A 72,089-nucleotide genomic window follows, 5' to 3' on the forward strand; every position below is an offset into this window, starting at 1 on the left:
TGGTTGCGCCTTGTGAGGAGATGGTTGCGCCTTGTGAGGAGATGGTTGCGCTTTGTGAGAAGGTTGCACCTTGTGAGGAGAAGGTTGCGCCTTGTGAGGAGAAGGTTGCGCCTTGTGAGGAGAAGGTTGCGCATTGTGAGGAGAAGGTTGCTTCTTGTGAGGAGAAGGTTGCTCCTTGTGAGGTGGAGGTTGCGTTGAGTTTCACTTGCCTCTTTGTCCACCAAACCCTCACCCTGCAAGAGGATTGAACTGCCAACCAACTGAGTCACCCACACAGCCTCTCTGTCTCTGTCTCTCGCTCTCTCTCGCCTGGAACAACTGCTCAGCAAGGAAGTTGAACTGCCCGGACTCCTGCACATCTCTACCTCTGGTTCGACCAACCAAATCTCTTGATTGTCTCATTAAAACCCTATGTCTCTCTAGCCTGTTGAGTGATCTATTGGGCCCTAAAATTAGCATAATTAAGGAATCTACCAATAATATCCGCCCTTGAACAAACCAAGTTGAGTAGAGGGGAAGGGCTGTTTATTTATTACACACACATCTCTAACTGTTTTGCTTTTTGTGTATTCCTGTCCCTTTTGTTACACAAATACATTTTACAAACCTGACTTGGTCTCGGGGTGGATTCCACTTGTTCTTGCGCTGCTTGGTTTGGGTTTTAATCTAGTTGCAGTGTTGTTGGGGGAGCAGTTCAAAACGCTTTAAACCACACTCATGACCAACGGTTTCCTTGGCCGAATTAGATCAGGTTATGCGCATCTATCTGCACTTCACCTAACAATTTCCATGGTCCTGCGAGCATTGTAACATGGCAAGCAGGCCCTGGAAGCTACTCGGGAGAGTGGACTTGGTTGGCGGTTGCGGTCATTTTGACATGACCCGCAGGACGCAAACCAGCCAACCGGAACACTTACAGGTGTAAAAATACATAACAGGGATATGCCTCTGAACATTTAATTGGTTGTATTATCATTGTGAATCCGACGGTGGCGGCCATGATTGCTAACATAACGAAGCACCTATCTTAATAGCTTGCTGAGCGGCAAGACGAATAGCTTTATAAGCAACTATCTGCCATAACCTTTGGTGATATCATATTACTGGAGAGGCATCATCACTGTCTGCGTATTCTCCATATAGCTAAGTCATTCCCAAGCCATATTGAGCTGATTGCAAAGCACAAGATTTCCATATGGAGCTCCATGGAATATGGCTTCCCACTCTGGGCTGTTGCTCCTGCTTCCCACCTTGCTCCTCTTCAGGCGGGTGAAAACAAGGCCTTCTGCACCATTGGTTCAAGCACTGTCACCCTCCCAAAGGAAGAAAGTTGGTGGCCGCTCTATTTTATACACCCTTACATTTAGCTTCGCTCCTCTTGCCCTGTCCAAGCCACCCGAGGTCGCTCACATTACTCAAGAAACGCTCACCCTTCCAAAGTCCAGGCTCATTGCCCAACTGCATTCATTCGTCCTCTTATTTTCCCGATTGTGGCATTGTCTTCCCGTGCCCGTTGTCTTGTCCTCCTCATTTCAGTCTTTCAAATGTGCTGCCCATCACTACCTCATGCACATCCACGGTATCTTTTAAACACTGATTTGTTCCCATTCCGTTCCGCTCGTTGGCACACTGACAAAATTACAGCATCCCAATTTCAATTTTTGGCAACAAGTCTGCTACACTTACAGTATACCAAAATGTCATCCAAATACACCAAATAATATTGTTAATGTAGTCCCCTTAAAAGTATTGCACAAACAAATTGGTATCAACTTAAAATATCAGAATCCCTTGCCAACACAAAATGCAATCTTTGGATGACTGGCAGGATGCATATCAACCAGCCAATCACCACTTAGACTAGACGGATTCATGGGAAAAGGCAATGTATAAGCTTCTACGTGCATTTTTGGGTAAAAGTTGGGAACCTCACTTTTTAACATAATTAGGGTATGCTGAATTCGATTAACCCGGTTCCCAAGCCAAATTTTGAGTTTTTTTTTTTTGAGTTTTGAATAAACTGCTGAAGAACTTGGGCATTGGTGAATTCCCAGAGGAGACAATCAAATCTGCAGAAGCGTTCGTCTGCAGAATATATAATGTGCACAGAACAACCTCTGTTGATTCAGCACGACATATGTTGTTCTCCAAGACTGGTAAACCAGAAGCAATGTCACCGACAAGTGATGCTCTTCATTTCCATTTGATGCGAGTACACTATCAAGCAATGGTATGGAGAAATGCTCATTGTGCCATACCTGACCTTCCTGCACCTGTGTAAATGGGATGGAAACGTGGTGATTCAGGACTAGAGCCTATTCTGATGTCACTGAGTCCAATCCCAGAAAGTTGCCTCGAGATGATTTGTTGTGCATGCCAGAAGCAATGCAAGACTTGACGCTGCAAATGTCGCAATTCATAGTTGAGGTGCACATCAATGTGTGCCTGTCAGCAACAGTGATGATCAGACCCCTTGTATGAATTTGATGTAGTTTGGCAAAACAACATGTGTGACATTCCTGAATGTTTGTGTTTCATGGCCATGTATACTTAATTTTAGAATAAATGGTTGTATGAAACATTGTCTTTTTAAAACCATTTCCCATTTTATAGTGTTCAATTTCAATATCAGTTTGAATGTCTCTTTCAATATGTTGCCAACCATAATACAGTATAGACTAGACGGATTTATGGAAAAGGCAATGTATAAGCTTCTAGGTGCATTTTGGGGTAAAAGTTGTAAAGTTTTTTTTGTTTTTTTTTGGATACTGAATCGAGACTCGTGAAAGAGCTAACATTTATTTCACAAACAAATAAATCAACCAGACAAACAAAATATATAAAAAGAGGGAGCGGAAGACAAGATGGGGAGAGGAGGGGAAGCACACAAACATAACATTTGAGAGGAGGGAGATGTGTGGCAGGGAGAGGGCTTGGGGGGAGGAGGCGTGGGAAGGGGGGGGGGGGTGGGAGAAGTATAAAACACAAGGACACCAAGGACTTCCAGGACAGAAGTTGGTATTTCAAAAAAGTGGATTTGGGGTGAAATTAGCGGGGGTAGAAAAGATCAAGGTTTTGGATGGGGGAAGATGAGAGATGGTGGTGAACAGCTGTTTTAAAGACCTGGAGGGTGGAGTGGGATTGAAGAGAGTGAGGGAGTTTGTTCCAGAGGCGGGAGAAAAGAGGAATGAAGGAGTGAAGGTGAGCAGAGAGTCTTGATTTTGGCAGTTTAACCATAAAAGGGTTGCAGGCAGATCTTGTGCGACCTGTAGGAATATTTGGGGGACAGAGCCCAGAGAGAGCTGGGGGGGCAAGGCCAGAGAGGAGTCGGTAGAAGACGGAAAGACCACCAACCTGCCTGCGGTGAGTGAGTGAAAGGCCCTTGGAGTTAGCTTCATCGCGGGAGATTCCAATGATTCTGAACGCTTTGGTTTCAACAGCATGAAGACGAGCTAGGTGTGAGGCAGGAGCACCAGCCCCGAGGGGAGAGCAGTATTCCATTGAGCTGCGGATGAAAGCCTTGTATGTGGTGAGGAGCTCAGGTGTGCCAAGGAAGGACTTCGCACGACGGAGAATGCCCAGTCGGCGACTGGCTTTGGAGGCCAGATTTGAAATGTGGTTTTCCCAGGAAAGATCATGGCAGATAGTGAAACCCAAAAGCTTGAGTGACAGAACTTCTTGGAGAGGATTATTCAGAAAGTGGATGGGAGGGTTGTCCAGTCGGTCTTTTCGGAGAGACATCGTAAGAGTGTGAGATTTGTCAGGATTGAAAGACATGGTCCACTTGTTTACCCAGTCTGTGATTTTGTCCAGGTCTGCAGAGAGTGAGGAGGCTGCAGACTGCCGATCTGAGGGATGAGGAATGGAGCGACAGAGTAGAGTCATCAGCAAAGAGATAGAGAGGATTTTCAAGAGAGTCAGAGAGATCATTGATGAAGACCAGAAAAGCACAGGGCCCAGAACACTGCCTTGGGGAACTCCAGCCTGAACAGGAAGAAGAGATGAGAGAAACCCATTCAGGGCCACACGTTGACTATGCCTAGAGAGGAAGTCCGCCAGCAATGCGTGGAGATTACCATGGATACCAAAGGAGGAGAGTTTGGTGAGCAGAGCGGGGTGCCAGACCGTATCGAAGGCACGTGATATGTCAAGGGAGACAGCTCTAATTTCCTGTTTGGCATTGAGGACCTCCATCCATTGTTGAGAAAGCAGAAGCAACATGTCCAGAGTAGAGTGACCAGGTCTGAAACCAAATTGAGGATCAGAGATCAAGCCATTGGAGAAGAGGAAAGATTTTTCATACCTGAAGCAATGATGGATTCCATGACTTTGCTGATAATTGAGAGAAGGCTGATTGGTCTGTAGTTGCTAGGATCGGTTTTTGCACCTTTTTTGTGTAAAGCGGTGATGTTGGCTGATTTCTAAGCAGATGGCAGTTGACCTTGAGCAAAAGAGAGGGTGAAGAGAACAGAGAGAGGGAGTGAAAGAGCGGAAGAACAGGATTTTAGGACCCGTGGGCTGATGCCGTCAGGTCCAGTTGCAGAATCAGAGTCGAGGGTTGACAGAAACTTTTCCACCTTGTCAGGAGGAAAGGACAGAGTCCAGGAGCAGCTGGGTACGACTGGGTACGGTGGGTACAGAGAGGGATGGGTTTGGGACACAAGATTTAGAGGCAAACAAAGTTAAAGTAAAAGAGCTGCATGTATATACATGATATATAAATACTTGTTCAAAGAAATGGTCCAAAAATGGCAAATTGGTGGCCATTTTGTTTATGCTAATTAGAAGGTCAAAAACTCAAAATTCAGCTTGGGATCCAGATTAATCGAATTCAGCATACCCTAATTATGTTAAAAAGTGAGGTTCCCAACGTTTACCCAAAATGCACCTCGGATGGACATTAAACTGGGCGTCCTGTCTGCCGGCATGAGTTGGGAGACATCATTAAAGATCCAATGGTGTCCTTCGTGAAAAATAGGCGAGATATCGCCAACACCCTGAACAAATTACAAATTCCTGCCTTGACTTCTTGAGTCGGAATGGTTACCCGACCAAGACTGCAGACTCGTAACTGGGGCATGGGACATCATGATGTTGCCGATAGCAAAAGAAAAATTTAGCCTGCGATAACATGTAAAAAGAATCGTGTCATCCTTTTTCTGAAAAACCATTAGAGATGCCCAGGCCCACACTTCTCAATACCAGTTTTCTTTCCAACAGCAACGATATTGGTGGTTGCTCAATATGCCAGGTATTTCCTGTGTCAATTTTGTGCTTCACCAAATTGGTTCATCCATGCTCATCAAAAGATCTTGATGTTGCCAAAAATTTATATAATGAGACCATCTGTCAGCCCCTTGGAACTGTGCGACTTCAATTCCAGTATATGTTGAGGCCAAATTTTCAAGTTAAGTACTCAAATTCACATGGTCATACTTTCACCTCGGAAGTCCAAGGAGCTAAATGTAGGCCAGATTTTATAACTCCATTCAATATCCCCAATTTACTCTCCCATCACCACACATTCTATAGCTCTCTAAAAATGGCCTAAGCAAACAACTGTGGCCATTCAGGCACCATCACAGCACTGTGTGCCAAAAATACGATTTTGATGTTTTGGGGGAAGAGTAGCTAAGATGGATGCTTGTAGACCACTTTCTTCAAAGATAACCTCAACATATTCTCTTCCCTCTTCAGAGAAATCCTCAATGTATTCCTTCTCACTTTCAAGATAGGGGTCCTCAGCTCTACTCACCTGATGCACCACAGGCCTCAGCATCTGTACAGCTACTCTGAGTTTTAAGAGCTGCCATCTCATCTCCACTTCCACTTCAACTTCAACAGTCGCAGGAGAAAAATGATTCATTCGAACCGACAGGAGCACATCCAAAGCCCAACAATAATAACCTTTTTTCAAATTTTGAGAACTTATCGATCGTGTAAATGTGTGGAAACACAATTCGGGCGAGATGCTCAATGTTGGTGGAAAACATTGGAATGTTTCTGCAAGGGGTGCCCATTTCACCAAAGCTAATTCTACCCGATTTGCTCTGAGGGACCAACTATACACTAAAAATTTCCAAAGTGGCTTCTCGGAGAGGCCGCCAATCAGCAATCTATGCTGCACATTGAAATTGGGCCGTGTATGTTCTCCACCCTCTAACCCCCGTTATGTTTACACGTTACCACAAGCAGATGCAGACTTTCGTCCAAAGGATCATCACACATCATCTTTGGGCTTAGGAATACATCAATGGCAAAGTCCCTGAAAGCCGCTTGCTCTGGCTCAGGACTCGGACTCAGCTCTCCGATTTTGATTTTTGACTCCTTCCCCTCCAACACTTTACCCTTTTTCCTTCACCTTTTCAATTTCGCTTTTCCAACTCCCTTTTCTGCTTCGAAACCACCCACAATCCTCCCCCATCTTTTTACTCTCTCACAGAACCACACCAACTCCTCCACTCTCTTCCAATCTAATTTTTTTTTTTTAAACCTTTACAACTCCTCTTCAACATTCCATTTCCAAATATTTCACTTTTTTTTTTTTTCCATTTTACCAAACTGCTCAATTATTTCCCCCCTCAAGGCAATTGCAAAAAACAGCATTCACGCAAACGATCTATGATTTCATAACCTCCAGTCTCTGCTTTTATACCGACATGCATTTCCTGCATTTGAGTTTTCGCACTTGCATCGACGTGCGAAAGCTCAAACACCCCTCACAAGTGTAATCATATCATCCCATCAAAACTTGGACTCAGCAATTCCAACGGCTTCGTAGAATATCCACGCTGGTTCCATGCCCGCCGGTTGGCAGCGATCAATCGTCACCACAAAAAAAAAGTCAAATTTGTCAAAAAAAAAAGTCAAAAAATGCACATTTAGTCACCAATGTCAAATTTGTCAAAAAGAAAAGTCAAAAAATGCACATTTAGTCACCAATGTCAAATTTGTCAAAAAGAAAAGTCAAAAAATGCACATTTAGTCACCAATGTCAAATTTGTCAAAAAGAAAAGTCAAAAAATGTACATTTAGTCACCAATGTCAAATTTGTCAAAAAAAAAAATGTCAAGAAATGCACATTTAGTCACCAATGTCAAATTTGTCGAGCGGATTTTTTTAAATTCGACTCAAACCCGCACCACATTGTCACATGCATGTTATTAAGGATCAGGCTTGCTGCACAAAGAACCAAATGTGAATGGCAATTTACAATTAAGTGCATCGTCGCCAAATGACCAATCACATGGAGGTGACGGACACCAATTTGTGCAGGAATGAAACAGGCAAGGAACCACAAGAAGGGCTGTTCATACATATACAAACGATAAGGGTCTAACCGATTACACGCAAGTTAAATTAACTATGTAAGGGACAATCCGTGAAGGCAATGAGACTGGTAATATTATTCGATAATACAACTATAAATCCATGAAATGAAAGTCATCTTATGCAATTCGCAAGGCTAAAAACAAATAATATGTCCAAGGAGTTTCAAACAAAGCAATGAAGCTGAAATGGTGCACAGGCAACACATGCATACATGGATAAGGAGAAAAAGGGAGAGGAGAGCAATTTTAGGCCTCAATTTGTCCTCAATCAAATGTTTCCAAGTCTGTGTCGGGCATGAGGTTTCGAGGCAAAATGAAGGGAGCCGATGAGAGGGAGAATGTTAAAAAGTTTCAATCTCATAGTTCCTTCATGCTGAGATGAAATAATTTCCCCTCCAATCAAAATTGCTCAGAGTCGCAGGGCCATTCGCACAGGTTGAGCAAGAAAGACCCCACAAGTTCACGAGTCTAACCCTGGAGGCAGGAACACACATCGATCCTCAAAACTCGGTCACCTGGCTCATGGACAACGTCTCTGGGTTCCTTCACTATCTCCGACCACTTGGGCCGAACTTCAGCCACCCCCATCTCCTTTTTAATCACAAATTAGACCGGAACATTGGATGGGTAAGGATTTCTTGGCAACAGCAAATGGGAGAGCTCCGTTATCACAAAGCATGCTTATGCTTCACGTGTGGGCGGAATCGCCTTTGTGTCGAGTCGTTTGATTCCCGGTCAAATGGAATTCACACATCCTCCATCTACACAGTTCGGATTCATGACCCTTTGAGCTGATAATGTAATATACACTCGCAACACTATTCGGGTTGGTGGGGACTGGGAGATATACAAAAGACAAAAAGACAGGAACAATACTATAAAAATACATTTAGCCATTTAAAAAAAGAATTAACATTCTTATATTCTACACTTGTATACAATACAGTACATTCCTCAAGATGCTGCACCCCCTATCATAACAACAGGCATTATAAAAATGGCCCCCAAACTGAGTGTCCAGACGTAGCAATACACGTTAATGGAATATTCAACAGCATAAAAAATTTAACATATCGGCAAAGCACCAGAAATTAAACCATCTTATGCAGAACAATACACAACATTACAATCGTGGATTCATTCAGAATTTAGAGATCTATGGAGGGGACGGGGGAGGAACTTAATGTTTAAACGTTTCAACTTAATTTAATAAACTTGATGTTTGAACGTAACTTTCTGAATACAGATGTTTAAACCTCAAAGCGAACTTTTAACGACTGGTTCCTTCATCCTTTTCAGGATTTTGAATTAACCAACAGTATTCCTATCGTTAACGTTTTAATCACATGATATTCACTGGAGGCTCTAAAGCTAGTACAAAATATGGGACTTTTCAAATGACATAAGAATGCCAAACGAGGCCTTTTTGCGCATGTGCGTGTTTACACCGACTCGCTTCTGCTCGTTGAGCATTTTTAACCTGCCGTTACTAGCGCGGAACCTGTGATTCAAATGGTCTTTTAAATATAATTTTCATGATTTAGCCGAAAGAGTGGCAATTTCAAAATGGTTCATCATAATTGTTCTGTTCCTGAATGCAAATCAGACTCGCAGCAAGATAGGAATATGAGAAATATCTGTGGATGAGAGGACTTGGGTTCGTACCATTTCCTGTTAGTGCAAGTGGGCGGTGGCAGTGGTAAGATACACACACACCACACACACACACAACACACAACACACACAACGGCAGGTAGGGGAAGGCAGCATGATTTGCCAACTCCCTCTTACCTGGGACTTTGAGGACCGAGGGCTGCGTCACATACATCAGTTTTGAAGGTAATGAAGACTGACCCAAAAACGGCAGCTTTGATGAAACAAGCATGAGGTGCCCGGTATCACGCCGTTCGACATGCATTTGTGACACGGCCAAGCCCTGCAACTTGGTGGTACTTGTAGACTCCGTGCTGCCGGATGGGAAGGCCTGGGCTTTGGCGAATTCCCTCTTGCAAAGTTCCAACCATTGAGGATGAGAGAGACCGAGGTTTGTGGGATTGAGAACCGTGCCAAATACAACGGTTTCGATGGGAATGAAAACCAAGCCGTACATCGCAGCTTTGGTGAGGCAGATTGCTACTACGCAAGTGGTGCCAGGATCGGGATTCAGGCTTATAAGACAACAGCATCAATGGTAGAGGGAACCGAGCCGTGGACGGCAGCTTTGGTGGTGGAGGGAAGCACCCGCAGTTGTGCCGATCAACATGCGTTTGGGATGCTGCCTGGTGACTTGCTGGGTTTTGACGACTATCCCATCAGGTAGAGATGAGACAGAGAAAGGATGAAATCAAGAGAGGATAGATCGAGAGAGAAGAGACCATGACCGGGCGTACCCGGAGGCCACTTCAGCAATGGAGGGGAAAACAGAGCATGGCTAAAGAGACGGCTTGTTCCATGCATCGTGGTTCCTTTGTGGGGCGAAGATGGATGCTTCAGGGCCAGGGAAGGTTCCATTTTGTCTTATAGTCTCACGAGTGGAGATGATGATCAGTGGTGGTGGTGGTGTGTACACACATACATGAATCGCGATTTACACATACATACACGTGCACCATTGTGATTTATAAACATGTATAGTGACATATTACAGTACCTTCAGAAAGTATTCACACTAGGCATGGGCGATAATGGAAAAAGGTACATCACAATAATGGGCCTGATTACAATTGCATGGTATTCCTACTCCTTATTTCATAATTTTTTTAAAGTCAAACCTCATTTTGCCTGGACGAAATCACTTGATCTGGTTGCCAAGCAACTATATGAGCAGTTTGCAAACTGGTTGATAAGCTAGCGAACGTCTGGCTTAGCAAATGATACATACTGCTTAGTAACGGAACACATCAAGCAAGCTGCTTGCTTACGGAACACATCAAGCTGCTTACCATCAGAACACACCAAGCTGCTTGCCATCAGAACACACCAAGCAAGCTGCTTGCCATCAGAACACACCAAACAAGCTGCTTGCCATCAGAACACACCAAGCAAGCTGCTTGCCATCAGAACACACCAAGCAAGCTGCTTGCCATCAGAACACACCAAGCAAGCTGCTTGCCATCAGAACACACCAAGCAAGCTGCTTGCCATCGGTCAACTTGGTGCGAGCCAACTATTCTGTTTTTGAAAGGTTTTTTTTTTTTTCTTTGCTCCAATATGCCTGCCAGACCACGTGAGCGATTACATCATAAGTTTATATTCTCTAATATAATTGTAGCATAGATCACGCTCATGAAATTTCAAACTGATCAGATTAAGCGTTGTCCCTGTCAAATTATGACGTCATAACTAAGGCACCAATAACGTCATCGTTAACAACACCTATTCTCCATGTGGAGTTCTTTACAATAAGCCACATTTCAATTTTTCCATGGAGCGGTTTTGGAGATATAGAATGAATGATCGTTTTTTAAGGCCATTTTCCTGGCTAGAGCGGGGGTTAGCCTTGCAGGCCCCATGACAATCATGGTTCCCTGTTTGAGGCAATGTTTTTATGGCCGGATGCCCTTCCGGACACCAACCCTTGGTCGCCTCTTACGATGCGCAGGGATACGGTGTACCTATTCTAAATCGGGGTACACACCGTGATCATTCATCCCAGCAAGCTGGTACTCAATTTGCCGACCTAGGAAGGATGACAGGCTGAGTCAACCCCCCTGGCGTTAATTCAGCGATCGACCGGAATTCGAACCCAGGATCCTCGGATCCCAAGCCGGCACCCTAACCGCTAAGCCAACACCAGGTTAGAGGAGATATAGAGGTGCAACGTTTTTCTGTTTTTCCAAGATGGTGCCTGTACCACGTGATCTATGACATAATAATTATCATTAAAATATTCTACAGGAGGAGGCGCTCTCCTATGTTAAAATTTTGTGTCAATCAGACCAAGAATTGCAGAGAAAAAAAAATTCATACTGATCGAATCAAGCGTTGTACTTGTCGAATTATGATGTGATAATTAAGGTGGAGCCCTGGTGTTGGGCTCGCGGCTAGGGTGCCGGCTTAGGATCCTAGGATCCTGGGTTCGAATCTCGGTCGATCGCCGAATTAATGCCAGGGGGGTTGACTCAGCCTGTCATCCCTCCGAGGTCGGCTAATTGAGTACCAGTTCACTGGTAATTCCCTGTTTGTCGTTGAAGGCGGCAAAAAGGGTTGGCGTCAGGAAGGGCATCCGGCCGTAAAACATTGCTTCAAAAAGGGGACCAAAAAACAACAACTACCACGGTCCCCGAAAAGGCCAACCCCCGCTTTGCGGGGGAAAATGGCCTCTAAACGGTGGTTTTTGGTTTTTTTTAAAATTAAGGTGGCATAATTATGACATCATTAACATATCTTATTCCCCAAGGGGAGAATCTTTCCAAGATGGTGCCTGAACCATGTGGCACACACACACACACACACACACACACACACACACACACATATATATACATATATAGACAGGGTGGTCCAGAAACCCTGGGCACATTTTGAAAACGATACCTGCAACAAACAACTAAGTTTATTTTTGTTCTTTGGTGCAAAACAGAACATGATTACTCGTAAATGGATGTGACCACTTCAACACTCATCGGCATTATGTGATGCACAACAGGGTGAGGTGCATCACGTGATATGGATCAGGGTGACCTTCGCTCACTGTGCTGCACGCGTTTGTCTTTGCATTAGTTCAGTTCATTGTGAATTAGACGCCCTAATATGACGGAGGATATCGTGAGACATAAAATTCGTGCTGTACGCTTGTATTCTGTATCTGGAACTTCGGCTGAAGTTCACAGACAACTTGTCAAAGAATGTGGTGCCGAAGCAATTGATAGAAGAACCATCGGCAGAATAAATAAGCAGTTTGATGAAAGTGCCAGCATTCTTCCAAAACAGTCACCAGGTAGGCCTAGCACTGTTCGAACTGAGGAAAGCAGAGCGGTCATTCAACAACTCGACAGTAACACACCATTATCAACTCGTCGTTTATCAAACATCACCAACATAAGCCAATCATCGATTCAAATAATACTAAAAGACCTTAATGCGAAACCAAACATACCCAGATTAATTCACCAACGATCTGAGGATGATTTAGACAGGCGCGTTGAGGCATGTCAGACATTGCTTGGGTTAATGGATATGGACAATGATTTGCAGAACAGGATCTTGTGGTCAGATGAATCCAAGTTTATTTTATCTGGTTCTGTGAATCGTCATAACAGCGTGATATGGGCAGTAGACAACCCACGATTTACTGTTGAGCACAACGTCCAGTATCAAGCGAGTGTGTCCGTCTGTGCAGGCATTTCTTCAAGAGACATTGTTGGACCAATATTTTTCAAAGAAAATGTGAATGCTGCAAATTACCTTCTAATGTTGGAGCAGCTATTTCCACTCAAAGATGGCCAAATATGGTTCATGCATGATGGTGCTCCTGCTCATTATGCTGCCATTGTACGCTAGGCCCTTGATTTGAACTTTACAGACAAATTGATTGGTCGTCGTGGTCCAGTTGAATGGCCGCCGTGGTCTTGTGATTTAACAACACCCTGTGATTTCTACCTTTGGGGTTTCCTCAAACAAAAAGTGTGTGTGAGGAATCCTACGACCCTTAGAGACTTGATACAATTCATCCGTAATGGGACTGCTGCCTTAACGACTGAGACATGCAGAACTGTGTCAGTGTGCAGTTTGAACATTTGAACTGATCTGTTTCATGTATATTAGACTGATTAATCCGTTAAGCCAACACCAGGCTATACGTGACCTATGACGTCATAATTATCATTTAAAAAATTATACTGGAGGAGCCGCTCATGTTCTGAAAATTTTGTGTCCATCGGACTAACAGCAGGTCAAGCGTACTTGTCGAATTATGACGTCATTATGAAGGTACCGATGACATAATCATCAACATATCTTATTCCCCATGGGGAATGCTTGACAATGAGCCACGTTTCAATTTTTTCCATCATGAGCAGTTTGGGAGATATAGAGGTGTAACGTTTTTCCAAGATTGTGTCCATACCACGTGACCTATGATGTCATAATTATGAATATAAAAAAATTATACAAGCGGAGGCACTCCTATGGTAAAATTTCCTGTCAATCGGACCAACGGTTGCCGAGAAAATCAATTTTAAAAATGCAGACACGTACACGACACGTACGCACGTACTCAGGAGAATGCTTAACCTTGCTTTTCGCTGCGCGAACCCAGGGTAAAAATGAAATACAGAAATATCGAATCTACACAAGTATTCAACCCTCTGAGTCAATACTTTGTAGAAGGACCTTTGGCAGAGATTACAGCTTTGTGTCTTCTTGGGTACATCTGTATCAGCTTTGCACATCTAGATTTTGGGAGTTTGTGGAGCATCGGTGAACAGCAATCTTCAAGTCTTTCCACAGATTCTAAATGGGATTCAAATCTGGGCTTTGGCTGGGCCATTAAAGACTTTCACGTTCTTGTTCTGAAGCCATTCCAGTGTTGCTTTGGCTTTATGCTTGGGGTCATTGTCCTGTTGGAAAGTAAATCTTCGCCACCGTCTAAGGCCTTTTGCACTCTGAAGCAGTTTCTCCTCAAGGATTTCCCTGTATTTGGCTCCATTCATTATTCCCTATATCCTTACAAGTCTCACTGACACTGTAGAGCATCTCTATAACATGATGCTGCCAACCACCATGCTTCAAAATGTAAACAAAAATCAATTTTTGTCTCATCGGACCACAGAAATTTTGCCTCATGCTTTCAGAACCCTTCACACGCCTTTTTGCCAACTCCAGGCGTGTTGTCATGTGCATAACTTTTTCCCAGGAGTGGCTTCCGTCTGGCCGCTCTTTCATAAAGCCTGGATTTGTGAAGTGCTGCAGATACTGTTGTGCTTCCGGCAGATTCTCCCATCTCAGCCAAGGAACTCTGTAGTTCTGTCAAAGTGGTTATTGGGTTCTTGGTCACCTCCCAGACCAAGGTCCTTCTTGCCCGATTGCTCAGTTTGTTCGGATGGCCTGATCTAGGAAGAGTCTGGGTAGTTCCATATTCTTTCCATTTCCTAATGATGGAGCTCACTGTGCTCTTGGTAATTTTGAACACTCTAGAAATTGTTTTATACCCTTCCCCAGATCTATGACTTCACAATTATATCTCGGAGTTCTATATACAGTTCCTTGGACTTCATGGTAGAGTTTCTGCTCGGATATGCACTGTCACCAGTGGGACCTCATATAGAAAGGTGAGTTTCTTTCTAAATCATGTCCAAACAATTGAATTGGCCACAGGTGGACTCCAATCAGGTTGTAGAGACATCTCAAGGATGATCAAAGGAAATTTGATGCACCCGAGCTCAATTTGGAGTGTCATATCAAAGGGGTTGAATACTTATTGACGAAAGACATTTCAGCTTTTCATTTTTAATTAGTTTGTATAAATTTCTAAAAACAAAAAATCCACTTTAACATTACAGGGCATTATGTTTAGATCAGTGACAAACAATCTCAATTTAATCCATTTTAAATTCAGGCAGTAACAACAAAATATGAAAAAGTCAAAGGGTATGAATACTTTCTGAAGGCATTGTATTCTGCACCATATATTATACATACACACATCGTATACGTGACATACAGTGTGTTTCAAAAAGACTTGGGCAACCATGGTTGTTAATATAATTAATTAGAACCATGAAAGATACAGCGATACCCTTTGGTTTATATGATACAGAAACTCAGTTTTGTGCACACCATCAATACACTTCAATGTGAGCTCCGTATGTCGTGTACAGGACATCAAAGCGGTACACGAGTTCTTGCCATGTTCGGCTCAGCACGTTTGCGTCCACCATTGTGCATGCAGCTGTGATCTGAGAACGAAGATCTGCAGGTTTGCCACCTCAAATGCCACCTCAGGTTTTCACTCAGCACCACTCATAATGAGGTTGGAGTTTCACTGGACAATGATTTAGACTTTAGAGAATGGGTTGAAGTGGGGGCACGACTGGCTGGAAACCTTCAATGCAAAGAAAACTTAACTGTTGTCCATATCTCCCTCAAGAAACAGGTCTTTCCCTTCTGTGCACATGGGGTCTTCAACCTTAACAGAGTCATATGAGCTTCGGCTTCTTGATCTGGACATGTCTTCTAACCTCCATTGGGATAAGTACATTTCTGGTATTGCTCAGAGTGCTTCCAATCCAGAAGACACGACATTGACAACGTAGTATGGAATGTGTGTGTGTGGGCCCAGGAAAGGGCCTGAAATCACTCCTGGGGGGAGTCCTAATGGGGGCGACAGGCCCCGGGGGTGTCACAAAAGACACTCAACGCGTGCCCACGTGTGCCCGTGGGTGTGGAAAACCGGGTGGGTGCCCGCCGACGCGCGTGACAAAAAATCGAACATAGGGCTTGGTCCTTGTGAGGGACGCTAAAGACGATTGTGCTTGGCTTGTACTTGTGCTGTGTGTGTGCTGAAAATGGAAACGTTAAAAAAGTAGTTAGATTTAGTGAACCCGAAATGCTGTTTTGTTATTTAAAAAAAAAAAATTATCCACTCCACACGAAAGGCTAATGTGCTTTTTAAAAGACCTATGGTATATGGTGTGGTATCATGCGATAGACCGTGGATGGAACGTCGTTACGTGTGCGTGTACGTGTACGTGCTTCGATTCCACAAAACGAACTTGCGATGGGTACATATTTATGGATGCAGCGTATGATGCGATAAACAATAAAATGCCCCTGCCAGTGTTACGTGGTGTGGCATGGTGTGTGTTTGTCCCTTCCTCGTTATACGTTATTTGTGGCATGACGTATGTGCTGGTTTTTGTGCGGGATCACAAAAATCGATGTGCTTCCATCGCGTACGTATGGATGTGTCGCTGAAAAACATTTCTTTTTTTTAAACTTGGAATCTCAAAAACATTCATTTCGACCATCAATGATAGGTAGTCGTTTAAAAAGTAGTTATATTTAGTTACCCGAAATGCTGTTTTGTTCTTTAAAAAAAAAGTATCCCCACTGAACTAAAGGATAAAGAGGGGTGTATTCTGATAATGCCTAAGGTTTGTCTGGTGTAGTTGGCACACTAGGCAAAAATTGCAAATAACACGATGCATGGAGTGGGGTGGCATAGTTTTGTATGACATATGACGTATGACGTTGTTGTGTTTGACAAATCCTGGAATACAAAAACCATGAAATCCTGAAAACTAAACTGCACTTACTTGTAGTGACGATCGTGTAATTCAAGTTAAATGAACAAAAACAGAATTTACCAAGCTCCTCTTTCTTTCTTGAAAAAGGGGTTGTGTTGTGTTGTGTGCGACACGACACGTCAGGTCAAGTCACATTACATTGTGTGTTTATTCACATTCACAGCAAAAAATGGGTTGCTCTGTTGTCAGGCATGCATGGGTCATGGATGTGCACGTACCTCGTTGTCATGGTTGTCCTTGGGGGGGAATCAAGGTGATTGGGATGGCTCCAAAATGACGTTGTCAACTCGTCCAACAACAACAGGTGGCACAACATGCATCGCTAATTATTATGATTGTGCAAATTAATATTATTGTGGTGGCACAAAATAATATTATTGTGATTAAAGCAATGTTTAAAATATACATATCTATGTCAACGGCCATAGACAAGCAAACTCCAAATGGACCAAAACGTGTTTATTAAACAAAAAAAACAACAAACAAACATCATGTACGTATGCATGTATACAGGCAAAAAACAAACGAACACCATGTACGTATGCATGGAAAGGTATATGTAACAAAATGTGTATATTTATTAAGGAAAAACTTGCGAAATTGCAATAAAGGAAATGTCTTTCAATTGACATTCTTTTCAATGGGAAAGAAAAACCAGAAATGTCTTCAATGATCCACACGCTTGCTCCACTTGGACGGCAACCTCAACTTCACATGTTGCCCATGCATTTGCAAAGGCTGCAAAAAAAATGTTTGTAGTACCAGAAAATCAGTGAAGTATACAAAAGTTTTGTATGACATATGACGTATGACGTATGACATTGTTGTGTTTGACAAATCCTGGAGTACAAAAACCATGAAATCCTGAAAACTAAACTACACTTACTTGTAGTGACGATCGTGTAATTCAAGTTAAGTGAACAAAAACAAAATTTACCAAGCTGCTCTTTCTTTCTTGAAAAAGGGGTTGTGTTGTGTTGTGTGCGACACGACACGTCAGGTCAAGTCACATTACATTGTGTGTTTATTCACATTCACAGCAAAAAATGGGTTGCTCTGTTGTCAGGCATGCATGGGTCATGGATGTGCACGTACCTCGTTGTCGTGGTTGGCCTTGGGGGGGGGGGGGGGGGGGGGGGGGGGAAATCAAGGTGATTGGGATGGCTCCAAAATGACGTTGTCACCTCGTCCAACAAGAGCAGGTGGCACAACATGGATCAATTCCCCGATGTCTTCTTGACTTTGACAAGGGTCCTCTGTGTCATCGATTGCACCAACTGTAGGATTTGGCAAGGCCTTTTTTGGGGGAATCATTATCGGCGCGTCGGCCAATCGACGCTCCGGCTTGACCAGGGACAAGTGGAAAAGTCTGGAAACCGCAACCGTCTGTTCACTTTTTTGGGAAGGTTTGCTCCAGCCAGCAATAATCCATTTTATGCCAGCACTTGCATAATGATGCAGGACTAAACGCACGTGTTTGCGAATGTCGTCTTCGTCCCAGACTGACACATTTTCTCCACTCTGCAAAAGGAGAACACGATTTGTTTGACATGCGTGTTGCGTGTTGCAACGATCACTACTTTCATTGTCGTCTTTATCAATATCAAGGACCATATCACAGTAGTAGTGTAGTGTAGTGTTAAACTTTAGTGAGTTTACTTACACAACTATTACATTACATTGCATTACTTACTGCACATGTTGCTGGCCCCTCATTACAATCATAATTTCAATTACAATATTACACTGACATGAAAGAAAAAATAAATTCTAAAGGGCCAATGTTGTTGAACGTTGATGTAAACAAAGTCTTACCATGAGGTAAGCTGGGTGCAAAAAGTAAGTCCCCAGATCTCGCGATGAATACTTCACGGCGACTATGTTCATCTCCCGAGACGAGATCCTGCAACTAAAAACAGACATAGCAGTCGACATTCCTCCATCCAGCGAAAAGCAAGGTTTTGTGTTGGAATGGACACCATCACATGCTGCATTGCCACATCCGAACTCGATGCTTTCATGACCCAGCATCATGTCATCGACAACTGAGTACAGCGCACTCATTTTGCCATCCACGACACGAGCCGCAGAATGGGTAACAATTTCTATGCCTTGCCAATCGGGTGTGATGGGGAGAAATGGACAATCCGTTTCTACCAATGGAATGCCGAACAACTCCGTGTCAAAGTAAACAGGTTCATTCACCAGGACAAATGTCCCGATCCATCGTTGGTTTTGCTTCAGGAAAAGCTTATTGCTGTCCTTGGCCGTTTTACACTTTATGTAAAACAGAGTGCCGTCACGGATTTCTCTGCAACAACAATGAAAATGCGAATGTATAGTCGGCTTTACGACAGGCTGAGCTACAGAAAATTGCTACCAATGTGCACAGCACAGCACAGCACATACGTTTCACATGAAACGATGTCAAATCAATCAATCAATCAATGGAGGTTTTCATTTCCTAAAGATCACAGACATGACAAGGTGCAAGCAATACAATACAATAGGTTACAACACCATTTATGTAAACATTCTGTAAAATACACAACACACACTCTACATATTTGTTAAACACCATACATACACAAACAAATGATACACACCTGAGTAGTATCAGATGCATGAATAGCATCTCCACTTTTCTGATTTTGCCGACAGTAGATGTCGGCATTCTGGTTGGTGTGCCAACCTTGATGTGAAGAAGCTGCAAGTCATAAACATTGGATAAATATAATTAGTTAGTTCGTTAGTGAGTTGATCAACATTATATATTATATTATATTATTTGGATAGATAGATATAGAATCATACATGGGGTGTTAATTTGCTGTGAACATTAAAACTTCATTACTAATGAACGTAGCTTTCAAAAATGCATAATAATTAATGATTTCCTTGAAAGTTGGAAAAAAAACAGCAAAACCGTTTGCTTTGCAATTGCAATGACAAATGGCGTGACGACGACGTCAAATAATGCATTATTTATCACTTACTATATAATGTTGACATGCCAACTAATATGGCACTGTTAATTGTAATCCCGTTTGAAATAAAAAACGGAAAAGTAAGTGTATAATTATGTAGTGTAAATAGTACACTTCACTTCACCTCACTTCACTTCACCTACCTGGGCCATCATATATGTCAAATTTTGACACTTAACGTTCCGCAATCGGGTGAACGAAATCATGCTGGTGCCTGGACGCATGGCACGCTGCACAGCCATCTCCAAGTCGTTGTCTTTCAAGTATTTCATTAGGATGTGTGACATCTGTAAAACCATTCATTAATTATTAGGTCAATTTGCACAGTCATTACAAATGACATACGGAACAAAAGAACAAAGGACAGCGTACACATACACACAGTCAGAGTTACATGTTACATGTTACATATTACATATTACATATTACATGGAAGGGAAAATAATAAATAATAAAATAAATAATAATTTCGGTCCACTCTTCCCCCATCCACACCTTCGCACCATGCACACCACTCCTTACCACTTACTCCAACTCTCTCCTCACCACTCATTCTCTGCTCCATATATTCCACACACCTGTACTTGCACACCTGTGCTCTCACACCTGGTGCCACCTGCACCCTTCTCTCCCCAAGCGCATTCGCGCTGATCCACAACACTCACTACTCATACACTGCTCCACACACCTGTCCAGTTCTCACACAGCATCATCTCATCTAACTACTCCCCTCTGAAACTTGCGCTTCCCAGTTATGACGTTGAAAGGACACCATGTGTACATTTGTTTCTCGGGTGACACCGTCACAATTTCGGTCTTTGAGGCCGGCCGATAGGCACAGTGTGACCGGAAGGGACGAGGTTCTCCTGACCACGTGGCCCTTGACTTGGTTTGTCCGCACAATGTGGGCGCTTTCAGGATGAACTTTAGCCGGGGAGCGTTTGGGTGCGCGGCGCCTTTGGGCGCCCCGGTCTGATACTGCCGCCCACGCGCAGAACACCATGTGAGTGCACGTGGGTCCCGGCGGTCCCACTGGCCTAGCGCTACCATGTTTAGACAGCGAGATCCGTCCCCGGGCACCGGCAAGCCAGGCACGGTAGGACACCCGCGGAGCCCCGGCGGACCAGGGACGCGCGAGCCTACGCGTTAGCGGGCTACGGCGGATTCAATGGCTTCGGCCACGTCCGGGCCGATATTCGGCCCGGCCGCACCGGGAATGAACTGGTTCGACGCCCGCGCTAGAGAGGTCGCGGGCGACTGAGATGTGTTAACAAATTAATTAATTAATTTGAGATGTCCGATTCCTAGTGTTTGGAAATTTGGAAGAGCTTGACCTTAGCCTTTCCCTTGTGAGGGCAAGGAGGAACTTAACACTTGACACTTAAGCTTAGTTTGAAATACACCCTGCCAGCGCTCCCGGTGGGACGGCAGGGCAACCAGAAGGGACGAGGTTCTCCTGACCACGTGGCCCTCGATCTGGGAAGCGAGAGGCGTTCCATTAGTGGACGCGCCCCTCACGCCCGACTTTTGGGCGGCCCCGGCAGGCCGTTTGTTTTGACGTTCCGTGACAGGCCCCGCACCCCCACCTCAGGGCCGACCGGAATGAATCCCGGTGTCCCGATCCGAACCTTCAGAGCGGGCCGGCTGCACTTTCCGTCCCTGCGGTCCCAAATACCGGAACCACCCGCATACCACTTTATTCGACAAAATGAGGTGCGGCCTACAGCCTTAGAAAACCAACCCTATATAAGTCAATACCTCCAAAGATACAGGCGCGCATTCGTGCCGCGTGACGTGGTGACGTCATCGCGCTTTCCCTTAAAAGACTTATTTGATATAAGTTAATATCCTGATATAAGACTTAGAAAACCAGCCCTATAGAAGTCAAATGGTCCAATAAAGGGTGATGGGAGGGTGATGGGAGGGTGATGGCAGGGTGATGGGAGGGTGATGGCAGAGGGTGATGGGGGAGGGTGATGGCAGGGTGATGGGAGGGTGATGGCAGGGTGATGGGAGGGTGATGGCAGAGGGTGATGGGGGAGGGTGATGGCAGGGTGATGGGAGGGTGATGGCAGGGTGATGGGAGGGTGATGGGAGGGTGATGGGAGGGTGATGGGAGGGTGATGGGATGGGAGGGAGGAGTTTGTTTTGACGTTCCGTGACAGGCCCCGCACCCCCACCTCCGGGCCGACCGGGCGACCAGAATGAATCCCGGTGTCCCGATCCGAACCTTCAGAGCGGGCCGGCTGGGGAGTGCCAAGCACCCCGTACCTGCACTTTCCGTCCCTGCGGTCCCAAATACCGGAACCACCCGAATACCACTTTATTTGACAAAATGAGGTGCGGCATACAGCCTTAGAAAAACAACCCTAAATAAGTCAATACCTCCAATGACACAGGTGCGCATTCGTGCCGCGTGACGTGGTGACGTCATCGCGCTTTCACCTTAAAAGATTTATTTGATATTTTGATATAAACCTTAGAAAACCGACCCTACAGAAGTCAAATGGTCCAATAAAGGGTGATGGGAGGGTGATGGCAGGGTGATGGGAGGGTGGTGGGAGGGTGATGGCAGGGTGGTGGGAGGGTGATGGCAGGGTGGTGGGAGGGTGATGGCAGGGTGATGGGAGGGTGATGGCAGGGTGCAGCTTGATAAATGAAATGTTCATCCCTAAATATGTGCTAAATTCTGGAAGTCCAATAGATGTAGGTTAGATTGTGGGCAATGCCGGGTACCTTTGTGGAAGGGGGGAGGGGAAGGATGGAGGGGTGTGAAGGGAGGGAAAGGGGTGCGAGAAGGGACGCATAATAAAACCCATATTATCAAAATAAAGGTTTGTTGAAAATTTGATGACAAAAACTCAAATTTGATGAAATTTGATGACCAAAAAAAAAATCAAATTTGAAGATTTGATGAAAATTTGATGACCAAAAAAAAAAATCTAATTTGAAGATTTGATGAAAATTTGATGACAAAAACTCAAATTTGAAGATTTGATGAAAATGTGATGACAAAAACTCAAATTTGAAGATTTGATGAAAATTTGATGACCAAAAAAAAAATCTAATTTGAAGATTTGATGAAAATTTGATGACAAAAACTCAAATTTGAAGATTTGATGAAAATTTGATGACCAAAAAAAAAATCTAATTTGAAGATTTGATGAAAATTTGATGACAAAAACTCAAATTTGAAGATTTGATGAAAGTTTGATGACAAAAACTCAAATTTGAAGATTTGATGAAAATTTGATGACCAAAAAAAAAATCTAATTTGAAGATTTGATGAAAATATGATGACAAAAACTCAAATTTGAAGATTTGATGAAAATCTGATGACCAAAAAAAAAAATCTAATTTGAAGATTTGATGAAAATTTGATGACAAAAACTCAAATTTGAAGATTTGATGAAAATTTGATGACCAAAAAAAAAACTAATTTGAAGATTTGATGAAAATTTGATGACAAAAACTCAAATTTGAAGATTTAATGAAAATTTGATGACAAAAACTCAAATTTGAAGATTTGATGAAAATTTGATGACAAAAACTCAAATTTGAAGATTTGATGAAAATGTGATGACAAAAACTCAAATTTGAAGATTTGATGAAAATTTGATGACCAAAAAAAAAATCTAATTTGAAGATTTGATGAAAATTTGATGACAAAAACTCAAATTTGAAGATTTGATGAAAATTTGATGACCAAAAAAAAAATCTAATTTGAAGATTTGATGAAAATTTGATGACAAAAACTCAAATTTGAAGATTTCATGAAAATTTGATGACAAAAACTCAAATTTGAAGATTTGATGAAAATTTGATGACAAAAACTCAAATTTGAAGGTTTGATGAAATTTGATGATAAAAATGCTGATGATGATAAAAATGCAGGCTATAATGATGCAGGCTAACAATTGTGTGTGGAGGGTGGGAACACGATCGCAATGGGTGCAGTAAAGCGAGGCAGAAATGGGCAAGATCTTGAGGTTAAAAGTGAGCAGTACACTTTAAATCCTGGAAGGAAGGGCAGTATAAAACAGGCTCAGGAATAAAGTGACAAAATTCCTGCATTTCCACCACAACATCAGATACCCCCCTCGACGTCCCTCCATGCAACACTAACCAGCCCTCTGCACCTCAGCAAGATGTTTCTGCTGCTGTTGCTCGAGTTGCAGCTGCATCTGTAGACGGGAATTTTCTGCCAATTGCAACTTGCTCTCAAAATGAGACCTCTCCTGAAAATAGAAGAATAATGGTAGTGAGTACATAAGGTGCGAGTATTAGAGGTGCGAGCAAAAAAAAAAAGAAGTATTTTCAGAGAAATAAGGACATTTTGGGAGGAATTTATTATGGCATCTCACAATGAAGGCTCATCACATTTCTTACAAGAAAGAGCAATCAGAGATTGCAGACCCTCACCAGGATGTGTTTATGTGGTGTATTTTGTGTGGTGTTTATTTGCTGCTGTACTTGGCTGGTTTATTGACAACGTAGATTTATGTTCAATCCAATATGGCTGCCGAACCACGCGAATGATGACGTCAATTTATTTCTCCCATACAATGTTTGTGTAGATCAGGCTCAATAAATGTCAAACTGATCAGATCAAGCATTCTACTTGTCTAATTATGACGTCATAATGAAGGCACCGATGATATCATGAATGTTTTTTTCCCATGGGGAGTACTTGATAATGTGACATGTTTCAATTTTTTCCATGGAATGGTTTTGGAGATATGGAGGTGCAAAGTTTTTTGTTTTTTCCAAGATGGCGCCCATACCATGTGACCCATGACGTCATAATTATCATCAAAAGTTATACAGGGGGAGGTGCTCTTCTGGTGAAAATTTCGTGTCAATCACCAACGATTGCAGAGAAAAGCATACTCACGTTCTATGCGGACAACAACAACAACAAAAGGCATTTAAAGGCCATTTTCCCTGCAAGAGCGGGGGTTAGCCTTGCGGTCCCCATGACAATGTTCTCCATTTTGCCCTATTTTCTGCATCTCCCCTTGTTAACCCCCTTGCCCGCATTTCTTCTTCGACCATCTTTAGCCAAGTCTTTCTCGGTCTTCCCCGTCCTCTACTGCCTTCTACATTCATTTCCATCACTCTTTTCAACCAGTCACTTTCATCCTTCCTCAACACATGACCAAACCATCTCAACCTGTTTCTCTTCACAGCATCCATAACAGGCTCTATTCCCATCATCTTTCGCAATTCATCATTTGTCTTCCTCTCTCTCAATGATACTCCACACATCCACTGAACCATTCGCATTTCCACCCTTTCCAGCCTTCGTTGCTGCTCTACGTTCATGACCCATTTCTCGCTCCCATAAATGATAACACTTCTCACACATGCAGCATACACCTTTCCCTTCAGCTTCAATGACACTCCCCTCCTCGTCAGCACGCCACTCAGTTCCCAAAACTTCTTCCATGCACATCTCACTCTCGCAACCATTGCCGAGTCTGATCCACCTTCTCCATTCAGCATGTCTCCAAGGTAACAAAATGTTTTCACACCTTCCAGCTTCACGCCGTCTCCAAGATCCAACTCAACATTTCCTCCATCTGCAGCTCCCTCTGTGCACACCTTACACTTGAATGTAGCTGCCACACTGGTTAATGACCCTCTCAAACCACTACATTTTTGATGAACCCACTCAGCGCACATTGTACATTGAATGGAATTCACTCCGACACCCTTCCTGCACACAACACACGGCCACTTCCCAGTTCTTTCCACCTCAACACATGCTTTACCACTTGCCATCACCTTCGTTTTTCCGATATTCACCTTCAGACCTTTTGTCTCCATACATTCCTTCCACTTGTTCATCTTCTCCTTCAGTCCATCCATACTTTCTGCAATCAACACCAGATCATCTGCATACAACAACTCCCATGGTATGCGGACAAACAAACAATAAATATGTAGTGCATAGCATGATACTTACGAAATCCCTAAAATAAGTTGTTGGCCAATGATGACCTCAAAAATAATTGGTGTTTGAATTTAGTGACCAGATATGCAAATCCTCTTAAAATTTCAAATCCATCGGATGAAAATTGAGGATTTTAGAAATTTGGCCTATGTTGACCTAAAATATAATTGATGGTTGAAATCCGCGACCAGATATGCAAATCCTTCAAATTTCAAGTCATTCGGATGAAAATTGAAGATTTTTGAAATTTGACAAAGTTGGTGGCCTTTGGCTTATGTTGACCTATTGACCTTTTGACTCCAAAAACAATAGGCTCCTTGCTTATGACTAACTCTATCATTTGGTGAAGTTTCGGGAAGATCGGTTGAAAATTGGGACCTGTAGGTGACAGACAGAGACGGACGGACAGACAGACAGACGGACGGACAGAATAACGCACAAGACCAACCAATATACTTGAAAAGTCTTCGATTTTCGCAAGTAACAAACGGGCCCAAATGCAATACCCTCTACTCTGGCGAGGGTAATAATCTCATCGTAACAAATCATCCTTGGAGCTACTGATGTGGTTAGAGACCAGAGGGGCTTCCAATGAAATGGATACACCTATTGTCAACTCATCTCGGAATTTAAAAACCTGACAAGGTTGCAGACCCAAAGGCCTATTTGAACAAAAGATGAGGAGGAATTTTAAAGATGGAATCTTAAATGTGTCATTCACAATAAATTTGTACAAATGTTGTGGACTATAGGTTTAAGCCATTTCTGCTTCTTTCAAACCAAGCAAGCAATTTTGTTATTAAAGTTAATAAATTGGGAACAAGAAAACTCACCTTAAACAAAATCAAAATAGGAAATACTAAAAAAAAACAACAAAAAAAACATCCCATTCGCTGTAAAGAGAGCAATCCAATACCCCCATGGGAGCTCTGAGAAAATATTGTGGGAAGACAGAATAGCATCGAAGATGTATGTGACATAACAAAACACATTGATGATCAATGAAATCAGATATTCGGGAAAAATAATCAACCACTGCCACTGTCAAATCAACCGCTGCCAAAATGCCAAGTCACACCTGGATAAAGTGATGTGAAGGCCATTCCGAAGCAGCAGCAGCAGCAGATGATATATAATCCCCATAAACCACGATTAAAAGCTCATGTCACAAAAAGTAGTCACACACGTTTGAGTACCTTATGAATACCCCACCGACTTCTTTCTTGGAAGTCCTAGCAGTGTCCATGTGTTTTATACCTCTCCCACCCCCAACCCCCTTCCAACTTGCTGGGATGAATGATCCCGGTGTGTACCCCGGTTTAGAATAGGTACACCGTATCCCTGCGCATCGTAAGAGGCGCCGAAGGGTTGACGCCAGGAAGGGCATCCGGCCATAGAAACATTGCCTCAAACAGGGAACCATGATTGTCATGGGGCCCGCAAGGCCAACCCCCACTCTGGCGGGGAAAATGGCCTTAAAACGAACATTCATTCATTCATTTCATTCATTCCACCCCCACCCCCCTTCCCACGCCTCATCCCCCCCCCCCAAGCCCTCTCCCTCCCACAGATCTTCCGATGTCCCTGTTCTCTGCTGTTGTACTTGTGTGCTTCCCTCTCCCTCCCCATCTTGTCTCCCACTCCCTTTATTGTATTTTTTGTTTGTCTGATTGTTTGTTTGTTTTTTGTGATTGACGTTTGCTCTTCCACGAGCCTCGATGTTGTATACAAAAAAAAATACATTATAATAGGTCAAGGTGTGCATTAATGCGTCATCTGCCATTTAAACATCAAATAGCATACTTAGGCTCTGAAATTGGTTTTAGAATTCTAGAGATTGCAATAAATGAGCCGAAAGAAACGTAACCACTTTAGCACTCAAATGGACCAGTGATCTATAAATGAAAGAAAAATTAAGTTCTGCAAGAGCAAATTAAACTATACTAGATTTTACAGCTATGTTAGCATGCGAAAAACTAGACATAATTTGACGTCGCGACATCAAGCGACACGCTTCATGACCCATGACATGCATGACCCACGTCTAGTATTTGCCCTACTCTAACCTTTGACCTAAGACTTCAGACATTTTGACCCCAATATCTAATCAGCACATATAGGCATCATAGTACATGTTCAAATTTCATTTCCACTGAAATCACAGTAAGTTTCAAGGTGACCTCTGACCTTTGACCATTTACCCTCATATTCTATTTGGCTTGTCTTTGCATCATACTACATACTTGTGCCAGGTTAGGTTGAAATCCTGTTACCTGTCCAAAAGTTATCACAATAATTTTTTTATTACCCAACATCACCCCTGACCTTTGACCTCTTAACCACAAAATCAATTCAGTTCATTTTTGCATTATAATACAAAGTAGTACCAACTTTGGTCACAATCCCATTGCTGGTTCACAGGTTATCACGGTAACAGGATTTTTTCCTCACATGACATCTGACCTTTGACCACTTGACCCCAAAAATCTAATAAGTTTGTCTTTACATCATAGTACATACTTAATCCAAGTTTGATTTCAATCCCTTCAGCTATTCTCAAGTTATTGTGGGAACGAAAACCTATCACGGACACTCGGACAGGCGGACGGACGGACAGCCGGACAGACAACCAGAAAACACAATGCCTCCAGCGACTTCCTCAGTGGAGGCATAATAAAAGAAAATGGACATTTAAGAGAAAAAAAGGAATGATAGCAAAATGTCCGTAACCAATAAGAAAAGACAAAAATGGTCCGAAAAAAAAATCTTAATTCCATTGTACAAGATTTGATCTGGATTTCTATTTGCAGACACCCCAACAGAAGCAGAAATATTGGTGATAAAGGTATGACTCAGAACCCTGATCACACGTGACCAGAAGTGGCTAACTTCATTATCACTTTGTTGTCAAGACTTTTAGGTTTACTCACAAGACAGGTTGTCAAGACAGGTTTACACACAGTAAACAGTTAGTTGGCCACAGTTGTGTGTGTGTGTGTGTGTGTGTGTGTGTGTGTGTGTGTGTGTGTGTGCGTGTGTGTGTGTGTGTGTGCGTGCGCGCGCTCACGCACTATGGAGGGGGGTGAGGGAATCACCCTACGGGTAAATCTACTACTGACATTAACTTAGGAGCTAAAACGAAGACCAATTTTAACCTTTTGATGTTTGGCACGTTGATTCTCCAACTCGGTCTGCAACGGCACCAATTCACCTTCAGCTGCTTTCCACCGCTCCTCTGCCTCCATGCATCGTCTCTCGGCCTTCACACACAGCTCCTCGGCCTCCTCAACTTTTTTCTTAGCTTCTGCGAGCCTCTTTTCAACATCCATATTCCTCCATACAGCCTCCTCCTTTTTCTCCGAAATCTTGGTATGGCTTTCCTCAGTCTGAAGCGGCACAGGAAGAGAACGTCACAAATTCTACGCAAGGTCGTCATGCGATGAAACCGTTTGAATGCATTTTCCTATCCTTGCAGTGAAATTGCTACAAATTGATAGGAGGACATATCTTGGGCACAAAAAGTAGGCGAATTAATGGATAGGAAAAGAGGAGTGAGAAAGGAGGGAAGGAAACACTGCAACAAAAAAGATGTTGACAAGATTGATTTAAAAAAAAAAAATTCTTCCTCAATTAATAAGTTGAAAATTAAAAAGAACACACTTTTAGTTAAATATCGATCTTCTGTCAATTTTGTTTGCACACAATAGCGCAACGTCTCACCTTCTCTCGTGCCTTACGCTCTCTGTCGAGCCCTGAACCAAGAACACACCGTTTCTCCCCATCACTCCATCCACCCGTTTTCCAAGCAGGCTTCGCAACGATATTGGTGCCAATAAGAGCAAAACTTCCAGGAGCAGGGAAAGTACAACCCCTTCCAACTCCTGTTTTCCAAGGGGCAACCTCAGCATCTCGAACATTTACAGCACTGTTCAAATCCCACCACACATGTTGTTCGCTGGTTGCAGTTGGATCATTTATTAATCCCAGCTCTTCACAAAGACCTGGGGGAGAAGAAGGGCGAGACGGGCAATGTGGCATTGGGGTAGATTTTCACTTTTTACACCAACATCTACCTTTTCTCTTTTCATTTCATCACCAAATGGTGTTTCAGGCTCTCGATTCACAATTAATCAATTTCATTTTCAATGTCATTTTTTCAGCACACACTGTCAAAGTACTTCTCGTTGTACTTTGACAATGTACAAATTGTCAAATTTTTTTGACAATTTGTCAAAACAGTGTATTCAGTGTACGAGTACCATGTACCACTGAAAACAAATTCAGTGTACTAGTACCATGTATCGCATATATCTTACTATAATTCACCAAATGTCTGTCCGTCTGTTCCCAGGTACCACAAAAACGGCTGAACCGATCGCAACAAAATTTTGGGTGGGTAATCCTGGGACCCCCTGGAGTTAACTCCAGGGGGTCCCAGCACCTCCATATCTCCGAAATGGTTTTCCCAATTTTTCTAATTTTTCCAATTTTCCAGTTTTTCCAAACACGATGAAATAATATTTACCGATATGAACAGTGATGTGGTTTTTATTGAAATTCTACAAATACTGTTAAGATTTTGATGATTTGCATGTGATATAATTTAACGAATGTTTATATAAATCGTTTAAAATTTAAAAAGCCTTCAATTTCTGATATTTTGCCTTTTCATTTGGGCGTCCTAATTGAAGCCCCGCCCGTAGGGCTGGTACCGTTGCTAGTATGACAAATTCATTATTATTTTTGTTGTTATTACCCTCGCCAAAGGAGAGGGTATTGCATTTGAGTCCCTTTGTTACTTGCCGGAAAAGATTCCGGCAAGTAAGTTGATTGGTTGGTTTGTCTGTCTGTGTCTGTCTGTCTGTCTGTGTCTGTCTGTCTGTGTCTGTCTGTCTGTGTCTGTCTGTCTGTGTCTGTCTGTCTGTGTCTGTCTGTCTGTGTCTGTCTGTCTGTGTCTGTCTGTCTGTCTGTGTCTGTCTGTCTGTGTCTGTCTGTGTCTGTCTGTCTGTCTGTCTGCAGCACTACGTCTACATCGTTGCACATAGAATCGCCAAACTTTGCACACGTATTTGTCTTGCCCTGGAATAGACTGTGCCCAATTTATGACATCATCGGCGGTCACGTGGTTCGGCCGACATCTTGGAAAAACCGAAAAACTTTGCACCTCTATATCTCCGAAATTGCTGAACAGAAAAAATTGAGACATGGCTCATTGTAAAGAACTCTCCATGGGGAATAAAATATGTTAATGATGACGTCATCAGTCACGTGGTTCGGCCGCCATCTTGGAAAAACCGAAAAATTTAGCACCTCCATATCTCTAAAAGTGCTGAACAGAAAAAATTGAGACGTAGCTCATTGTAAAGAACTCTCCATGGGGAATAAAATATGTTAATGTGACATCATCGGTCACGTGGTTCGGCCGCCATCTTGTAAAACCGAAAAACTTTGCACCTCCATATCTCCGAAAGTGCTGAATAGAAAAAATTGAGACATGGCTCATTGTATAAGAACTCTCCATGGGGAATAAAATATGTTAATGATGACATCATCGGTCACGTGGTTTGGCCGCCATCTTGTAAAACCGAAAAACTTTGCACCTCCATATCTCCGAAAGTGCTGAATAGAAAAAATTGAGACATGGCTCATTGTATAAGAACTCTCCATGGGGAATAAAATATGTTAATGATGACGTCATAGGTCATGTGGTTCGGCCGCCATCTTGGAAAAACCGAAAAACTTAGCACCTCTATATCTCCAAAAGTGCTGAACAGAAAAAATTGAGACATGGCTCATTGTAAAGAACTCTCCATGGGGAATAAAATATGTTAATGATGACGTCATCAGTCACGTGGTTCGGCCGCCATATTTGTCCTAAATGGCCGACAAAAAAGTAAATTCCGGCAAGTCCTCGGTCTCTGACCGATTTTTCATCTGTCTGTTTGTCTGTTTGCAGCACTACGTCTACACCGTTGCACGTAGAATTGCTAAACTTTGCACACATATTTGTCTTGCCCTGGAATAGACTGTGCCCAATTGATGACGTCATCAGTCACGTGGTTCGGCCGCCATATTTGTCCTAAATGGCCGATAAAAAAGTAAATTCCGGCAAGTCCTCAGTCTCTGACCGATTTTTCATCTGTCTGTCTGTTTGTTCGCAGTACTACGTCTACACCGTTGCACGTAGAATTGACAAACTTTACAAACATAATTGTCTTGCCCTGGAATAGACTGTGCCCAATTGATGATGTCATCGGTCACGTGGTTCGGCCGCCATCTTGGAAAAAAACAAAAAACCTTGCACCTCTATATCTCCGAAAGTGCTGAATAGAAAAAATTGAGACATGGCTCATTGTAAAAAACTCTCCATGGGGAATAAAATATGTTAACAATTATGTCATAGGTGCCTCCATTATGACGTCATAATTCAACAAGTACAAAACTTCATCCGATCAAGATGAAATTTCATGAGCATAATCTCGGAATAAATTAGTTTAGAAAACAAATAATGACGTCATCGGTCGCATGGTTCGGCCGCCATATTTGTCCAAAATGGCCGATAAAAAGTACATTCCGGCAAGTCCTCGGTCTCTGACCGATTTTTCATTTGTCTGTCTGTCCACACAGAATAAATATGATTTTCTCTGCAACCATTGGTCCGATTCGCAGGACATTTTCACCATAGGTGCACCTCCTCCTGAATATTTTTTAATGATGATTATGACGTCATAGGTCACGTGGTACGGGCGCGATCTTGGAAAAAACTTTGCACCTCCATATCTCCGAAAGCGCTGCACAGAGAAAATTGTCTCATTGTAAATAACTCTTCATGCAGAATAACATATGCGAATGATGTCGTCATGGGTGGCTCCATTATGACGTCATAATTCGACAAGTACAAAACTTCATCCGATTAAGATGGAAATTTCTTGAGTGTCATCTAGGGATAAATTGGTGGATAGAAAAATAATGAGGACGTCATCGGTCACCTGGTTTGGCCGCCATATTTGTTTTAACACAAAAGCCTTAAAAACACATCCTGGCGAGGGTCTGCAATCTCTGATTTATCTTTCTTGTTATTATTATTAACCTACATGGGGCACTGCATCTGTAGCATTGCCATACTCCCAGCAATGATGTAAAGTATGGACCACATTCTGCACACAAAATGATGATGAGTAGATAGAGGTGTTAAATGCAAGTGATTAGGCTCGACTTGAATAGCCAGAATGCCTCCTTATACCACGTCCCATTAAGATAAGGATGGTGGCTCATTGAGTGTACACTTGGCCAAAGTATTTAGTACTCAAAATAAGGACTAACGGTCTAAACGTCAACCACACCTCATTTTCCACAGCAGTAAACGTAATCTTATCAACTTTTAGTTGATAGAATCCACTATTTATCTGGTCTGCCCGATGAAGACTATAACACTAGACGACACAGATGCCTGTATCCTGATATTTAATGTATTGGTAGTCCTGTAACTCAACAGCAATTAAAGTGCAAGTATGGTTTTTCCATTTATATATTCCAATAAATCCCAACTCAGAGAACAGAACGTTACAATAATTGGTGGGAGGGGTGACAAAGTTGCCATTAAGAGTCACCGCAATGTATGGAACTGTTGTCACAATTAGACCAGACCAAAGTCTTTCATTAACAGCTTGATTGAGTAGTACTGTTCTCCCCTCTGGGCTGGCTCCCCTGCCTCACATCTTGCTCAGCTTGATGCTGTGGAAACCAAGCCCTTTAAGATTTGGAATTCCCACAATGAAGCCGAGTCTATGGGGCTATCACTTCGCCATTGTTTGTCCGCCTCCCTCTGTGTTGGCCTTCGGTTCTGCTGTTGGTTTTCCCCTTCTCCCTCCTCCCCCTCTGCTGTTCCTTTTGTCCTGTTGCATTGTGGCCCATTCAGTGTACTCGTACCATCCCTTCCACGAGCCTCGACTATGCATACAAAAAAGAAGACTCAGTCAGTGAAAGAAAATTAAATAAACAAGCATTCTGAGTATTGTGCTGCAATACATGTCCCCTACAAAAGTTCAAAGTGCCATAACTTTGTCAAAAATGATCGAATATGCAAATTTATGCACGGTTGATGCTGGTTTTCAAACTTGATCTGAGGTATGCTGAGACACATGTGTGTCACGCCTCGCCTCGTTGATAAGCCCGCAAGGTCGTGGAGCGGCCTGCACGTATTGCACTGTGTGAATTATATAATTACCAACTCATGGTCTGAGGTACTAGCGATTCAAGAGATATCCATTTAAAAAAAAAAATTTTTCGTTTAATTAACGATATCTGCCAAACCACGTGCCGCATCGCAAATTCCAAAAGGACATTTTAGTAGACTGACATGCTGAACAGATTTGTGAAGTTTCCCCTCGATTGGATCAAAAATGAGGGAGGAGCTCGGTTTTAAAGGTTCATGCTCAAAAACGTCATAACTCTGAAACCATGTGAGGCATGACATCATGCTCAATGACTTTTTTGTTCATCATGGGTATGCGATTCTTCCTGCAAAGTTTGGCCTCGATCTGGTCAGCCGTTGCAGAGAAAAAGGGGTTTTCGTGTTTTCACAAAAAAACAATATGGCGGCCGAACCACGTGACCTGTGACGTCATAATTACCATTAAAATATTCTGCAGACCAAGTCCCCCCTATGGTGAAAATTTGATCTCAATCGGTCAGACTATTATTGCAGAGAAAATCTTTTTTAAAGTAAATTAAAACTTAAAATGGCACCGAGTTAAGGATCATCAGAATTCCCAAAGTTCAAAGTGCCATAACTTTGTCAAAAATGATCGAAACGTCGTGAAGTTCGAACTTAATCTGTAACCTAGCATGAGGAACCCATGTGCCAAGTTTGAAATCATTAGCATTAAGCGTTTAGAAAAAAAAGTCCAGAAAGCTGTTCTTTGCGTGACGGACTGACAGACTGACAGACAGACAGAGGGACGGAGTGCAAACCTATAGTCACCTCCGGTGTACACTGGTAGGGGACTAATAATGAATCGATTCATTAATAAAAAGTCGATTAATTTATGAAACAATAAATGAAAAATATCCTTTATAGCCAAATCACTTGGTCACTGCCATGTCCAAATAGCTTCCGAGCTCAAAAGGTGCCTGAGATATTGCCCAGAAGAGAAAGGAAATAAACAAGCATTCTGAGTATTGCGCTGCAATACATGTCCCCTACCAGCAGTCTGTCGTCCGGAAAACTGTTGGGGAAATTACCAAAGTTCAAAATGCCATAACTGTCAAAAATGATCGAAACGTCGTGAAGTTCGAACTTGATCTGTAACTTATCATGAGGAAACCATGTACCAAGTTTGAAATCATTAGCATTAAGAGTTTAGGGAAAAAGTCCGGAAAGCTGTGCTTTGCGTGACGGACTGACGGACCGACAGACTGACAGACGGAGGGATGGCGTGCAAACCTATAGTCCCCTACGGTGTACACCGGTAGGGGTCTAATAAATAAAGAGATGGCCCTTCCATATTTCAAACCAACAAATAAAATTAACAATAATCAAACATAAAAAAACAAGGGGCAGATGCAAATTCACCAGTGGTTGTGTTTTGTCCAGGAGCGCGGCAAGGTGGTTGGTTCAACAAGAGATTTTGGGGATGACGTGAAAGGTTTAAAGAAGTAGTGGAGGAGTCAGCATGGCCACGTTCAAAGGCAGATGGGGGTAGAAGAGGCTCCTGCATACCTGGTATACAATACGCACAGCAAGTTACTCTACGGAGCCAAATTACTGTTACCTCATTGACCTCCTTCAAAATACCAAAGATCAATCTTAAAATTAGTCTTAAAAGTCATTAGAACGCAGTGATAGGCAGAGAAATAATAAAACTGACCTAGTCCAACAGATGCCACCCATTGCATCACTCAAACCTGAAGTAATGTTATCATCAGCTGTTCCATTAGAAACTTCCAAATCAATGTGGAATATATGTGGCAGGACAGCTCAGTTGGTATTGTACTCACAAATGAACGGCCTAACCTGTATTCAATCCATGAGGGTTGAGATGCAGCACAAGCAAGAGGACATTGCATCTCAAAGTGAACTACCCTTTCAGAACGAGGACAAAGCTGGTTGAAACATCTACATTTATGTTGCGAAGGTTCCATAGAATCTTTTGAAAAGAGTAGGCCATTGCGTGTTCGTACCCGAGCTAATTTTCTTGGTTGGGGTAGCAATATAATTAACACTAGTTGCAGTAGGTGAGTAGTCTGAGATAACGGTGTGCCAAATTGCAAAGTGAGCACGTATCCAGGCATTTACTTGTATCATCATTGTTGTCATCTGGTGTTGGGCTAGCGGCTAGGGTGCCGGCTTAGGATCCTAGGATCCTGGGTTCGAATCTCGGTCGATCGCCGAATTAACGCCAGGGGGGTTGACTCAGCCTGTCATCCTTCCGAGGTCGGCTAATTGAGTACCAGTTCACTGGTAATTCCCTGTTTGTCGTTGAAGGCGGCAAAAAGGGTTGGCGTCAGGAAGGGCATCCGGCCGTAAAACATTGCTTCAAAAAGGGGACCAAAAAACAACAACTACCACGGTCCCCGAAAAGGCCAACCCCCGCTTTGCGGGGAAAAATGGCCTCTAAACGGTGGTATCATTGTTGTCATCATGTACCATGCCATATGCAGAACGTCGGTGCTCCCGAAGCAGTTACAGGCTACAATCCTGGTCGGGCCGCCACGCCGACTCAGGTAGTTGGTGCAGGATTTAGTCATTTGGCCATGGTGCCGGTGATAGCTCGCCTACTCTTCACGAAAGACACCATGGGATCTTTAACGTCCACCAACGGATGCCGGCAGATGGGCAGTGGACAGGATGTGCGTTTAACATGCATCCGACATCGATGAATCACCCTGTCTGTGAAGCACCAGAATGACAGTTTATGGCTGGTTCGGGATTCAAATCCAGGCTTGACAGCTTAGTCAAGTGTGTGTACCTCAAGGGTCATCCTGCAAGCCCCTTTGCTAGTATGCAATACCAAATATTATAATTTACAATCAGTGTACAAACACAACTGTGGAAAAAATAAATAATTAAGAATGTTTCTTAATGAAAAGAGAATTTATAACCATACAAGGCATTACAGAGGCCGATAAATCATGTGATTTGTAAAGCATCATGGGTAATGCTAGAGAGCACTGTTTAACTCGTTTGTATACATGTCGGGGATTTCATACATTTGGCTTTGTTACCAGGCAGCCCTTGAGCATTTTGGGAACTGAACAGAGCTCGGCAGCACAAACCCCTTGCCTGTAATAACATAGCCTGTTGTTGAAGTTATGCAAGGCTCCGACCTTGGGCAAAACTGCATGGACGAGAAGATAGCTTTTCCCTTACTAAACAGCCCCCAATTGTTATGCCTTTCCTCTTATCTTTAAAGTCTCCCTTCATTATTTTCTGCACAGTATATTGTTGTGGTTTTGCAATAAAGGACACCCCCTCCAGTTAATTACACGACAACATCCAGCCTGCAGTAGTCAGTTATTTCTTATTCAATGTAATGATTAGCTCCCTTCCCATTGTGTAGTAATTAAAGCAGATATGCGTTGAGTTTAGGCAGGATTTCGAACCTTTGTATAGTTGAAGGAAGACGCTGGTTCATGTGCAAGGAGGCGTGGCTACAAGCACAGTCCACGTGATCAACCCGACTGTGGTAGGCGCGGCTAAAAGAACCGCCCACGTCACCTGCAGGTAACCAATGAGAGGTCGTTGACATGTAAGCAACCAATCAGGTCTGGACACTTCACCAGCAAACGACCAATGAGAGATTGTGGACACGCAAACGACCAATGAGAGATCGTGGACACGCAAACAACCAATGAGAGGTCGTGGACACGTAAGCAACCAATCAGATCGTGGACACTTCACCAGCAAACAACCAAGGAGAGATCATGGACACGCAAACAACCAATGAAAGGTCGTGGACACGTAAGCAACCAATCAGGTCGTGGACACTTCCCCCAGCAAACTTCACCAGCAAACTACCAGTATTGCCTCGGCCAATGGGAGCCTGTGGAACATTCTAGGGAGCTTTTCCACCCGATATAAAACCCATGCCCATCGCACTTTTCTCTGCTCTCTCTGGCTGCCCTCTCTCGTCGTCATCCTTCAAGCTGGCTGTGCTGGTTCGTCCTTCCTGCGCTGAATCGTTCCCCGACCTGGATCGTCGTTCGTGCTGACTTTGACGTGGTGGCTCGTCCTGTGGACCTTTTGCAAGCTGCGTGTCCTGAACGGCCCGGGAGCTGCGCACGGAAGCTGGCGAACCAAAGTCTGCGGCTGCACGTTGCTCGGTACGAGTTAACCTGTGCGATTCATTCCCAGTGTGTGTGTGCAAAGACACCTGTCGGGATTTAGATAGGTAAGAATTGATAAGCCTGCCTCTCGTCCTTGTTCAACCAACTTTGTGACTGATTTAACTTGAGTGAGGTTCGAGTTTTTCCACCACACAACCAGCAAGATAACTACTGTACTGCATTATAAAACAAATAAAATACTATTGAGATTATACTGTAGTTTTAGACAAAAGTCAACTCACGTGTAAATGCTGGTTCATCCAAAACACTCAGTCTTCCATCAGTACAGGTCCTAAGTATAATCACAAATATATTTATTAGAAATTTCAAGGTTGCATAAAATCATCAATTTTTGTCGAATTGACCTGAAATTTAAATTTTTTGCATGTTGGATCACATAATTGTTTCACCAATCAAAAGCTAGAAGCTGATTATTTTTAGATCTACAGCTCAAAGGTCCAGGCTGCATAAAATCATCAATTTTCATTTTGTATATTTTTTAATCTGTTTTCGTTATTTTGAGAAACAAAAGAAGAAGAAGAAGAAGAAGCGGACTGATAACAAACGGACGTGGACAGGCTTCGCATTTTCACGTGCTTTCCAGTTACCCTCGCCAGAGGAGAGGGTATTGCATTTGTGTCCGTTTATTACTTGGCAAAAAAAATAAATTGTTTTTTGCAAGCATGTTGATCACTCCGGTTTGTGTGTGTGTTTGTTTGTGTGTGTGTGTGTGTGTGTGTGTGTGTGTGTGTGTGTGTGTGTGTGTGTGTGTGTGTGTGTGTGTGTGTGTGTGTGTGTGTGTGTCTGTCCGCTCACTTATACTTGCCTACAGGTCACAATTTTAAACCGAGCTTCACGAAACTTCACCAAATGGTAGAGTTTGTAGTCCGACAAAATCCTATATATTTTTGAGGTCAAAAGGTCAACATAGGCCAAAGCTCAACAACAATTTTGAATTTCTAAAATTCTCAATTTTCATCTGATTGACTTGAAAATTGAATGGGATTTTCATATCGGTGAACTGAATTCAGCCAAAAACTATTTTTGAAGTCAACGTAGGTCACAAGGTCAACATAGGCCAATGGCCCAACACTTTTTTTCAAATTCCTAAAATCCTCAATTTTCATCTGATTGACTTGAAATTTGAATAGGATTTTCATATCAGCAAACTGAATTCAACCACCAACTATTTTTTTGATAAACATAAGTCATAAGGTCAACATAGGCCAGAGTTCAACCAATTTTTTCAAATTTCTAAAATCCTCAATTTTAATCCGATTGACTTGAAATTTGGATAGGATTTACATATCGGCTAACTGAATTCAACCACTAACTATTTCTTAGATCAGCGTAGGCCAAAAGGTCAACACAGGCCAAAGGTCAATCATTTTTTTCGAATTTCTAAAATCCTCAATTTTCATCCGATTGACTTGAAATTTGAAGAGGATTTACACATCAGCTAATTGAATTCAACCACCAACTATTTTTGAGATCAGCATCGGCCAAAAGGTCAACAACAATTTCAAATTTCTAAAATCCTCAATTTGCATCCGATTGACTTGAAATTTGAATGGTATTTTCATATCAGAGAACCGAATTCAACCAACAACTATTTTTGAGATCAGCATATGCCAAAAGGTCAACATAGGCCAATGGTCAGACTTTTTTTAGAATTTCTAAAATCCTCAATTTTCATCCGATTGACTTGAAATTTGAAGAGGATTTACACATCAGCTAATTGAATTCAACCACCAACTATTTTTGAGAACAGCATCGGCCAAAAGGTCAACAACAATTTCAAATTTCTAAAATCCTCAATTTGCATCCGATTGACTTGAAATTTGAATGGTATTTTCATATCGGAGAACCGAATTCAACCAACAACTATTTTTGAGATCAGCATATGCCAAAAGATCAACATAGGCCAATGGTCAATGACTTTTTTAAGAATTTCTAAAATTCTCAATTTTCATCCCATTGACTTGAAATTTGAATAGGATTTTCATATCAGCTAACTGAATTCAAACACCATCTATTTTTGAGATCAGCATCGGCCAAAACGTCAACATAGGCCAAAGGTCAACTATTTCGAATTTCTAAAATCATCCATTTTCAACCGATTTACTTGAAATTTGAATGGGATTTTCATATCAGGTTAGTGAAACCAACCACCAAATATTTTTTTCGATCAACATGTTATAAGGAAGGTCAACATAGGCCGAAGGTCGACCAATTTTTTCGAATTTCTAAAATCCTCAATATTTATCCGATTTACTTGAAATTTGAATGGGATTTTCATATCAGGTTAGTGAAACCAACCACCAAATATTTTTTTCGATCAACATGTTATAAGGAAGGTCAACATAGGCCGAAGGTCGACCAATTTTTTCGAATTTCTAAAATCCTCAATATTTATCCGATTGACATGAAATTTGAAAAGGATTTTCATATCAGATTAGTGAAACCAACCACCAACTATTTTTGACGTCAACATGGGCCAAATTTCTAAAATTGTCAATTTTCATCTGATTAACTTAAACTTTGAAGACGATGTGTATATCAGGTCAATGAATTCAACTATTTATTTTTGAGGTCAAAAGGATGCTCTACTGAGAGCCATTCTACTTTGTTCTGTTTTGCCAAATGTCGCTCTATGAGTGATTTTTATGTTTGTTTGTCCACACAGAATAAATATGATTTTCTCTGCAACTGTTGGTCCGATTGACAGGAAATTTTCACCATAGGTGCAACTCATCCTGTAGAATTTCAAAATGACAATTATGATGCCATAGGTCACGTGGTACGGGCGCCATCTTGGTAAAACCAAAAAACTTTGTACCTCTATATCTCCAAAAGCGCTGCGTAGAAAAAAATTGAGACATGGCTCATTGTAAAGACAGACAGAGGTCCATCGGGAATAACATGTGCCAATGATTATTTCATAGGTGCCTCCATTATGACGTCATAATTTGACAAGTACAAAACTGCATCCGATCACGACGAAATTTATTGAGCATCTATGGATAGATTTGGTGGAGAAAAAAAAACATGATGACGTCATGGGTCACGTGGTTCGGCCGCCATATTTGTTTTAACACAATAGCCTTAAAACCATCAAACACATTTGTGATTATGCTCATGGTCGCTACGGAAATGACAAAAATTTACCTCGATAGTTTCCATGGCAATCAAGGTGGTCCAACATCATGAGAGCAAAACAAAATCACCTGCAATGGTTTCAGCTTTTGTATTTTCGAAGCAGTCACAAAAGGTCTCCCTAATATCACGGACGAAATAGGATTTGAAAAGGTCATTGCTTTAGTTATGGACGAAATTGTTTTAACCTAAAAACGCTTGCTTCAGAAATTTGATTCCAAGGAAAGTGAATACTGGAGCCAAGTGAACGTTGACATGTTCAAGTCATGGCAATTGAACACATCTCTGGTTAAATACCCTAGAAGACGAAGACGAAGAGAGCACGAACATTAAGAGGAAGAAGAAGACAAACGAAAGAAGAATAAAAGTCGAAGGAAAAAGAAGAAAACATCGAAGGATATAATTTTACAAAAGAACGAGTATAGAACAAGAAGGCAAACTCAGGCATATACTAACCTCTTATTCCAGTCACCACATTCAGCCATCATGAGGCGTAAACGTCAGTAAGATAAGAAATCCCTATGAACACCAATTTACAAACGGAGCGGAACTTCAAAAAGCGACGACCCACCGGCACCCGCGGACTCGCCGCGCATGCGCATTGGCGCCGTCAGGAAGTACAAGCGCTGGACCAATCACAGCTCTTCCCTTTAAAATTAGAAACATCACCATCGCTGGAATTAAAATATGAACGTTTGATGTAGGCTGCTTCGTTAAGCAACTAATTGTTAAAATATCTATATATATTATGAAGAGAAGACCAACCGACCTATGAAGTTATCGATATACATTCCCATATTACACTGCAAAACGGCAGTTATATTTAACCTCAAAAGTTCATATTTTACACCAAAATACTAAATAAGCGATAAACGGGGGCGGCTTGTGTACATGGGTGTATGTGTGCTTGTGAATATGGGTGTGTGCGTGTGCATATGGGTGTGTGCGTGTGCATATGGGTGTGTGCGTGTGCATATGGGTGTGTGCGTGCGTATATGTGTGTGTGTGCTTGTGCATATGGGTGTGCGTGCTTGTGTATATGGGTGTGCATGCTTGTGTATATGGGTGTACGTGCTTGTGTGTGGGTGTGCGTGCTTGTGTATATGGGTGTGCGTGCTTGTGTATATGGGTGTGCGTGCTTGTGCATATGGGTGTACGTGCTTGTGTATATGGGTGTGCATGCTTGTGTATATGGGTGTACGTGCTTGTGTGTGGGTGTGCGTGCTTACGTATGTGTGCGTATATGGGTGTGTATATGTGTGTGTGTATGGATGTGCGTGCTTGTGTACAGTCACGTGAAAAAGTAAGTACACCCCATGTAAAGTTTTCACTTTTTCAACATATTTTAACATACAGCTATTTGATCTTCATTTCAACAATATTGATAGATAAAGGTGATATAATATAACAAATATCATGAAACATTTACATTTTGTAGTCCATTGTATAATTTAAATAAACATAAATGCAAATTTTGCATGTGGAAAAAGTAGGTACACCCTTGGCTCTAATAGGTGGTATTGCCCCCTTTGGCAGAAACAACCTCAAGTAGGCGTTTCTTATAACTGTCTACCAGTCTCTGACATCGACTGGGAGAAATTTTTGCTCACTCCTCCATGCAGAATTCTTTCAGCTGTGTGATGTGTGAGGGGTTTCTTGCATGCACAGCTCGTTTCATATCCCCCCCACAACATCTATGTGGGATTTAGATCCAGGCTTTGACTTGACCATTCCAGAACCCTCCATTTCTTTCTTTTCAGCCATTCCTTGGTGGATTTACTGGTACTAGGGCGTGCCCGTACTATATATATATCTAAAATTATATCCCCCCCCCCCTCTATTTACATGAAATGGTTTGGTCCATTCGCAAAGCCAAAGCGAACGGCTTGCGAGTACGGTAGAACCCCCCCCCCCTCTATTTACATGAAATGGTTTGGTCCATTCGCAAAGCCAAAGCGAACGGCTTGCGAGTACGGTGACCATACCTTGGGAACCACTTGTCCGATTAATTTCAAACCTTGAAAAGGCACATCCTCGGGTCCCCAGCAATATACCTGGCAAGTTTCAAGTATATCGGACCCGTGGTTGTCGAGAAACAGCGGTCACAGACAAACACACAGACACACACACAGAGATTACTGGAATTATAGATAGATATTTAGGGTCATTGTCATGTTGCAAGGTCCACCTTCGGTTGAGCTTCAACTTTCCAACAGATGGCCTCAGATTATCCTCAAGCACCCTCTGGTACAATGAAGAATTCATAGTGGAGTCTATGATGGTGAGATGCCCAGGCCCTGATGCAGCAAAGCTGCCCCAAACCATAATATTTCCACCACCATGCTTTACAGTTGGTATCAGGTTCTTGTGGTCAAATGCTATCTTTGCTTTTCGCCAAACATGTCTTCTGGTACTGTGGCCAAATAGGTCTATCGTTGACTCATCTGTCCAGAGCACATTGTTCCAGAAGTGCTGGTCTTTGCCGAGGTGTTCATTGGCAAACTTTAGTCTTGCCCTGATGTTCTTTCTGGACAGCAAAGGTTTCCTCCTGGCACACCTCCCATGTAGATCAAATTTGTGCAGCCTCTTTCTAATGGTAGACTCGTGCATTTTGACATCAACAGTGGCAAGAGCTACCTGTAGGTCCCATGATGACATTCTGGGGTTCTTGGAGACTTCTTTCAGCATCTTGCGGTCTGCTCTCGGGCTGAACTTGCTGGGGCAGCCTGGCCTGAACAAGTTGGCAGTTGTTTGGAATCTTCTCCACTTGTAGATGATCTTCCGGACAGTCGAATGATTGATTTCAAATTGTTTGGAGATGTTTTTAAATCCCTTCCCAGACTCGTAGGCATCTATAACCTTCTTTCTGAAGGCCTGAGAGCTCTTTTGATCTAGGCATGGTGACGCCGCACACTTCAACAACAAAGAGCAAACCAAACTAAATGTCTGAGGTTTAAATGAGACAGGTTCCTCCAAGATCCTCTCTAAAGATGTTCTCATCATTTGCACCTGAGCTTGTGCATCTGATTCTAATTTTAGGTATTTGAAGTGGTGATAAATGTAGGGGTGTACTTACTTTTTCCACATGCAAAATTTGCATTTATGTTTATTTAAATTATACAATGGACTCCAAAATGTAAATGTTTCATGATATTTATTATATTATATCACCTTTATCTGTCAATATTGTTGAAATGAAGATCAAATAGCTGTATGTTGAAAAAGTCAAAACTTTACATGGGGTGTACTTACTTTTTCACGTGACTGTATATGGGTGTGGGTGCTTGTGTATATGTATGTGTGTGCATGTGTATATGTGTGCGTATATGGGTGAGCATGCTTGTGTATATGGGTGTGCTTGCTTGTGTATATGGGTGTGCTTGCATGTGTATATGGGTGTGCATATGTGTGCGTATATGTGTGTGTATATGTGTGTGTGCTTGTGTATATGTATGTGTGTGTGTGTGCTTGTGTTGTGCGTGCGTGTGTATATATGTGTGCGTATATGAGTGTGCGTGCTTGTGTATATGGGTGTGTGCTTGTGTATATGGGTGTGCGTGCTTGTGTATATGAGTGTGCGTGCTTGTGTATATGGGTGTGCATGCATGTGTACATGGGTGACGGGTGTGCATATCTGTGTGCGTGTATGTGTGTGCACATATGGGTGTGCGTGCATGTGTATATGTGTGTGCGTATATGGGTGTGCGTGCTTGTGTATATGGGTGTGCGTACTTGTGTATATGTGTGTGCGTGCTTGTGTATGTGTGTGCGTGCTTGTGTATATGTGTGTGTGTGCTTGTGAATATGTGTGTGCGTGCTTGTGAATATGTGTGTGCGTGCTTGTGTATATGTGTGTGCGTGCTTGTGTATATGCGTGTGCGTGCTTGTGTATATGGGTGTGCGTGCTTGTGTATATGGGTGTGCATGCATGTGTATATGGGTGTGCGTGCTTGTGTATATGGGTGTGCGTGCTTGTGTATATGGGTGTGCGTGCATGCTTGTGTAATTGTATATGGGTGTGCGTGCATGTGTATATGGGTGTGTATATGTGTGCATGTGCATATATGTGTGCGTATATGGGTGTGCGTGCATGTGTATATGTGTGTGCGTGTGTATATGTGTGTGCATGCATGTGTATATGGTTGTGAGTGGATGTGTATATGTGTATGCGTGTGTGTATGTGTGTGCATGCAAGTGTGTGTATATGGGTGTGCGTGTGTGTATATATGGGTGTGCGTGCATGTGTATATGGGTGTGTATGTGTGTGCATGTGTTTTTTTGTGTGCGTATATGGGTGTGCGTGCATGTGTATATGTGTGTGCATGTGTACGTGTGTGTGCATGCATGTGTATATGGTTGTGTGTGGATGTGTATATGTGTGTGCGTGTGTGTATATGTGTGTGCGTGTGTGTATATGTGTGCATGCATGTGTGTGTGTATATGGGTGTGCATGTATGTATATGTGTGCGTATATGGGTGTGCGTGCATGTGCATATGGGTGTGTATATGTGTGTGCATGCATGTGTATATGTGTGTGCATGCAGGTGTATATGTGTGTGCGTGTGTATATGGGTGTGCGTGTGTGTATGTGTGCATATAGGTGTTTGTGCGTGTGTATGTGTGTGCATGCATGTGTATATGTATGTGCGTGTGTATATGTATGTGTATATGGGTGTGTGTATATGGGTGTGCGTGTGTATATGGGTGTGTGTGTGTATATGGGTGTGTGTGCATGTATATGGGTGTGCGTGCATGTGTATATGGGTGTGCGTGCATGTGTATATGTGTGTGCTTATATGGGCGTGCATGCATGTGTATATGTGTGTGCGTGTGTGTATATGTGTGCGCGTGTATGTGTATATGTGTGTGCGTATATGGGTGTGCATGGGTGTGCGTGTGCGTATACGTTCGGCTAGGAGCAGGTAAACTTTACCGTGGCCCCAGTGGCTGGGGGTTGCCACGCAAGAGAGGAGGTAGAAACCTGTAAAGAGAGCCACAACATCCACCCCAACTATTATATAAAGGCACAAAATAAAAATTTGAGGGCTAGGCCCAAAACTTGGTGAAGCACCAACACTCAGAACGGTGGGTAAAACTGATAATACATGAGGATCGTACCACCTCACATCAGGAGGACTGATATTGTCAATAGAAACTGAATAAACCACATTACTTTTCTTCAAAATTCCCCAGCAATTCTTTGAGACTTCATCCAACGTGAGGTCCAGGGTTGTCATTTTGAAAGATGACAGCTTTTTCTTTGTTCTGTACGGTATGGTGTACTATACCAATATGCGTTGCCATCTCCCTAACCATCACCCTTCGGTCCCCTTGAAGGGCACATCAGCTTTCTGCTTGTTGTGTTCAGTGGTGGAACTTTTTGGCTTCTCCATTTCAGATCCATGGGATAATTGGCCCTGGGGAGAGATATTAGTTTGGTTGGATTTAGAGGGGCAGGAGCTAGGTATAGACTAAAACTGGAGGGTTAGTAGGACAGTCGGACAGTCCAGTAGGACAGGTATACATGACCAGTCAAAAGTTTTAGAACACCTCAGTTTTCCCAGTTTTTATTGAAATTTACCCAAATTAATGTCTCAATGTACTTTGAAGTTAAGCATAGGACAAATAAACAATTGGAGATAAAAAAATTAATAGAATCATTTTGTTTAACAAAATTTAATTTACATTTTTGACTCAGCAAAGTAGCCACCTTTTGCAGATATAACCACCGAACACACTCGCGGCATTCTTTCTAAAATGGAAATCAAATATTGTTCGGGAAGTTCTTCCCAACACTGTTGCAGAAGTTCCCACAAATGTGTTGCACTTGTAGGTTGCTTTGCTTTCACCCTTCTTTCCAGTTCATCCTAAACCAGCTCAATGGGGTTTAAGTCTGGAGACTGCTGTTCATTCCATGATTTGAAGCCTACCATCTTGTTCTTTTCCTCGAAGGTAATTTTGACATAGCCTGGAGGTGTGTTTAGGGTCATTATCTTGCTGCAGGATGAACCCCTGACCAACGAGGCATATACAAGAGGGTATTGCATGGCGCTGCAAAATGCTGTGGTAGCCCTTTTGGTTCAGGGTGCCAGTCACTCTGTGCAAGTCGCCGAGTCTGGATCCAGCAAAACAGCCCCAGACTATCACGCTTCTTCCTCCATGTTTGACAGTTGGTGTCACACACTGAGGAACCATCCTTTCGCCTACTCGACGGCGTACAAAAACCCTGCATGATGAACCAAAGATTTCAAATTGTGATTCATCGGTCCATAAGACCTTCTTCCAGTCTTCAGTAGTCCACTGACGGTGCTTCATGGCCCAGGGAAGCCTCTTTTTCTTATTTTGCCATCTTAGCAATGGCTTTATTACTGCCACTCGACCTGTCAAACCTGCAGCTCAAAGTCTTCTCTTCACAGTTGAAACTGAGACTTCCTTACTTCGACCAGTGTTAAGCTGTGCTTGCAGCTGTTGGCCTGTGAGCCGCCTATCACGCAAGCTGTTGACTCTCAGAAACTTGTCTTCTGATTCTGTTGTGGCTTTGGGTCTGCCAGACTTCTTCCTGTCAGAGTTTCCTCCAGTTTACAATATACTACTTCCTGCAGTGCAATATTGTCCAAATAATGCTTCAGAGGGTGTAATAACAGTCTGTTCCAATACTGCTTTTATACAGACAGGGGGTTTGTAATCAAGTAATCAGCAGAGGTTGGGACACCTGTAGGAATTGTTTACATCAACTTTCAAGGCTTAATTTACTTACATTGCTACAGAACAGCTGTAAGTTGTTAACCCATTACTTGTTCCCTGAAGAAGGCCTTTTTTTACAATATAACTGTGCAATTTACATTATTTCCCCGTTTTTGCTGACCTGAACATTTTTTTTTTTAATCTCGAGCAGTTTATTGCTTACCTTTGTACCATTTAAAGTTATGCACTGGACTTTAAACAGCGTAAATTTCAATAAAAACTGGAAAAATTGAGGTGTTCTAAAACTTTTGACTAGTCGTGTAGGTTAGGGTCGAATCCGGCTGGCACACCTGCTGCCACTGCATGCTCCTTCCACACCATCTGTGGCCACTTACCTGCCCATTTAATCAGCCTTACCACCTTGCCTGCCCGTCCTTTGCCAGCCAGCTCTGTCGTTTTGCCATACCTGCTCACCTGTTTTTGTTGTCGGCCATATAAAGGCTGTGAAGACAACGAGTATCCTTTTGTTTGTTGTTGCCAAAAGGGTCATGGCTTGATTGCTTCTAGCCCTAGACCTACCTACCTGGTTATGGGCATGGTGGGCCAAACTCACCTATGTGCAGTTGTTCTGGGCCCTCCAGGCCATTTCAAGCACTCCAGTTGTGGAGAGACCACAGGGCCATTGTGTAGTACCAGGTGCTGACAGGCCCTGTGATCACCGAAGACACTTGTGCCGGGACCTTGAGCCCAAATAGACAACATTGGGGAAGGGGTCTTCTACCAGGTATGAGGGGCCACATACGTCATCGACTCTTTACAGAAAGAAGAAGAGGCCCTCCTGGAGTACTGGCACATCCTCTCCTTCCCCACCATGTTTCAAAATTGCATCCGGATCTAGTAGTTTAAGTATGTGCATAGCTTGTGAATAAATAGCCTGAGTGGAGTGATGTATTTGCATAAGAATTGAACTTGAAAACCAAAAAAATTCCATGTGGGTTTGGGAGTCTCGCTGTGTTGGTATGTGGGGTCAGATCCCAATGCTGCTTCTATGCGCAGCCGCGGGAGAGGCAGAATGAGGTAGATGGGGGTAGTGTTGTGGAAATGGCCCGAGCAGGGTAAAGCAGTTTAGTAAAACAATAGTTATTTCTTAATATTAGTTAGAATAAGCATAACATAATTAATTGTGATGTTGGATATGCGTCGCCATAACGTGAAGATCGACGTTCATCTCTTTGCTATCCTTGTCGTTTCTGCCCCCCACCAAACCTTTGGCTATGTTTTATGTTCTTCCTCTGTTATCTGTCCTTTGTGTATTTTAAAGTGCACACCAAGTGTGAAAGTAAACAGCTGCTGTTTTTAAACAATATTTAAATCACCACAGGGGGCACATGGAAAACGTCTTACACACATGGCTTTTGGGCGGTTAATGTGTTGGAGCCCGAATGAGCTTCACACTAGCCAGAGGGAGGACGAACGCAACGTGCTGAGAGTAGAAGGTTGCGCCTTGTGAGGAGATGGTTGCGCCTTGTGGGGAGATGGTTGCGCCTTGTGGGGAGATGGTTGCGCCTTGTGGGGAGATGGTTGCGCCTTGTGGGGAGATGGTTGCGCCTTGTGGGGAGATGGTTGCGCCTTGTGGGGAGATGGTTGCGCCTTGTGGGGAGATGGTTGCGCCTTGTGGGGAGATGGTTGCGCCTTGTGGGGAGATGGTTGCGCCTTGTGGGGAGATGGTTGCGCCTTGTGGGGAGATGGTTGCGCCTTGTGGGGAGATGGTTGCGCCTTGTGGGGAGATGGTTGCGCCTTGTGGGGAGATGGTTGCGCCTTGTGGGGAGATGGTTGCGCCTTGTGGGGAGATGGTTGCGCCTTGTGGGGAGATGGTTGCGCCTTGTGGGGAGATGGTTGCGCCTTGTGGGGAGATGGTTGCGCCTTGTGGGGAGATGGTTGCGCCTTTTGGGGAGATGGTTGCGCCTTTTGGGGAGATGGTTGCGCCTTTTGGGGAGATGGTTGCGCCTTGTGGGGAGATGGTTGCGCCTTGTGGGGAGATGGTTGCGCCTTGTGGGGAGATGGTTGCGCCTTGTGGGGAGATGGTTGCGCCTTGTGGGGAGATGGTTGCGCCTTGTGGGGAGATGGTTGCGCCTTGTGGGGAGATGGTTGCGCCTTGTGGGGAGATGGTTGCGCCTTGTGGGGAGATGGTTGCGCCTTGTGGGGAGATGGTTGCGCCTTGTGGGGAGATGGTTGCGCCTTGTGGGGAGATGGTTGCGCCTTGTGGGGAGATGGTTGCGCCTTGTGGGGAGATGGTTGCGCCTTGTGGGGAGATGGTTGCGCCTTGTGAGGAGATGGTTGCGCCTTGTGAGGAGATGGTTGCGCCTTGTGAGGAGATGGTTGCGCCTTGTGAGGAGATGGTTGCGCCTTGTGAGGAGATGGTTGCGCCTTGTGAGGAGATGGTTGCGCCTTGTGAGGAGATGGTTGCGCCTTGTGAGGAGATGGTTGCGCCTTGTGAGGAGATGGTTGCGCCTTGTGAGGAGATGGTTGCGCCTTGTGAGGAGATGGTTGCGCCTTGTGAGAAGGTTGCACCTTGTGAGGAGAAGGTTGCACCTTGTGAGGAGAAGGTTGCGCCTTGTGAGGAGAAGGTTGCGCATTGTGAGGAGAATGTTGCTTCTTGTGAGGAGAAGGTTGCTCCTTGTGAGGTGGAGGTTACGCCTTGTGAGGTGGAGGTTGCGTTGAGTTTCACTTGCCTCTTTGTCCACCAAACCCTCACCCTGCAAGAGGATTGAACTGCCAACCGAGTCACCCACACAGCCTCTCTGTCTCTGTCTCTCGCTCTCTCTCGCCTGGAACAACTGCTCAGCAAGGAAGTTGAACTGCCCGGACTCCTGCACATCTCTACCTCTGGTTCGACCAACCAAATCTCTTGATTGTCTCATTAAAACCCTATGTCTCTCTAGCCTGTTGAGTGATCTATTGGGCCCTAAAATTAGCATAATTAAGGAATCTACCAATAATATCCGCCCTTGAACAAACCAAGTTGAGTAGAGGGGAAGGGCTGTTTATTTATTACACACACATTTCTAACTGTTTTGCTTTTTGTGTATTCCTGTCCCTTTTGTTACACAAATACATTTTACAAACCTGACTTGGTCTCGGGGTGGATTCCACTTGTTCTTGCGCTGCTTGGTTTGGGTTTTAATCTAGTTGCAGTGTTGTTGGGGAGCAGTTCAAAACGCTTTAAACCACACTCATGACCAACGGTTTCCTTGGCCGAATTAGATCAGGTTATGCGCATCTATCTGCACTTCACCTAACAATTTCCATGGTCCTGCGAGCATTGTAACATGGCAAGCAGGCCCTGGAAGCTACTCGGGAGAGTGGACTTGGTTGGCGGTTGCGGTCATTTTGACATGACCCGCAGGACGCAAACCAGCCAACCGGAACACTTACAGGTGTAAAAATACATAACAGGGATATGCCTCTGAACATTTAATTGGTTGTATTATCATTGTGAATCCGACGGTGGCGGCCATGATTGCTAACATAACGAAGCACCTATCTTAATAGCTTGCTGAGCGGCAAGACGAATAGCTTTATAAGCAACTATCTGCCATAACCTTTGGTGATATCATATTACTGGAGAGGCATCATCACTGTCTGCGTATTCACCATATAGCTAAGTCATTCCCAAGCCATATTGAGCTGATTGCAAAGCACAAGATTTCCATATGGAGCTCCATGGAATATGGCTTCCCACTCTGGGCTGTTGCTCCTGCTTCCCACCTTGCTCCTCTTCAGGCGGGTGAAAACAAGGCCTTCTGCACCATTGGTTCAAGCACTGTCACCCTCCCAAAGGAAGAAAGTTGGTGGCCGCTCTATTTTATACACCCTTACATTTAGCTTCGCTCCTCTTGCCCTGTCCAAGCCACCCGAGGTCGCTCACATTACTCAAGAAACGCTCACCCTTCCAAAGTCCAGGCTCATTGCCCAACTGCATTCATTCGTCCTCTTATTTTCCCGATTGTGGCATTGTCTTCCCGTGCCCGTTGTCTTGTCCTCCTCATTTCAGTCTTTCAAATGTGCTGCCCATCACTACCTCATGCACATCCACGGTATCTTTTAAACACTGATTTGTTCCCATTCCGTTCCGCTCGTTGGCACACTGACAAAATTACAGCATCCCAATTTCAATTTTTGGCAACAAGTCTGCTACACTTACAGTATACCAAAATGTCATCCAAATACACCAAATAATATTGTTAATGTAGTCCCCTTAAAAGTATTGCACAAACAAATTGGTATCAACTTAAAATATCAGAATCCCTTGCCAACACAAAATGCAATCTTTGGATGACTGGCAGGATGCATATCAACCAGCCAATCACCACTTAGACTAGACGGATTCATGGGAAAAGGCAATGTATAAGCTTCTACGTGCATTTTTGGGTAAAAGTTGGGAACCTCACTTTTTAACATAATTAGGGTATTCTGAATTCGATTAACCCGGTTCCCAAGCCAAATTTTGAGTTTTTTTTTTTTGAGTTTTGAATAAACTGCTGAAGAACTTGGGCATTGGTGAATTCCCAGAGGAGACAATCAAATCTGCAGAAGCGTTCGTCTGCAGAATATATAATGTGCACAGAACAACCTCTGTTGATTCAGCACGACATATGTTGTTCTCCAAGACTGGTAAACCAGAAGCAATGTCACCGACAAGTGATGCTCTTCATTTCCATTTGATGCGAGTACACTATCAAGCAATGGTATGGAGAAATGCTCATTGTGCCATACCTGACCTTCCTGCACCTGTGTAAATGGGATGGAAACGTGGTGATTCAGGACTAGAGCCTATTCTGATGTCACTGAGTCCAATCCCAGAAAGTTGCCTCGAGATGATTTGTTGTGCATGCCAGAAGCAATGCAAGACTTGACGCTGCAAATGTCGCTATTCATAGTTGAGGTGCACATCAATGTGTGCCTGTCAGCAACAGTGATGATCAGACCCCTTGTATGAATTTGATGTAGTTTGGCAAAACAACATGTGTGACATTCCTGAATGTTTGTGTTTCATGGCCATGTATACTTAATTTTAGAATAAATGGTTGTATGAAACATTGTCTTTTTAAAACCATTTCCCATTTTATAGTGTTCAATTTCAATATCAGTTTGAATGTCTCTTTCAATATGTTGCCAACCATAATACAGTATAGACTAGACGGATTTATGGAAAAGGCAATGTATAAGCTTCTAGGTGCATTTTGGGGTAAAAGTTGTAAAGTTTTTTTTGTTTTTTTTTGGATACTGAATCGAGACTCGTGAAAGAGCTAACATTTATTTCACAAACAAATAAATCAACCAGACAAACAAAATATATAAAAAGAGGGAGCGGAAGACAAGATGGGGAGAGGAGGGGAAGCACACAAACATAACATTTGAGAGGAGGGAGATGTGTGGCAGGGAGAGGGCTTGGGGGGAGGAGGCGTGGGAAGGGGGGGGGGGGGGTGGGAGAAGTATAAAACACAAGGACACCAAGGACTTCCAGGACAGAAGTTGGTATTTCAAAAAAGTGGATTTGGGGTGAAATTAGCGGGGGTAGAAAAGATCAAGGTTTTGGATGGGGGAAGATGAGAGATGGTGGTGAACAGCTGTTTTAAAGACCTGGAGGGTGGAGTGGGATTGAAGAGAGTGAGGGAGTTTGTTCCAGAGGCGGGAGAAAAGAGGAATGAAGGAGTGAAGGTGAGCAGAGAGTCTTGATTTTGGCAGTTTAACCATAAAAGGGTTGCAGGCAGATCTTGTGCGACCTGTAGGAATATTTGGGGGACAGAGCCCAGAGAGAGCTGGGGGGGCAAGGCCAGAGAGGAGTCGGTAGAAGACGGAAAGACCACCAACCTGCCTGCGGTGAGTGAGTGAAAGGCCCTTGGAGTTAGCTTCATCGCGGGAGATTCCAATGATTCTGAACGCTTTGGTTTCAACAGCATGAAGACGAGCTAGGTGTGAGGCAGGAGCACCAGCCCCGAGGGGAGAGCAGTATTCCATTGAGCTGCGGATGAAAGCCTTGTATGTGGTGAGGAGCTCAGGTGTGCCAAGGAAGGACTTCGCACGACGGAGAATGCCCAGTCGGCGACTGGCTTTGGAGGCCAGATTTGAAATGTGGTTTTCCCAGGAAAGATCATGGCAGATAGTGAAACCCAAAAGCTTGAGTGACAGACCTTCTTGGAGAGGATTATTCAGAAAGTGGATGGGAGGGTTGTCCAGTCGGTCTTTTCGGAGAGACATCGTAAGAGTGTGAGATTTGTCAGGATTGAAAGACATGGTCCACTTGTTTACCCAGTCTGTGATTTTGTCCAGGTCTGCAGAGAGTGAGGAGGCTGCAGACTGCCGATCTGAGGGATGAGGAATGGAGCGACAGAGTAGAGTCATCAGCAAAGAGATAGAGAGGATTTTCAAGAGAGTCAGAGAGATCATTGATGAAGACCAGAAAAGCACAGGGCCCAGAACACTGCCTTGGGGAACTCCAGCCTGAACAGGAAGAAGAGATGAGAGAAACCCATTCAGGGCCACACGTTGACTATGCCTAGAGAGGAAGTCCGCCAGCAATGCGTGGAGATTACCATGGATACCAAAGGAGGAGAGTTTGGTGAGCAGAGCGGGGTGCCAGACCGTATCGAAGGCACGTGATATGTCAAGGGAGACAGCTCTAATTTCCTGTTTGGCATTGAGGACCTCCATCCATTGTTGAGAAAGCAGAAGCAACATGTCCAGAGTAGAGTGACCAGGTCTGAAACCAAATTGAGGATCAGAGATCAAGCCATTGGAGAAGAGGAAAGATTTTTCATACCTGAAGCAATGATGGATTCCATGACTTTGCTGATAATTGAGAGAAGGCTGATTGGTCTGTAGTTGCTAGGATCTGTTTTTGCACCTTTTTTGTGTGAAGCGGTGATGTTGGCTGATTTCTAAGCAGATGGCAGTTGACCTTGAGCAAAAGAGAGGGTGAAGAGAACAGAGAGAGGGAGTGAAAGAGCGGAAGAACAGGATTTTAGGACCCGTGGGCTGATGCCGTCAGGTCCAGTTGCAGAATCAGAGTCGAGGGTTGACAGAAACTTTTCCACCTTGTCAGGAGGAAAGGACAGAGTCCAGGAGCAGCTGGGTACGACTGGGTACGGTGGGTACAGAGAGGGATGGGTTTGGGACACAAGATTTAGAGGCAAACAAAGTTAAAGTAAAAGAGCTGCATGTATATACATGATATATAAATACTTGTTCAAAGAAATGGTCCAAAAATGGCAAATTGGTGGCCATTTTGTTTATGCTAATTAGAAGGTCAAAAACTCAAAATTCAGCTTGGGATCCAGATTAATCGAATTCAGCATACCCTAATTATGTTAAAAAGTGAGGTTCCCAACGTTTACCCAAAATGCACCTCGGATGGACATTAAACTGGGCGTCCTGTCTGCCGGCATGAGTTGGGAGACATCATTAAAGATCCAATGGTGTCCTTCGTGAAAAATAGGCGAGATATCGCCAACACCCTGAACAAATTACAAATTCCTGCCTTGACTTCTTGAGTCGGAATGGTTACCCGACCAAGACTGCAGACTCGTAACTGGGGCATGGGACATCATGATGTTGACGATAGCAAAAGAAAAATTTAGCCTGCGATAACATGTAAAAAGAATCGTGTCATCCTTTTTCTGAAAAACCATTAGAGATGCCCAGGCCCACACTTCTCAATACCAGTTTTCTTTCCAACAGCAACGATATTGGTGGTTGCTCAATATGCCAGGTATTTCCTGTGTCAATTTTGTGCTTCACCAAATTGGTTCATCCATGCTCATCAAAAGATCTTGATGTTGCCAAAAATTTATATAATGAGACCATCTGTCAGCCCCTTGGAACTGTGCGACTTCAATTCCAGTATATGTTGAGGCCAAATTTTCAAGTTAAGTACTCAAATTCACATGGTCATACTTTCACCTCGGAAGTCCAAGGAGCTAAATGTAGGCCAGATTTTATAACTCCATTCAATATCCCCAATTTACTCTCCCATCACCACACATTCTATAGCTCTCTAAAAATGGCCTAAGCAAACAACTGTGGCCATTCAGGCACCATCACAGCACTGTGTGCCAAAAATACGATTTTGATGTTTTGGGGGAAGAGTAGCTAAGATGGATGCTTGTAGACCACTTTCTTCAAAGATAACCTCAACATATTCTCTTCCCTCTTCAGAGAAATCCTCAATGTATTCCTTCTCACTTTCAAGATAGGGGTCCTCAGCTCTACTCACCTGATGCACCACAGGCCTCAGCATCTGTACAGCTACTCTGAGTTTTAAGAGCTGCCATCTCATCTCCACTTCCACTTCAACTTCAACAGTCGCAGGAGAAAAATGATTCATTCGAACCGACAGGAGCACATCCAAAGCCCAACAATAATAACCTTTTTTCAAATTTTGAGAACTCATCGTGTAAATGTGTGGAAACACAATTCGGGCGAGATGCTCAATGTTGGTGGAAAACATTGGAATGTTTCTGCAAGGGGTGCCCATTTCACCAAAGCTAATTTTACCCGATTTGCTCTGAGGGACCAACTATACACTAAAAATTTCCAAAGTGGCTTCTCGGAGAGGCCGCCAATCAGCAATCTATGCTGCACATTGAAATTGGGCCGTGTATGTTCTCCACCCTCTAACCCCCGTTATGTTTACACGTTACCACAAGCAGATGCAGACTTTCGTCCAAAGGATAATCACACATCATCTTTGGGCTTAGGAATACATCAATGGCAAAGTCCCTGAAAGCCCCTTGCTCTGGCTCAGGACTCGGACTCAGCTCTCCGATTTTGATTTTTGACTCCTTCCCCTCCAACACTTTACCCTTTTTCCTTCACCTTTTCAATTTCGCTTTTCCAACTCCCTTTTCTGCTTCGAAACCACCCACAATCCTCCCCCATCTTTTTACTCTCTCACAGAACCACACCAACTCCTCCACTCTCTTCCAATCTAATTTATTTTTTTTAAACCTTTCCAACTCCTCTTCAACATTCCATTTCCAAATATTTCACTTTTTTTTTTTTTCCATTTTACCAAACTGCTCAATTATTTCCCCCCTCAAGGCAATTGCAAAAAACAGCATTCACGCAAACGATCTATGATTTCATAACCTCCAGTCTCTGCTTTTATACCGACATGCATTTCCTGCATTTGAGTTTTCGCACTTGCATCGACGTGCGAAAGCTCAAACACCCCTCACAAGTGTAATCATATCATCCCATCAAAACTTGGACTCAGCAATTCCAACGGCTTCGTCCAATATTCACGCTGGTTCCATGCCCGCCGGTTGGCAGCGATCAATCGTCACCACAAAAAAAAAGCCAAATTTGTCAAAAAAAAAAGTCAAAAAATGCACATTTAGTCACCAATGTCAAATCTGTCAAAAAGAAAAGTCAAAAAATGCACATTTAGTCACCAATGTCAAATTTGTCAAAAAGAAAAGTCAAAAAATGTACATTTAGTCACCAATGTCAAATTTGTCAAAAAAAAAATGTCAAGAAATGCACATTTAGTCACCAATGTCAAATTTGTCGAGCGGATTTTTTTTAATTCGACTCAAACCCGCACCACATTGTCACATGCATGTTATTAAGGATCAGGCTTGCTGCACAAAGAACCAAATGTGAATGGCAATTTACAATTAAGTGCATCGTCGCCAAATGACCAATCACATGGAGGTGACGGACACCAATTTGTGCAGGAATGAAACAGGCAAGGAACCACAAGAAGGGCTGTTCATACATATACAAACGATAAGGGTCTAACCGATTACACGCAAGTTAAATTAACTATGTAAGGGACAATCCGTGAAGGCAATGAGACTGGTAATATTATTCGATAATACAACTATAAATCCATGAAATGAAAGTCATCTTATGCAATTCGCAAGGCTAAAAACAAATAATATGTCCAAGGAGTTTCAAACAAAGCAATGAAGCTGAAATGGTGCACAGGCAACACATGCATACATGGATAAGGAGAAAAAGGGAGAGGAGAGCAATTTTAGGCCTCAATTTCTCCTCAATCAAATGTTTCCAAGTCTGTGTCGGGCATGAGGTTTCGAGGCAAAATGAAGGGAGCCGATGAGAGGGAGAATGTTAAAAAGTTTCAATCTCATAGTTCCTTCATGCTGAGATGAAATAATTTCCCCTCCAATCAAAATTGCTCAGAGTCGCAGGGCCATTCGCACAGGTTGAGCAAGAAAGACCCCACAAGTTCACGAGTCTAACCCTGGAGGCAGGAACACACATCGATCCTCAAAACTCGGTCACCTGGCTCATGGACAACGTCTCTGGGTTCCTTCACTATCTCCGACCACTTGGGCCGAACTTCAGCCACCCCCATCTCCTTTTTAATCACAAATTAGACCGGAACATTGGATGGGTAAGGATTTCTTGGCAACAGCAAATGGGAGAGCTCCGTTATCACAAAGCATGCTTATGCTTCACGTGTGGGCGGACTCGCCTTTGTGTCGAGTCGTTTGATTCCCGGTCAAATGGAATTCACACATCCTCCATCTACACAGTTCTGATTCATGACCCTTTGAGCTGATAATGTAATATACACTCGCAACACTATTCGGGTTGGTGGGGACTGGGAGATATACAAAAGACAAAAAGACAGGAACAATACTATAAAAATACATTTAGCCATTTAAAAAAAGAATTAACATTCTTATATTCTACACTTGTATACAATACAGTACATTCCTCAAGATGCTGCACCCCCTATCATAACAACAGGCATTATAAAAATGGCCCCCAAACTGAGTGTCCAGACGTAGCAATACACGTTAATGGAATATTCAACAGCATAAAAAATTTAACATATCGGCAAAGCACCAGAAATTAAACCATCTTATGCAAAACAATACACAACATTACAATCGTGGATTCATTCAGAATTTAGAGATCTATGGAGGGGACGGGGGAGGAACTTAATGTTTAAACGTTTCAACTTAATTTAATAAACTTGATGTTTGAACGTAACTTTCTGAATACAGATGTTTAAACCTCAAAGCGAACTTTTAACGACTGGTTCCTTCATCCTTTTCAGGATTTTGAATTAACCAACAGTATTCCTATCGTTAACGTTTTAATCACATGATATTCACTGGAGGCTCTAAAGCTAGTACAAAATATGGGACTTTTCAAATGACATAAGAATGCCAAACGAGGCCTTTTTGCGCATGTGCGTGTTTACACCGACTCGCTTCTGCTCGTTGAGCATTTTTAACCTGCCGTTACTAGCGCGGAACCTGTGATTCAAATGGTCTTTTAAATATAATTTTCATGATTTAGCCGAAAGAGTGGCAATTTCAAAATGGTTCATCATAATTGTTCTGTTCCTGAATGCAAATCAGACTCGCAGCAAGATAGGAATATGAGAAATATCTGTGGATGAGAGGACTTGGGTTCGTACCATTTCCTGTTAGTGCAAGTGGGCGGTGGCAGTGGTAAGATACACACACACACAACACACAACACACACAACGGCAGGTAGGGGAAGGCAGCATGATTTGCCAACTCCCTCTTACCTGGGACTTTGAGGACCGAGGGCTGCGTCACATACATCAGTTTTGAAGGTAATGAAGACTGACCCAAAAACGGCAGCTTTGATGAAACAAGCACGAGGTGCCCGGTATCACGCCGTTCGACATGCATTTGTGACACGGCCAAGCCCTGCAACTTGGTGGTACTTGTAGACTCCGTGCTGCCGGATGGGAAGGCCTGGGCTTTGGCGAATTCCCTCTTGCAAAGTTCCAACCATTGAGGATGAGAGAGACCGAGGTTTGTGGGATTGAGAACCGTGCCAAATACAACGGTTTCGATGGGAATGAAAACCAAGCCGTACATCGCAGCTTTGGTGAGGCAGATTGCTACTACGCAAGTGGTGCCAGGATCGGGATTCAGGCTTATAATACAACAGCATCAATGGTAGAGGGAACCGAGCCGTGGACGGCAGCTTTGGTGGTGGAGGGAAGCACCCGCAGTTGTGCCGATCAACATGCGTTTGGGATGCTGCCTGGTGACTTGCTGGGTTTTGACGACTATCCCATCAGGTAGAGATGAGACAGAGAAAGGATGAAATCAAGAGAGGATAGATCGAGAGAGAAGAGACCATGACCGGGCGTACCCGGAGGCCACTTCAGCAATGGAGGGGAAAACAGAGCATGGCTAAAGAGACGGCTTGTTCCATGCATCGTGGTTCCTTTGTGGGGCGAAGATGGATGCTTCAGGGCCAGGGAAGGTTCCATTTTGTCTTATAGTCTCACGAGTGGAGATGATGATCAGTGGTGGTGGTGGTGTGTACACACATACATGAATCGCGATTTACACATACATACACGTGCACCATTGTGATTTATAAACATGTATAGTGACATATTACAGTACCTTCAGAAAGTATTCACACTAGGCATGGGCGATAATGGAAAAAGGTACATCACAATAATGGGCCTGATTACAATTGCATGGTATTCCTACTCCTTATTTCATAATTTTTTTAAAGTCAAACCTCATTTTGCCTGGACGAAATCACTTGATCTGGTTGCCAAGCAACTATATGAGCAGTTTGCAAACTGGTTGATAAGCTAGCGAACGTCTGGCTTAGCAAATGATACATACTGCTTAGTAACGGAACACATCAAGCAAGCTGCTTGCTTACGGAACACATCAAGCTGCTTACCATCAGAACACACCAAGCTGCTTGCCATCAGAACACACCAAGCAAGCTGCTTGCCATCAGAACACACCAAACAAGCTGCTTGCCATCAGAACACACCAAGCAAGCTGCTTGCCATCAGAACACACCAAGCAAGCTGCTTGCCATCAGAACACACCAAGCAAGCTGCTTGCCATCAGAACACACCAAGCAAGCTGCTTGCCATCGGTCAACTTGGTGCGAGCCAACTATTCTGTTTTTGAAAGGTTTTTTTTTTTTTCTTTGCTCCAATATGCCTGCCAGACCACGTGAGCGATTACATCATAAGTTTATATTCTCTAATATAATTGTAGCATAGATCACGCTCATGAAATTTCAAACTGATCAGATTAAGCGTTGTCCCTGTCAAATTATGACGTCATAACTAAGGCACCAATAACGTCATCGTTAACAACACCTATTCTCCATGTGGAGTTCTTTACAATAAGCCACATTTCAATTTTTCCATGGAGCGGTTTTGGAGATATAGAATGAATGATCGTTTTTTAAGGCCATTTTCCTGGCTAGAGCGGGGGTTAGCCTTGCAGGCCCCATGACAATCATGGTTCCCTGTTTGAGGCAATGTTTTTATGGCCGGATGCCCTTCCGGACACCAACCCTTGGTCGCCTCTTACGATGCGCAGGGATACGGTGTACCTATTCTAAATCGGGGTACACACCGTGATCATTCATCCCAGCAAGCTGGTACTCAATTTGCCGACCTAGGAAGGATGACAGGCTGAGTCAACCCCCCTGGCGTTAATTCAGCGATCGACCGGAATTCGAACCCAGGATCCTCGGATCCCAAGCCGGCACCCTAACCGCTAAGCCAACACCAGGTTAGAGGAGATATAGAGGTGCAACGTTTTTCTGTTTTTCCAAGATGGTGCCTGTACCACGTGATCTATGACATAATAATTATCATTAAAATATTCTACAGGAGGAGGCGCTCTCCTATGTTAAAATTTTGTGTCAATCAGACCAAGAATTGCAGAGAAAAAAAAATTCATACTGATCGAATCAAGCGTTGTACTTGTCGAATTATGATGTGATAATTAAGGTGGCATAATTATGACATCATTAACATATCTTATTCCCCAAGGGGAGAATCTTTCCAAGATGGTGCCTGAACCATGTGGCACACACACACACACACACACACACACACACACACACACACACACACACACACACACACACACACACACACACACACACACACATAGACAGGGTGGTCCAGAAACCCTGGGCACATTTTGAAAACGATACCTGCAACAAACACCTAAATTTATTTTTGTTCTTTGGTGCAAAACAGAACATGATTACTCGTAAATGGGTGTGACCACTTCAACACTCATCGGCATTATGTGATGCACAACAGGGTGAGGTGCATCACGTGATATGGATCAGGGTGACCTTCGCTCACTGTGCTGCACGCGTTTGTCTTTGCATTAGTTCAGTTCATTGTGAATTAGACGCCCTAATATGACGGAGGATATCGTGAGACATAAAATTCGTGCTGTACGCTTGTATTCTGTATCTGGAACTTCGGCTGAAGTTCACAGACAACTTGTCAAAGAATGTGGTGCCGAAGCAATTGATAGAAGAACCATCGGCAGAATAAATAAGCAGTTTGATGAAAGTGCCAGCATTCTTCCAAAACAGTCACCAGGTAGGCCTAGCACTGTTCGAACTGAGGAAAGCAGAGCGGTCATTCAACAACTCGACAGTAACACACCATTATCAACTCGTCGTTTATCAAACATCACCAACATAAGCCAATCATCGATTCAAATAATACTAAAAGACCTTAATGCGAAACCAAACATACCCAGATTAATTCACCAACGATCTGAGGATGATTTAGACAGGCGCGTTGAGGCATGTCAGACATTGCTTGGGTTAATGGATATGGACAATGATTTGCAGAACAGGATCTTGTGGTCAGATGAATCCAAGTTTATTTTATCTGGTTCTGTGAATCGTCATAACAGCGTGATATGGGCAGTAGACAACCCACGATTTACTGTTGAGCACAACGTCCAGTATCAAGCGAGTGTGTCCGTCTGTGCAGGCATTTCTTCTGGAGACATTGTTGGACCAATATTTTTCAAAGAAAATGTGAATGCTGCAAATTACCTTCTAATGTTGGAGCAGCTATTTCCACTCAAAGATGGCCAAATATGGTTCATGCATGATGGTGCGCCTGCTCATTATGCTGCCATTGTACGCTAGGCCCTTGATTTGAACTTTACAGACAAATTGATTGGTCGTCGTGGTCCAGTTGAATGGCCGCCGTGGTCTTGTGATTTAACAACACCCTGTGATTTCTACCTTTGGGGTTTCCTCAAACAAAAAGTGTGTGTGAGGAATCCTACGACCCTTAGAGACTTGATACAATTCATCCGTAATGGGACTGCTGCCTTAACGACTGAGACATGCAGAACTGTGTCAGTGTGCAGTTTGAACATTTGAACTGATCTGTTTCATGTATATTAGACTGATTAATCCGTTAAGCCAACACCAGGCTATACGTGACCTACGACGTCATAATTATCATTTAAAAAATTATACTGGAGGAGCCGCTCATGTTCTGAAAATTTTGTGTCCATCGGACTAACAGCAGGTCAAGCGTACTTGTCGAATTATGACGTCATTATGAAGGTACCGATGACATAATCATCAACATATCTTATTCCCCATGGGGAATGCTTGACAATGAGCCACGTTTCAATTTTTTCCATCATGAGCGGTTTGGGAGATATAGAGGTGTAACGTTTTTCCAAGATTGTGTCCATACCACGTGACCTATGATGTCATAATTATGAATATAAAAAAATTATACAAGCGGAGGCACTCCTATGGTAAAATTTCCTGTCAATCGGACCAACGGTTGCCGAGAAAATCAATTTTAAAAATGCAGACACGTACACGACACGTACGCACGTACGCAGGCGAATGCTTAACCTTGCTTTTCGCTGCGCGAACCCAGGGTAAAAATGAAATACAGAAATATCGAATCTACACAAGTATTCAACCCTCTGAGTCAATACTTTGTAGAAGGACCTTTGGCAGAGATTACAGCTTTGTGTCTTCTTGGGTACATCTGTATCAGCTTTGCACATCTAGATTTTGGGAGTTTGTGGAGCATCGGTGAACAGCAATCTTCAAGTCTTTCCACAGATTCTAAATGGGATTCAAATCTGGGCTTTGGCTGGGCCATTAAAGACTTTCACGTTCTTGTTCTGAAGCCATTCCAGTGTTGCTTTGGCTTTATGCTTGGGGTCATTGTCCTGTTGGAAAGTAAATCTTCGCCACCGTCTAAGGCCTTTTGCACTCTGAAGCAGTTTCTCCTCAAGGATTTCCCTGTATTTGGCTCCATTCATTATTCCCTATATCCTTACATGTCTCACTGACACTGTAGAGCATCTCTATAACATGATGCTGCCAACCACCATGCTTCAAAATGTAAACAAAATCAATTTTTGTCTCATCGGACCACAGAAATTTTGCCTCATGCTTTCAGAACCCTTCACACGCCTTTTTGCCAACTCCAGGCGTGTTGTCATGTGCATAACTTTTTCCCAGGAGTGGCTTCCGTCTGGCCGCTCTCTCATAAAGCCTGGATTTGTGAAGTGCTGCAGATACTGTTGTGCTTCCGGCAGATTCTCCCATCTCAGCCAAGGAACTCTGTAGTTCTGTCAAAGTGGTTATTGGGTTCTTGGTCACCTCCCAGACCAAGGTCCTTCTTGCCCGATTGCTCAGTTTGTTCGGACGGCCTGATCTAGGAAGAGTCTGGGTAGTTCCATATTCTTTCCATTTCCTAATGATGGAGCTCACTGTGCTCTTGGTAATTTTGAACACTCTAGAAATTGTTTTATACCCTTCCCCAGATCTATGACTTCACAATTATATCTCGGAGTTCTATATACAGTTCCTTGGACTTCATGGTAGAGTTTCTGCTCGGATATGCACTGTCACCAGTGGGACCTCATATAGAAAGGTGAGTTTCTTTCTAAATCATGTCCAAACAATTGAATTGGCCACAGGTGGACTCCAATCAGGTTGTAGAGACATCTCAAGGATGATCAAAGGAAATTTGATGCACCCGAGCTCAATTTGGAGTGTCATATCAAAGGGGTTGAATACTTATTGACGAAAGACATTTCAGCTTTTCATTTTTAATTAGTTTGTATAAATTTCTAAAAACAAAAAATCCACTTTAACATTACAGGGCATTATGTTTAGATCAGTGACAAACAATCTCAATTTAATCCATTTTAAATTCAGGCAGTAACAACAAAATATGAAAAAGTCAAAGGGTATGAATACTTTCTGAAGGCATTGTATTCTGCACCATATATTATACATACACACATCGTATACGTGACATACAGTGTGTTTCAAAAAGACTTGGGCAACCATGGTTGTTAATATAATTAATTAGAACCATGAATGATACAGCGATACCCTTTGGTTTATATGATACAGAAACTCAGTTTTGTGCACACCATCAATACACTTCAATGTGAGCTCCGTATGTCGTGTACAGGACATCAAAGCGGTACACGAGTTCTTGCCATGTTCGGCTCAGCACGTTTGCGTCCACCATTGTGCATGCAGCTGTGATCTGAGAACGAAGATCTGCAGGTTTGCCACCTCAAATGCCACCTCAGGTTTTCACTCAGCACCACTCATAATGAGGTTGGAGTTTCACTGGACAATGATTTAGACTTTAGAGAATGGGTTGAAGTGGGGGCACGACTGGCTGGAAACCTTCAATGCAAAGAAAACTTAACTGTTGTCCATATCTCCCTCAAGAAACAGGTCTTTCCCTTCTGTGCACATGGGGTCTTCAACCTTAACAGAGTCATATGAGCTTCGGCTTCTTGATCTGGACATGTCTTCTAACCTCCATTGGGATAAGTACATTTCTGGTATTGCTCAGAGTGCTTCCAATCGAGTTGGTTGTCTTTATCGAGCAACAACAACAACACGCATTTTAAGGCCATTTTCCCTACTTGAGCGGGGGTTAGTCTTGCGGTCCCCATGACAATCTTCTCCATTTTGCCCTATTTTCTGCATCTCTCCTTGTTAATCCCCTCGTCCGCATTTCTTCTTCCACCATCTTTAGCCAAGTCTTTCTCGGTCTTCCCCGTCCTCTACTTTATCGAGCGCAGAGGTATTTACCTATTGAGGCTGTTTTGTACCTGTATAAAGCAACTATACGCCCCCTCATGGAGTACTGTTGCCACATTTGGGCTGGAGCACCAGCCTGCCACTTATCTTTACTTGACACCATCCTTCCACTTTTCTTTACTCGAGTCAGCCCGAGGAGACTCGACACGATTACTTGATAGGCTGCAGAAACACAGTCAACCTGGTTGGTGCGGAGATGGGTTGAACTCTCCAACCGCTCTCTCACCATAGGTCGATTGCCACTCTTGGTTTGCTCTACAGATATTTTCATGGCAAATGTTCTGTTGGACTTTCTAACTTGGTTCCTCCCAGTTTTCCATCTCCGCATACCCATACACTATAGCTGACCCAAGATGCAGAACGAAAGACTATGCAGATAGTTTTATCCCTCGTGGTGTCTCGCTCTGGAATTCACGACATGTAACGTGCTTTCCATTATCCTCTATAATCTACACACCTACATATTTGAGGTTTAATTACATTTTACCTGATTTCGGCTACTTACTGCGTCTTGGATGTTTTCGTTGTATTTTTTTTCTTCATTCACTTTTTCTTTTTCTTTTTTGCTTTATCCTTATCTTTTTATAACCTTCCCTTAGCCCCTTACCTAGAGTGGCTTTATGCCTTGTTTGGGGCGATTTCCATTAAAAAAAACCTTGGTGTTGTAGACAACATCTTTGACAAATCACCACAGAGAAAATTGAAGGGAGGGCAGGTGGGGGGGGGGGGGGGGGGGGGGAGTTGTCTGGTGATCGTGAGGGCCAAACAGTTGGTCCATCTCGGCCAATCCAGAGACCTGAAACTTTTTCATTCAGGACAGCTCAAACGACTAAGGCCCAATGAGGGGGATCGCCGTCCTGTTGAAAAATGATATCGGGTTGCAGGTCTTCAATGTGTGGGAAGGCGAATCCTTCCAATATGTTCATGTAAATTATTGAGGTCACTGTATCCTCTGCAAAGAAAAATTGACCCGCCAAGCGGTCATGGAGAAGGCCGCACCACATATTGACATTTGGACTGTCGCGTATGTGTTCAATGACAACATGGGTATTTTCAGAGCCCAAGATCATCACATTGTACCGGTTGGCCTTCCCCGATACATTGAAGCAAACTTCGTCTGTGAACATGACCTTTTTCAGGTAATCTTCTTCCTCCTCTATGCGACCGAGCATTTCCTAGGCCTTGCGTTTGGGTCCGTCATTTGGTTTGAGTTCCTGCAGAATCTGCACCTTATCAGCATAAAGGATCAGTCTTTTATGAAAAATCCTGTGTACAGTGGTGGTTGGTAGGCACAGTTCTCTGGATGCGCGTCGGATGGATTTTCTGGGACTTTGTTGAAATGATTCACGCACTCGTTCAACGTCTGCTGCACTTGTGTTTGGTCGACCAGAACTTTTCTGTTTCTGACAACTTCTAGTCTCCTTAAACCTCCTGTACCACTCTCTGATACTAGGCCGCGAAGGCTGATTTCTTTCATACCTTGTAAGGAATGTATGCTGAACTTGTGTGTCGGATCTCATCTCGATGAACCATTCAACGCATTAAGGTTTCCCATGTGAAGTCGCCATTTTCTTTTACATTAAACCACCAGACCTGAAAATAAAGAAAACTTTATGAGTTTCTATATCATAGAAAACAAAGTATATTGTTGTATTTGTGGGACAAAATATATAAACAACCAAAGTTGTCTAGGTCTTTTTGGAACACTCTGTATTAGACTGTACCGTATGTAACATACGGTACAGTATAATACATTATCATTATAAGTGACATGTTGTACAGTCGTGGCCAAAAATATTGGTACCCTTGCACATTTTTCAAATAACAGTTTTCTCGACAAATACGTTGAAATTGACAAAAGTATTTTGTCTCCACAATTCATTATTTCACTGTTAATATTACAGAAACCTGTTTTTGATTCAGAACTTAATATATCCATTTAAATCAGAAAATAAAAAGAAATGGCATTGACACCCTAGACTTAATATTTGGTAGCACGACAAAATAACTGCAGTCAAGCGCTTCCGATAGCAATGAATGACCTTCCTACACCTCTCCACTGGCAGTTTGGTCCACTCTTCTTGTGCAAACTGCTCCAGGTCTCCCAGATTTGAACGGTGCCTTCTCCCAACTGCTGTTTTCAGATCTCCCCACAGGTGTTCAATGGGAATTAGATCTGGACTCACTGCTGGCCGCTTCAGAACAGTTAAGCGTTTTGTCTTGAACCATTCCGGGGTGCTTTTTGAAGTGTGTTTGGGATCATTGTCCTGCTGCAAGACCCATGACCTTCGACGGAGACCCAGCTTTCTGACACTGGGTTGAACATTGCGCTCCAAAATGCCTTGGTAATCTCCTGATTTCATGATGCCATGCACACATTCAAGGCACCCAGTGCCAGAGGCAGCACAGCAACCCCAAAACATCACTGAACCTCCTCAATGTTTGACTGTAGGGAAGGTGTTCTTTTCTTTGAAGGCTTCATCTTGTTTTCTGCAAACATAGAGATGATGTGCTTTACCAAAAGCTCTAATTTGGTCTCATCTCATCTCAGTATTTTGGATTGTTCAGGTGTGTTTTGAAAACTCCAGTCGGACTTTCTTATGTCTCTCTCTCAGCAGTGGGGTTCTCCTGGGTCTCCTACCATAGAACCCCCTTTCATTGAGATGATGATGGATGATGCGAGTTTAAACTGTAGTACCTTGTGTCTGAAGGTCAGCTTGAATCTGTTTAGCAGGTGATCAAGGTTTTTCCACCTTTTGAACAATCCTTCGCTGCAAGCTTCGAAGGTTTTCTCTTGCGGCCACGTCCAGGGAGGTTGGCTACAGTGCCATGGGCCTTAAACTTCCTGATAACATTGCATGCGGTGGACACAGGAACATCAAGGTCTCCGGAGATGGACATGTAGCCTTGAGATTGTCCATGCTTGTCTACAATCTTGTGTCTGACCTCCTCAGACAATTTTCTGGTTTTCTTTCTTTTCTCCATGCTCCTTGCGGTACACAGTGACACAAAACAGCAGAATGACTCCTCTTCTCCATTCAAACTGGTTGAATGAGTGATTTTTATATTACAAACACCTGCAACTCACCACATGTGAGTTCAATTCCAAAGTAAAGGAGAATCACCTGCTTGAAACCTTATTATTTCTAACAATTTCTAAAAGGTGCCAATAATATTGTCTGGGCCATTTTTGAATTTCTGTGTGGAATAGGTTAAGATTTAGTAATTTTTTCAGTTTTTTTTGTTTTGTTCCACTGCAAACCAAAGAAATACATATGTGGATACCAAAATATTTTTTTATTTCAACAGTTTTTTGGAAGTAATGGTGCATTATTTGAAAAAGTGCAAGGGTGCCAATAATTTTGGCGACTATTTCCAGGCTAACCCCCGCTTTAGCCAGGGAAATGGCCTTAAAATGCCTGTGTTCTGTGTATGTACATTTATGCACGCACACACGCGCACACACACACACACACACACACACACACACACACACACACACACACACACACACACACACACACACACACACACACACACACACACACACACACCTCCTTTCACCAATAGATGCAAACATCCCGTACAATTCATCTTGCGGACCAGAACCCTCCCCCGAAACATGATTCGTAAATATCATAATTTTTAACTTACAATGTGCATTGACAAGCCCCGGGGTATGTCTTTCTCATCGGTGTTAAGATGCAACCAAACCAGATACTATGTTGTAATGTTGGTAATGACGGCATCGTCTTTCCAATTGCAGATATCCTTTAAATAAATGGCCAAGTCTGCCATGTTCACACCAGGTAATCACGCAAGGTTCAAACTCCACTCACTGGCACGCACGATATACGTTTATTTGCTCTGATGAATCTAACTGCCAGGAGTTCCTCCGCACATGCGTCGAGCATTCTGGGGTGGATTACGTCATTTCGAAAAGCCACGTATCAAAATCAGCATAACGATCCTGAGTTTGATTAAGGTTTCTTCTCTTGTCTATGTTAAGGCCACATTGCTGCATGGGAAATCATCGTGCCTGCAACACCTCCATCATGTGCCTTATTGCTATCGACATTGCAGTCATGAGTTAATGAATCCCAGTCACAAGAGCAACAAATCCCACAATTGAATCTCTCAAATTGGTACAACTGTGGGCTTAACCAAAATATGGAATTATGATATTCTGTGTGCCAACTGAGTTTTACTCAATACTTATCTATAGATATCGTCAACGTGGATACCTACAAACTTCAAATGAGATCAAACTCAAAAAAAAAAAAATCTTGAGAACTCCGATTTCTGACACCACTTATTGTACGAGGTTGTTAAAAAGCATATAGTGTTATTACAGCATTACATCCATCAGTGTAATGGGAAGGCCATCTTTAAAATATACCAACCACAGTGGTTGCAAAAAATTCTTATGCGGAAACAAAAATTGTAAAAGGTCGAACTGAAATCAGATGAAACATTTGACAGAACAGCAAACCTTCTTACAAATTAGACAGTAGGGAACGTCATACGTACACTAAACAATAAATACATGGGAACAGCGGCAAGAATATTGCCAAAAAATTGGTTAAAATAAACTAAGTATAAAAAACTGCAAGTGCTTCAGAGCAAAGGTTGTTGAAAATGTTGCTTCCCTGAGCGTACATTGGAAAATTGAAGTCAAATTCCTATTAATCAACCCGCATTCCCAATAAGACGACCTCATCCCATGAAAGACAGACAGCAGCTGTATCACTCTCTCATGCGGAATTGATTAGATACTGCTCTGATAAGTGTAAAATGTTTTTCAATCCTGGCAGATCTCAGTCTCGCCATTTTGCTCCGGAAGGACGGTCGAACGAACGCTCCTGTCTGTTTCCAAGGTCAGCCACTGGAAGAGGTTCAGTCTCTTGAACTTCTAGGCCTCACTATCAGCCATAACCTCTCCGAAGCCAACCGCATATCAAAGCTGGCCTCCAAGGACAGCTACAGACTGGACATTCTCAGTATTTTGAAGTAATTTATTGAAAATTCAACTCCTCACAGACTACGAGGCCTTTGTGCATAGCTCAATGGAGTGCTGTTCTCCACTATGGGCTGACATCCCTGCGTCAGTCACATCCGTTTCTTCTGGATTCTGCAGAAACTAAAGCTCTCAACAATATTGGCATCTCTGAATACAAGTCCGACTCACAAGGCGTGTTGCCCAGACATCATAGGCAGGTTTGTGTATTTTGTTTTTTTTTGAACCGCCTCCACTCCAATCTTACTTCCTCTGCTCTCCCAGTCCTCAGACCCTCCCCAGCTACCTCAGGATGCACAGATTATTCCAGTAACCCCAACTCAGTGAAACTCCCAAAATCCAGCCTTTCGATGCAACTCCACTCTCGTTTCTCTTTTCTGTCATTTGTGCAACTAACTTCCGGAAGCGATGCAATCCCACTCTTCCCTTGAGGACTTGAAGCTGGCAGTGCACATCATCCCTCAATCTTGCCAGAGCTCTTTGCCTGGTGTTGGCTTAACGGTTAAGGTCGCCGACTTGAGATCTTCGGGTCTCGAGTTTGAGCCCGTCGTACCGTTGAAAACAACACCAGGGGGGTTGACTCGGCCTGTCATCCTTCCTCGGCGCTTCCAGAAATGATGCAACCAGCAGCCATAGGTTGCATGCGAAACAACAACCAGAGCTCTTTTCTACCCCCATTAACCTTACCTAACCCAACCCAACCTCTTTTGACCGTGAATCCAACGGTTTCCTCCTTTCTTTTCCTGTTCGTTCATTACGTGGTTTGTTGCAGCGAGCTGTGGCCCACTCTCAATATGTTGCCCTCTTCCCTCTGTAAACGTCGCTCAACGAGCCTTAAAAGCATAACGTTGTAAAAAAAACATTTCTTATATCTACGACTGCATTGTCAGAAAGATCCCAACAAGGAAGTCTTCAACACGATTTTTTTTTTATCTCCCACTCAACCTAACAATAAACCAAAAAAACATTCCTACCACAGACGTGTAACATGTGAACCAACAATCGATATCTGAACCAATTTGATCGGCCAACCGTTGCATTAAATTCACCAACAAAGCAGATTTAAGTGTTGGTAAAAGACATCAAATATCCAGTTCTGTGCATATTGCTGCCAATGTACGTTTGCTTAAGTGACAAAATTGTTTTTTTATTTTAAAATAACGATTAGACCTTGATGCTTTGGCCTGCGTTGATCATAGGAAACATGAACCCCCATAACGCAGGGCAACAAAAAGTGCGATGTTCATCCACTCGATCCTTGGTCTCCGTGTCATCATCGAGAAGTACCACCACGATATCCTCGCCGGCTACCTTTCCGCCGACAGCCACAGTGGAAGTCGCACCCATCTAAATCTGTAGCATTACAGCCAGCACAAACAACATGATACCATGCATCGCAGTCGTCGCACTGTACCCAGTTCAGTGTTTCGGCGTCAGGCCGC

At 43.2% G+C, this 72,089-nt stretch overlaps 2 protein-coding genes across 5 annotated transcripts in view; both read right to left on the reverse strand.

Annotated features, from left to right (window-relative positions):
- Positions 1–17,023: 17,023 nt before the first annotated feature.
- On the reverse strand, positions 17,024–41,608 carry LOC137422981 (uncharacterized). 3 transcript variants are annotated; one of them, XM_068109696.2, is made up of 11 exons: positions 41,462–41,608; positions 38,092–38,141; positions 35,097–35,243; positions 29,243–29,523; positions 28,678–28,908; positions 23,706–23,804; positions 19,710–19,853; positions 19,186–19,286; positions 18,395–18,890; positions 17,675–18,100; positions 17,024–17,317 (listed from the first exon to the last, which is right to left on the reverse strand). In XM_068109696.2, exons 1-10 carry the CDS (start codon positions 41,491–41,493, stop codon positions 17,726–17,728), a joined length of 1,956 nt encoding a protein of 651 aa, XP_067965797.2. In that variant the 5' UTR covers positions 41,494–41,608; the 3' UTR covers positions 17,024–17,317; positions 17,675–17,725. The 3 variants fall into 3 exon arrangements, with proteins under 3 accessions (XP_067965797.2, XP_067965799.2, XP_078630977.1); XM_068109698.2 differs by having other exon boundaries at positions 18,395–18,488; positions 41,462–41,600; XM_078774851.1 differs by lacking the exon at positions 17,024–17,317 and having other exon boundaries at positions 17,822–18,100; positions 18,395–18,488; positions 18,785–18,890; positions 41,462–41,600.
- A 29,262-nt stretch (positions 41,609–70,870) lies between these two features.
- Positions 70,871–72,089, reverse strand: part of TCF19 (transcription factor 19) — a 51,443-nt gene continuing 50,224 nt past the window's right edge. For both annotated transcript variants that reach the window (XM_068109694.2, XM_068109695.2), the window contains exon 5: positions 70,871–72,089. This exon is cut by the window's right edge and continues 120 nt beyond it. In XM_068109694.2, the coding sequence (XP_067965795.1) occupies positions 71,921–72,089 (169 nt within the window). In that variant the 3' untranslated portion in view covers positions 70,871–71,920.

This window comes from Myxine glutinosa, chromosome 3 (genome assembly GCF_964187855.1).
Source record: "Myxine glutinosa chromosome 3, kmMyxGlut1.1, whole genome shotgun sequence".
Lineage (NCBI taxonomy): Eukaryota > Metazoa > Chordata > Myxini > Myxiniformes > Myxinidae > Myxine > Myxine glutinosa.

What these genes read in the sequence shown, in the direction of transcription:
- LOC137422981 (XM_068109696.2), bottom strand. Translation starts at nt 41,493, where the DNA reads ATGATGGCTGAATGTGGTGACTGGAATAAGAG. An exon ending in AGCGTAAGGCACGAGAGAAG is followed by an intron (nt 28,909 to 29,242) that starts GTGAGACGTTGC and finishes GTGCCGCTTCAG; the next exon opens with ACTGAGGAAAGCCATACCAA. An exon ending in AGCAGAAACATCTTGCTGAG is followed by an intron (nt 19,854 to 23,705) that starts GTGCAGAGGGCT and finishes ATGGTTTTACAG; the next exon opens with ATGTCACACATCCTAATGAA.